The sequence below is a fragment of the Narcine bancroftii genome, chromosome 3 (assembly GCF_036971445.1).
Source record: "Narcine bancroftii isolate sNarBan1 chromosome 3, sNarBan1.hap1, whole genome shotgun sequence".
Taxonomy (NCBI): domain Eukaryota; kingdom Metazoa; phylum Chordata; class Chondrichthyes; order Torpediniformes; family Narcinidae; genus Narcine; species Narcine bancroftii.
The window spans coordinates 105,730,119-105,802,207 of record NC_091471.1 but is presented as its reverse complement, the minus strand read 5'-3'; the positions used below and the strand labels follow the sequence as shown (position 1 = coordinate 105,802,207).

Below are 72,089 nucleotides of genomic sequence, written 5' to 3'. Positions count from 1 at the left end.
TTTTTGTTTGACATCCAAGATGACTGCTACCTTCAGCAAGGTAGCACCAATTCTGTGTCAAATTGGTTCATCTGATTGCTGACATAATTTATGCTTCTGTGCCAGATAACCACCAGTTTCCGCATCTGAAATAGGAAAAGTGAAGGTGATTAGTTTGAAGGTGGTGGTCACTTTGCTCCAATAGGCTGTAGAAGTCTGCCAACAGCTGCTACAATACTCTTGAGATATAAGTGTTCAAATGTATCAGTAGCTCTTTCTTGGTCTGACCATTGGACCATTCTGTGTGACATGAACACTCCCCTTTTGCCCATGCATTCCCTCATGAGGAGGTGTAGGATAAAAAGGAATGTCTACTGTTCCTGAAACTCATGTTTACTTCCTCTGTACCCCACAGTATTGCAACAGCCTCTGAGGATATGGCCATGTCAAGAATTTCAGTGCCTATGTATATTGAAAGCATAGATAATGTTTATAAGTGGTCAACTGTAAAGCTCAGATTCTGATTTGAATTTTTAGAGTATTTTCACCAAAGTTTTCTGAATAAACACCCACCAGAAGTTCTGCTAAACTAATGGTTCTCAATCTTTCTTACCCACTGACATACCTCTTTGAGTATTCCCTATGCAATAGGTGCTGAAGATCCAGCTGCGCTGGATGGGTCACGTCTCCAGAATGGAGGACCATCGCCTTCCCAAGATCGTGTTATATGGCGAGCTCTCCACTGGCCACCATGACAGAGGTGCACCAAAGAAAAGGTACAAGGACTGCCTAAAGAAATCTCTTGTTGCCTGCCACATTGACCACCGCCAGTGGGCTGATAACGCCTCAAACCGTGCATCTTGGCGCCTCACAGTTTGGCGGGCAGCAACCTCCTTTGAAGAAGACCGCAGAGCCCACCTCACTGACAAAAGGCAAAGGAGGAAAAACCCAACACCCAACCCCAACCAACCAATTTTCCCCTGCAACCGCTGCAATCGTGTCTGCCTGTCCCGCATCGGACTTGTCAGCCACAAACGAGCCTGCAGCTGACGTGGACTTTTTACCCCCTCCATAAATCTTCGTCCGCGAAGCCAAGCAAGAAAGAGGTGTTCTGTGATTAGTAAGGAATTGTTTAAGGTTGTATGCAAGTGGTATGTGCTCAGCCCACTCCTGTTCATGCTACTGACCCACAACTGCATTGCCAAATCCAGCTCCAACAGAGTCATCAACTTTGCAGATGACTCAAAAATGGTCGGCCTCTTCAGTAACAAGGATGAACTGCAGAGAAGAGGAGGAAAATCTCATGAAATGGTGTGAGAGTAACAACTTGAGTCTCAACATGAATAATACAAAGGAGATGATCATGGTCTTCTTGGAGGACCAAGAATAACCACCCTCCAGTACACATCAACAACTCTGTAGTAGAGAGTGGAAAGCACCTAATACCTTGGAGTTCACTTAATTAATGACCTATTGTGGACACTTAACATCTCCTCACTTGTCAGGAAGACACAAAAATGACTTCGCTTCCTGAGAAAATTGAAACAGACAAGGCTACTGGTCACCATTATGTCAATCTTCCAAAGAAGCTCTATCGAGAGCATTCTGGTCATTTGCATCACAGTGTGGTATGGATGTTGCAGAGAAATGGATCAGAGGTCAATCCACAGGACCATAAGAGTGGCAGAGTGGATCACTGGTGTCTTCCTCTTCTTCATCAATGTGATCTACTGGGGTCATTGAAGAGGGCATCACCTCACATTGATCTGGATTAAATTCCATCTTCAATAGAAGAGGTTCAGAAAATCATTGATGACCCCATCCTGCACACAGCATATTTCAACTGCTCCCATCAGGGAAGATATACAGGAGCAAGCACCACAAGGCTGAGAAACAGTGTCTTCCCATGGGCAATGAGAATGCTGACCAACCAAAGGAACTGCTCACACAACCAGCCAAGAGTCTCATTTGTACAAAACAATATTTGTTTATTGATTGATTTATTTGTATAGATTAAATACTTGTCCTGCATATGTATTATTTGTTTGCATGTGTGCTATGTCTGGTTGTGTGTCTGCATGTTTTGCACTGAGTACCAGAGAATGCTGTTTCGTCAGGTTGTACTTGTACAATCAGGTGACAATAGCTGGACTTGACTGTATCCCTCATAATTTTGCTAATCTCTATCAAATCTCCCCTCATTCTCTAATGCTCCAGGGAATAAAGTCGTAATCTAGTCAATCTTTACCAATAACATTCTTGTAACATTTCTGTGAACTCTCAATCTTTCCTGTGGTAGGCAACCAAAAGTGCACACAAGACCAAACAAAAGGGAAAAAAAAACTATAGTCCAGTTATCTTAATGTTTAAACTCAGGAAAATGTTTGAAGCTTTCATTGAGGAAAAAATAACAATAGCTCTGATTAGAAATTGTTCCAGAAGGTAGGCACAGCATGAATTCAGTAAGGGCAGGTCATGTGCAACTAACTTACTGGAGAATAGAGGGGAGTAGGTAATGTGTATACTGTATTTAATTTCCAGAAGGTTTACAATAAGTTGCTGCAAAAGATTTCAATATAAAGATGCACAGAGCTGGGATAATGTATTGGCAAAGATGGATGATTCGTTAACTGAGGACTATACTCACTGGAGTTTAGAAGAATGAAAGAGATCTTATAGATACATAAAATTATGAAAGGTTTGGGTAAGATAGAAGCAAGAATTTTATTTCCACTGTGAGACTAGAACAAAGGGACATAGACTCAAGATTAAGCGAAATAGATTTAAGTTAGAGATGAGGAGGAACTGCTTCTTCCAGAGAGTTGTGAATCTGTGGAATTCTCTGGCCAAAGAAGCAGCAGAGGCTACTTCATTAAATACTTATGAGGCAGATGGAGTTTGGATAGTAGGGCAATTAAGGATTATGGAAAAAGGCAGGTAAATGGTGCTGACTCCACAACCAGATCGCCATGATCTTGTTAAACAGTAGACCAGGTTCGATGAGCTAATGGCATACTCCTGTTCCTATTTCTTGTGTTTCTATAAGTGGAAAAATAAATTGTGTAGAGGTTCTAGAGATGTGCAGAGAGATGTAGATAGGATAAGCATGTGGGCAAGGATCTGGCAGTATGATGTTGGTAAATTTGAGGTCATCCACTTTCGAAGGAAAAATAGTGGATTAGTCTATTACTTAGAAGTGAAAAATCCTATTTTACTGAATCCTCAATTCTCTTAATATCTAAAAATCATATTCATTTATGTTGAAGATACTCAGTGATTGATCCTTCAAAACCATCTTGAGTAGAGAATTCCAAAGATTTCTGAAACTCACTTCTTCTCGGCACCAGGCTCAGAAGCCCACGCTTGGGGACCCACGTGACGCCCGGGTGACGTCGGGGCCCCCCAGCGAGGTTCTCAGCCAGGTCCAGGCTGGGAGTATAAGACCAGCCAGGCAGCCTGCAATAAACCAGTTTTTGCTCACTGAACTCAACCCGTCTGGTTGTGCAATCCTTCAGTTAGCAGTGCAGCCGCAGCTACACTTCTTTCAAAGGGTTCCATTTTCTGTTTTCATTCCAAAGATTTTCTTCTGGTCTCAGTCCAAAATGGCTGACTCCATAATTTAAGGATGAGATCCTTGGTTCTAGACTATTTAACTGTTAAAAAAAATCAACCCTGCCAAGCTGCACAAGAAATTTCTTCTACCATCACTCTTCCCCTCCCATCTTCTAAAAAAACACCACATCACCTCTTAATCCCACCCCAGCTTCTTCCACCCCTTGCTATGGTTGACATCTCTCCTCAAAAAATGGTTCTGATCTGAGATGGTGACTGACCATTTCAGCCATGAGTATCATGAGTTTTTCCAAGTAGCTCATTGTTTGCTGAAGAAATTTCAATGAGTTCACCTTTTATTCTTCTAAATATCAGAGAGTATAATCTTGATCTGCTTAATGCCTCCTAATATGAAAACTTACCAATGCAGAAATTAATCTGGTGAACACTCACCTTTGTCACAATAAGGCAGGGAAAAAAATAGGGAGACCAGATCTATACACAATATTCCAAATATGGCTCCAGATTAGAGTAAGAAATATCCACCCTACATTCTCAACATACCATTTGCTTCCTGGTTGTTTTCTATACCTGCCTATAAACTTCCAGTGATTCGTCTCAAGTGTGGCACAATGATACTGCAAGTAATGCAGCTGTCTCACAACTCTAGTGACCCAGGTTTGGTTCTGATTGGCATTGCTGTCTGTCTGCCCCTCCCATTTTCTCCTCCTGACTGCATTGGTTCCCCATCCCCACCACCACCCTCCTCCCCCATATCCCAGAGGCATGTTGGTGCTTGGTTTACTTTTAAATTATCCCAGTGTATATGGCTAGTGGGAGAATTGGAAGGGAGGAACACTAGCATTGATAAACATCTCAAGAGAATAGTTTCCAGTCAATCTTTGGGAAAAGGTATTGCTCTAGGAGCTGGCATGGGCTGAAATTTCTCCTATATGATTATGATATAGGAAAATATACATGCAACAAAGATTTATTTCAATTCTCTAATCAGTTAAAATATACTTGGTTTCTATTTATTTCTAATAATCGGATGAGCTCAATTTTTTTCCATGTTATTATCTATCTACTGTGTCCTTGACTAAACATTTTAACCAACAAAGGAGATAGTTGGGAAGTTGCCAAGTTGAAGACAGCTCACAGAGCAGTGTCATTTCCTGCTTTTTAAGCACTTTGTCTCAAATCCACCCACTCACTAATATTACAATTCAAATCAATATTTGCAATGATGTTTTGGAGCAACTTTCAAAATTTAAGATGAAATTTGCCATTTTGCCCCTCAGCAGATTGTTCAGTTGTATCATAATCTAATTACATTTTTGCTCCTCCAACAGAGAATTAATGCTGAGAATGCACAGCAAAGCAGTCAAAAATCTGTTAAAAAAACAACAAATTAGAATTTCAGGTATAATTTACACCACAACTGCAAATTTAAAAAAGACAAAGTAAGAAGAGAACAATTTTGCACTTGTATATTACCTTTCATAGCCTCAGCACATCCCAACACACCTTTCAGCTAATGAGGTGTTATCTTGACTGGAATGTAGAGTTGGAGAGAAGAAGCCAAGGATGGGAGTACATAGAACAGAGACACTACACCACAGTACAGGCCCTTTGTCCTTCATGTTATGCTGACTTATATATTCCTAGCAAAAAGAAAACTAAATCATCCCTACCTCATAACCCTCTATTTTTCTTTTATCCATGAGCCTGTCTATGAGTCTCTTAAATGCCCCTGATGCCCCTCCACCACCATCCCTGGCAAGAAATTCCAGTCTCTCTGTGTAAAAAGTTTACTCCTGATGTGTCCACTAAACATTCCTCCTTTCACTTTGCTACTCCCACCCTGGGATAAAGCTGTTAGCTGTTTACCCTATCTCTGCCTCTCATAATCTTGTCACCTCTCATCCTTCTTCACTCCAATGAGCAACATCCCAGCTCTTCTACCCTGCCTCATAAGAACTCATTTCTACTCCAGACAACATCCTGGTAAATCTCTTCTGCACACTCTCCATAGTTCCATATTCTTTCGATAATGAGGTGACCAGAATTGAACACAATATTCTAAGTGTGTAGTCACCAGAGATTTGTAGAATTGCAACATGATCTCTTGACTCATGAACTCAATCCCCTGACTAATGAAATCCTGCATTCCATAGGCCTTTTTAACTAGCCTATCAACTTGTCCAGCAACCTTGAGAGATGTTTAGATTTAGACCCAAGGTTTCTCTATTCTTCCACACTGTTAATTATGACCATTAACGCTGTACTCAGCCCTCAGGTTTGAGCTTCTAAAAGGCACCATCTGGTACTTATCAATCTACCACTTTTCTGCCCAACTCTATTTCTTGTCTGTATCCTTTTGTAACCTATGACAACATTATTCCCAACTTCTCCGACCTTTGTGTCATCAACAAAATTACTGACCCATCCTTCCACTTCTTCATCTAGGTCATTTATAAAGATCACAAAGACCAGGGGTCCCAGAACAGATCCTTGTGGTACTCCACTAGTCACCGATCTCCAGGCAGAATACTTTACTTCCACTAAAACTCTCTGCTTTCTATAGACAAGTCAATTCTGAATCCACACAGCCAAGGTTCCATGCATCCCATGCCTCATAACTTGCTGAATGAATCTCTCATGGAGGACCTTGTCAAATGCCTTACTAATATCTATATACATCATATACCACCTACATTCATCAATTTCTTTTGCTACCTCCTCAAAAAACTCATTTAAGATTGTGAGGCACAACCTCCCCCTCACAAAGCCCTGCTGACTATCTTTGAGAAGACTGCCCTTCTCCAAATGGTCATAAACCTTGTCCTTAAGAATCCTCTCCAATAGTTTGCACACCACTGACATAAGACTCACTGGTTTATAATTTCCAAGATTCTCCCTGTTACCTTTTTTAAACAAGAGGACCACATTTACATTCTCTAATCCTCTGGCACCTCCACTGTGGCCATGGCAGATGCAAAGATTATAGCCAATGTCCCAGCTATCTCCTTCCTTCCTTCCCACAGATATACCATGGGGACCCTGGAGACTTATCAATCTACTGGTTTTAAGAAGATCTAGCACTTCATCTTTCAATATCTCAACATGGTCCAGCACACAGTCTTGTTCTAGTCTGACCTCACTTTGACTAAGGTCCTTATCTCTGGTGAATGCTGAAGCAAAGCATTTATTAAGGACCTCTCCAGACTCCTCCATCTGCAGGCATATGTTATCTTCTCTATCCTTAACCAGCCCTACCTTCTTTCTTGTCATCCTTTTGATCTTCACATATGGATAGTATGCCTTGGAATTCTCCTTAACCCTATTTACCTTCTCATGCCCCCTTCGATCTCCTAAGTCCTTTCTTAAGTTCCTTCCTGCCTACCATATAATTCTCTTGAGCCCGTTCTGTTTTTTGCTTTCTAAATCTAATGTATGCTTACTTCTTCTTGACCAGCTGCCTCACCTCTTTTGTCAACCACAGTTCCCTTTTCCTACCATCTTTTCTCTATCCCAGTGGGACAAACCTATCCAGAACCCCACAAAAGAGGTCCATAAACAACTGCCACATTTCTTCTGTGCATTCTCCCGTAAACATCTATTCCCAATGTATTCTTCCTAGTTCCTACTTCATCCCATCGTAATTATCCCTTCCCCCATAAATTTCCCATTTTATCTGCTTTTACCTTTGTCCATAATGATGCTAAAGTGTAGGGAGTTTTGGTCACTTTCACCAAAAATGTTCCCCCACAGAGAGGTCTGTCAACTGACCAGGTTTATTACTAACTTCTAGATTCAGTATGGCCTTTCCTCTTGTCAGATGGTAACATACTGTTTCAGGAATCCTTCTTATGTACATCTGACAAATTCTTCCCCATCTATCCCTCTTGCAGTCAGGAAGAGCCAGTCAATATTTGGGAAGTTGAAGTCTCCCATAACAATAATCCTGTAATTTCAGCACCATTCCAAAATCAGCTTACACATCTGTTCCTCAGTGTCCCAAGGACCATTTGGGAACCTGTAGACTACTCCCAGTACAGTGATAGCTCCCTTCCTATTTCTGACTTCCACCCACTCTGACTCAGTAGACAATCTGTCGGCAGCATCCTCCCTTTCTACAGCTATGATACAATCTCTGATCAGAAATGCTACTCCTCCCCCCACTTTATCTCCAATCCTGTTCCTTTTAAAACACCTAAACTTTAAAAATTGAATGTTTCAGCTTGTTTGTTGCATGATAGCTGGTACAGTGAGAAGATATCTTCCACGAGTATTCTCATTGGTCAAATCTAATATTCATATGGCCGTATAAAGTAGAAGATCAAGAATTTGGTTTGATTTATTGTTGTCCCATCATGCTCACATTGTCCATAAATGCCACAGGACGTGTACTGTGGAGGGTCGTAGCTGTCACGTGACAGCACTACCCACTACCTGGTCAGAAGACACACCACCTGCCAATCAAGGTTTGGCCCCGCCCAACCCATCAGTGCACACCTGACCATGGGCCCTTTTAAGTACCTTTGTACTTGGCCTTGGGCGATTGGCTGTTGTAATCCAGTAGACCTTGCTGGACCCCCCAGCCCTCCAGTACTCTAACAGGCATGACGTGTTCTCGGTCCTTTCTCTGCCACAATTGAGGGACCACCCTGCTTTACCCCAGGCCATGTACCATGGAACGGTGCGGGAGAATTGCTTGAGTGTGCTCTGTTATAGGCTTGACAGCATTTTAGTTAGTGTCCCAACTAGCATAGAGCCATGCCTGCACTGAGTCAAGGGGTGGTGGGTATCATATTGTTTTTCCTTGATTGTATGTACAGAGTTCATTTTGTGAGAGTGTGTGTGTGTGTGTGTGTGTGTGTGTGTGTGTGTGTGTGTGTGTGTGTGTGTGTGTGTGTGTGTGTGTGTGTGTGTGTGTGTGTTTTATCCCCATTGCAATTTTCCCATGCTCATCTTCTATAAATTGTGCACAATTGAACTTCCCATGAGTGTCTTTTGTAAATAAAATTATTTACTGCCAGGCAGTATTCAGGTTCCCTGCTTTTGAGGCCCTTCAAATTTGTTTTCTCACTCATAACATGACATCATCAGTATCATTTGTCATCATCAGTACATGTACCTAACCCCTGAAAAAACATCTTGATTCAGGTCCTCCTTTAAATCATTGGAGATTTGAGATACAATCTGCTTCTATCAACTTGATCAAACTTCACCCACTGAGCATATGCAACACTTCCACCAAGCTGCTTACTAGAAGACATCTATTTAGCATATTAAGCATATTAATTGTTTATTTCTATTAATCCATTGCTGAGCTGTCTGTCACTGGGTACATATAAACAAACACAGCAAATGCTGTAGTAAAACACAAAAATCCGCAGACACTATAATTAAAGTAAAAACACAATGCTGGAGAAACTCAGCAGATCAAACATTACTTTAGATTGCAAAGATAAAGATACATCGCCAACATTTCAGGCTTGAGCCCTGCATCAAGGTAACAAATACTGCTCCTGTAGTTTATTTTGTAATATTTTCTGAATGATTATAATCAACAGCAAGACCAGGAGGAGGGGCAAAGAGAGCACAAATTTCATTGTTGGTAGTGGTCTCTGTCAAGTCCAGTTCCTAGCTCATTTATATTTCATTTGTACATAGACTCCAATAGATACCCAGCCACCATCGGACTCCTCAACAACAGACTCAATCAGACATTCATTTGTGAGATTTCTGAGGAGATTCAGCATGTCATCAAAGACCCTTGTAAACTTCTACAGGTGTACCGTGTAGTGCATTCTGGCTGGTTGCATCAGAGCCTGGTACTGAGGTGCCAACTCTCAGGACAAGAATAAACTACAGAGGGTTGTTAACTCACCCTGTGACATCACAGGCACCAGATTTCACTCCATCGAGGACATCGGGATGAAGCAGTGTCTTAAAAAGCAGCCTCTATCCTCAAAGACCCCCACCACCCAGGCCATGCCCTCTTCACTCTGCTACCATCGGGGAAAAGGTACAGGAGCCTAAAGACGAGCATTAAGAGGCACAGGGACAGCTTCCTCCCCACTGCCATCAGATTCCTGAATAATCAGTGAACCAAAGACACTGCCTTACTTTTCTTGCACTACTATTTTTGTTTTTTTTTTATATAGTAATGTCATAAGATGGTTATAATATGAATCTTTGCTCTATGATTCTGCCACAAAACAACGAATTTCATGACTTATTCATGACAATAAATTCTGATTCTGATTCCAATTCAAGAACTCTAACTTGTGCACTTTATTGATTTTCTTTTGTTTTCTCTCTATTGCACAGTCAGTTTGTTTAAATTCATTATCTGTTTACATTCTTTTATTTCTTTTCATGTTTACACTGTGTACAGTTAATTTTTTGCACTACCAATTAGTGGTAATTCTGCCTGACCCACAGGAAAATGGAATCTCAGTCTGACAATAAATCTGAAATCTGAAACCCCTGATATGTCCACAGTCCTAGTTATGTGATTCATCAGGATCCACATCCAATCATGATTCAGATGAACAGTTCCTTCTTTTCCCAATTTCCCATAAATTGAAACCCACTTCTCCCACACTAAACCTTGAGCCATGTGTTTAACTCTCTAATCTCTGGACCATGTACCAAATTGTACATAACTCAGGTAGTAATCCAGAGATTATTATTTTAATATTTAAAATTTAGAGACAAACAACATGGCAACAGACTATTTTGGCCCACGAGTCTTTGCTGCCCAATTTACACCCTATTAACTTATAACCCCAGTACATTTCAAAGGTGGGAGGAAACCAGAGCCACTGGGGAAAACCCATTCCAACACAGGGAGAATGTGCAAACACCTTACAGACAACGTGGGATTCGAACCCTGGTCCCAATTGCTGGTGCTGTTAAAGGCATTGTGTTAACTGCTACACTAACCAAGCTGCCCATAGGTGTTCTGTGGTTAGTAAGGGGTTACTTAAAGTGATATGTGAGTGTAAAAAAAAAGTTTGAGAGCCACTGATCTATAGTCACAGGTGAGAACACAGAGCACCACTGAGTAGCCAGTGTTCTTTTTCTTTTGTTCAGAAGGGACAAACTAGGAAATTATAGGCTAGTAAGACTTAAATAATGATAGGTAAATTAATAAAGGAATTTCTTTGTGATAGGATCTACTTACACTGGAAAAACAGAGACATTGTAGAGTCAGCACAGCCATGTCTTAAAAACTCAATTGAATATTGAAGGAGGATGGATATGATTGATGAGAGTAGGGCAGTGTTGCACTTCAGTAAAATTTTGACAAGGTCCCTCATGGTAAACTGATCCAGGAGATTAGGACATATGAGCTCCATGGAGGCATTGTAGATTAGAGACAAAATAGGCTTTGCTGTAGAAGACAGAGAGTAATGGTGGTGTGGAGTTATTCTGACTGGAGGTTTATGACCAGTGATATTCCACAAGGATCAGTGCTGGGACTTCTGCAGTTTGTGATAGATATAAATTGTTGGAGGGCTGGCTTGTGAGTTCACAGTTTCTTCAATCTCGACAATTGGCAGAGATTGTAGTGAACAAGGTTATCAAAGGATTCAGCAAGATATAGTCCAATTGGAAATAATGGCAGATGTAATTTAATCTGGATAAGTGTTAAGTGTTGCACCTTTGGACGTCAAATGTAAGAAGAAAGTGTACAGTAAATAGCAGGACCCTCAGGAGGCATTGATGTGCGGAGGGATCTTAGGGTGCTCCCTGAAAGTGGTATACAAGCAGACAGAAGTGGTCCACCATCATTATTATATTCAGTTGGAGAATTGAATATAAAAGTCAAGAAGTTGTGTTTCTTCATTATATAAAACTTTGAGGAGACCACATATAGAGTTGTGTGTGCATCCTGGTTACCATATTACAGGAAGGATGTAAAGGCTTCTTAGAAGGTGCTAAGAAATTTACCAGGATGTTGCCTTGATTTAAGAGTTTTAGCCATGAGGAGAAATTAGAAAAATTCATTTTTCCCTCTGGTGCAATTATAACAAGCATAAATAGGAAAATCAAAGCTGCCTTTCGAGAAAGGAAACATGAAATACTGGAGGAAACATGAAAGTCTGCAGATGTTGTGATTGTAGTAAAAACACAACAAAATGCTGGAGGAACTCAATCAGTCTTTTCAGCAACCTAAGGAGTCAAAGATATAGTGCCAACGTTTAGGACCTAAGACCTTCTTCAAGGAATAAGCAGAATAAGCCAGAAGCAGGAAATCTTAGAAAGTCTCAGAATTTAAACAATGCTGGGGGAGGAATCAAAACCAAAAAAAGGTGTTAATTGGATATGATAAAGAATGAGTTAAGAATTTATCTGTTTGTGCGAAAGGAGACAGAAGAGAAAGACAGAACTGGGGGGAGGCGATGGGGAAAGAAGTGAGGGGGGTGTTAATGAAAGTCAGAGAAGTTGATATTAATGTCATCTGGTTGGAGGGAGTCCAGTCAGAAGATGAGGTGTTGTTCCTTCAATTTGTGGGTGGTGTCAGTCTGACAGTGGATGGACAGACATGCCAGCAAGGGAATGGAATAGAGAATTGAAATGGGTGACTACTGGGAGATTCATGCTATTGCAGCACATAGATGCTTAACAAAGCGATATCCCAGTCTGCATCCAGTCTCTCCGATGTAGAGATAACCACAATGGGAGCACCGGATGCAGTAGATGACCGCTGTAGATTCGTAAGTGAAATGTTGCTTCACTTGGAAGGACTACTTGGGGCCCTGAATGGTGGTGAGGGAGGAGGTGTGGGTGCAAATGGAGCATCTCCTGCAGTCACAGAGATAGGTGCCAAGTGGACGATTAGTGGGAAGGAAGCATTCGACAAGGGAATCACAGACAGAGCAGTCGCTGCGGAAGGCGGAGAGAGGAGGAGAAGGAAATAATTGTCCAGTGGTGGAATCATGTAGTAGGTGGCTGAAATGGTGGAGGAGGATATGTTGGATGTGGAGGCTGCTGGAGTGCTAGGTGAGGACAAGAGGAATCCTGTTTTTGTTGCATGTGAGAGTGGAGGGAGCCAGGGCAGATGTGCGGGTTATGGAGGATATGGAGGTGAGGGCCAAGATGATGGTGGTAGAGGGAAAGTCATGTGTTTGAAGAAGGAGGACATCTCAGATCATCTGGCATGGAAATATTCATCCTGGGTGCCGATGTGATGGAGATGGAGGAATTAGGAGAATGGAATGGAATTCTTACAGGGACAGGGTGGAAGAAGTGTAGTCGAGGTAGCTTTGGGAGTTGGTGGGTTTATAGAAGATGTCTGTGGAGAGTTTGTCTCCTGAGATGGAGGAAGAGAGATCGAGGAAAGGGAGAGTGTTTCTAGACATGGACCAAGTGAATTTGAGGTTGGGGTGGAAGTTGGCAGCAAAGTGGATGAAGTCAATGAGTTTATCATAGGTCCATGAGGTAGAACCAAACTAGTCATTAAAGTAGCAGAGGAAGAGTTGGGGTAACTTGCCTGTGTAGGCTTGTAGTATGGATTCCTCCATGTAGCCAACAAAAAGTCAGGCATGGCTACACCTTTAACCTGGAGAAAGTGGGATGAGTCGAAGGAGAAATTATTGAGGGTGAGGACAAGTTCTGTCAGCCAGGGTGGTGGTGGAGGGGGCTGGTTGGTTCTCCTGTTCAGAAAGAAATGAAGGGATTTGAGGCCTTCAATATGGGGAATGGAGTTGTATAAGGATTGGATGTCCATGGTAAACATGAGGTGATTAAGTTCAGGAAACTGGAAATTGTTGAAGTGGTGGAGGCCATGTGAAGTGTCACAGATGTAGGTGGAGAGGGACTGGACCAGGGGGCAAAACAGTTGCAATAAGCCAGGACCAATTCAGTGGGGCAGGAGCCCACAGACACGATGGGTCTGCCAGAACCATTGAGTTTGTGGACATTGGGTAGGAGGTAGAAATAGGTGGTATGGGGATGGGAAACAATAAGGTTGTAGGCCATGCCAGGGAGGTGTCTGGAGGTGATGAGTTCAGATATGGAGCATGATACAATGGTTTGATGAGTTTTGGTGGGGTCCTGTTGGAGGGGTAAGTAAGAGGAGGTGTCTGAGAGTTGTTGTCTGGTTCAGTCAGATAGAGGTCAATGTGCCAGAACACAAAAGTCTCACCCTTGTCTGTATGTTTGATGTTGAGTTTTGGATTGGTGCAGAGAGAGTGGAGAGCCAGGCATTCAGAGGGGGTGAGAATGGAATGAGTGAGGGGAGTAGTAAAGCTAATACAGTTGATGTCACAGCGGCATTTGGAAATATAATGGTCCAGACCAGAACGAGGTGTCCAGGAGGAGGAGAAAGGTTTAAAACAGGAGAAAGGTTCTGTAGTGGGGCAGAGGAGAATCATGGATGAGGAAGTAGAGCCGATGGAAGAAGATTCAACATCATGGTGTGTGCGAAACTTGTTGGTGTGGATATAGAGGGATGAAAGTGAGGCTTCTACTGAGAAAAGAGCATCAGAGTATCAGTTTTCAAGAGGGGATAGTGCAAACTAAGCAGGGGTTAGGGTGAGGTTTAATGGGGTGAAGGATATTAAGGAGTGAAGGAGGATGGGGTGATCAGGAAGTGGAGGTAGGAAGGGTCCAAGGGAGTGGGGAGAGTTGGGAAAGTCAGAGGATGGAGAGAGAAAGTGGTCCCATGCACTCCTGGAGCCATGGTGGGCATTCGCATTGGAGGCTTTGTCTTGTAGATTGCAGGGGATAAGGTGGAAGCCCACATCCACAACCTGGTTCTATTGGTTGCCGGGTTCAGGGTGAAAGTTCATGTCGGAGGCTCAATCCTGTAGATTGTGGGGGCTGAGATGGAGACCTGTGTGTGAAGCCCAGTCCTATGGCCCAGCAGGTTCAAGGTGAACCTTGGAGTTTTGATCCTGTAAGTAATTGAGGCTAACGTGGAGATCCATGTCAGGAGCTCCATCCTGTAAACTGCCAGGCCAGACCAGAGACCCTCATGGGAGATCACGAAGGTGGCACTCTGCAGTGACATGAGTTTCTATCCTGTATAGATCCAATGGAAGATAAAGTGTAGAAGAGGTCCATGTTAGATCATGGCAAGTCGGGTATGGAGCTGTGTGAAAGATAGAGTGAGGATCTGATGGTACTTGCAACATTGAGTTGAGGGAAGTCTGTAGGATACAGTGGGAGAAGTGAAGACAGCAGGAGTCAATGCAATGCAGGTCCCTGAGATCCCAGTGGGGATCAAGTGTAGATGGGGACTCTCAAAGAACTCCCTTCGAAGAGAGCAGGAGAACTTCATGGATTAAGATGAGAGGGGAAATGACTCATCTGAGTGCTACTGATACTATGTAACCCAGTACTACCTGTCGCATGGTCGGGTGGTCAGCAACTAAACTGGCTCCCCCACCAGGCTTCCTGGTGCAAAGGATAGCTAAACACCCTGCAGGATGAAAAACAAGACCTGTCAAAAGGCAGACAAAACATCTCGTAGGGTCACCGGCCATCTAGCAGACATGCTGTGAAGCACAGAAAGGGCCTCCCTTGCATCGAAGCTTGGTATGGCCATTCACTGCAATAGAAGTTCCCCCAACCATCTTGGACCTCACCACGCCGCTGGATCTGGGAGGGGATGTCGAGAGGGTGGTCTGGATCTGTGCAACCCCTACTCACCTAAATCCATTCATACACATGCTGTTCCTTTCTGAGGAGTGGGGTAACCTCATATCAAACCCCACAAACTGACTGAAAGGAACCATCATCATCCTATGGGATGATAGCCAGAAAAAGAAGACATGCATCATACAGTAAATGTCCTATGCAAGATTTTTACAGTGGGTGGTATGTGCCTTGAATGTACTGGCTGAGGAGCAGAGGAAGAGATATAATGGCAACTTTTGGGAGACAGTTAGATTGATATATGAGCAGTCAGGATAGACAGATGGGATTAGTTTGAATTGGCATCATGGCCAAGATGGATATTGTGGGCCGAAAGGGCCTCTTTCGAACTGTTCTATGTTCTCATGGTATGAAAATATTCAAATAAAGTTAGCAAATTTACTATGTTTTTTTTTGAATAGCAATCTTTCACCAAAAGCACATTAAAAATATGAATGTGACAAAAGCATAATGTGGCATCTGAGGAAATAATAGTTGTTGAGCAACTTGCATTTAAAAATGACCTCAGATTAATCTTAACTAATTCACAAACCAGCAAAGAAAGTTCAATATTACTTGGCAAATACTTTGTATTAACATCATAAAGGTTTTGAAGAAAGAGAATGCATTTTATTTGGATTGTGCATTTCCCTTGTTTGAGTGCAAGATTGGAGAAGAAAATCTCATCTCAAGCAAAACATTTCTGACAGAGACTACATAGATCATGCACAATTCTTCAAATCTAATTGATTTGATCAATATCAAAACTTTAATATATTTTTATATAAAATATATTAAAATGATTAGAACATATTGAGATAGCAATTCTTGGTCTGGACAAGCTCCAAAAATTGTAAAATGGGTCTTCTACACTGCCTGCTAGGAAGACAGAAATATTTTATTACAACTGTGCTGTTTTGGCCTATATTAAATTATTGAACTCTGTGCTGAGTATTACTCTAATTCTAGTACAAGGATGTAGTTACAAATACATTTTTATAGTCAATTTAAATCAAATAAGTTTATAATCAGATATGAATTAATCAATTTTTTTTTGCAGTTCCATTAAATAGAATAACCATTGTAAAATTTGCTGTCTGAGAATTCATCAATGATTTTTACTTTTATAGCAACTTTGTTTTAAGCAAATTTCCAAATCATATTTTTACTGCAAGTCAAATTTTATTTGACTTTGTTTGGAAAAAATTATTTCCATTTGTGTATTCTAGTCACCTGCTGTGTAGGTTGGAAAGTAGAATGTGCTGGGCTTCACAGCTGCTTTTAGCTATTGTCAGGGTTGCATGTGCAATCGGTCCAGGATCATTTGCCTTCCAAAAATCCTTTCACTATGCAACTGCTTTCTTCCACTCTTTAAGAGAATTGGACTAAAGCTGGCACCCACATGTGGACAACACTTGCCTTCCAGCTCCAAGGCACAGCCCTTGCTGCATTAATTTCAGAGCTACTACTGTGCACATAAAATGTTGCCCAGTTTCAAGACTGAATTCTGTACATTCACATTTCTCCTCAATAGATGCCCCCTGCCAGTGCACACATATTGAAATGTGCTGCCTGCTGCCAGACTTGCAATGTATTACTTTTAGTTATCCTCCTTTAGCAGCAAGCATTGGGATATGTAATTGCAGGATAAGATTCTACTGTTCAAAGATTTATTAGAATCTCAGTGTTTGTACACAGGCCTCGAAGATTAATAGTTCGGTGCTTACTTGGGCTCTGCTGCTGTACCCCATCCCTAAATGTATGTTCAACCAGTGCCTGATCAGGTCTTAAACCATCAGCCACCCTCTCAGAATTAGAATCAGAATTTATTGTCATGAACAAGTCATGAAATCCATTGTTTTGTGGCAGCAATATAGTACAGACATTCATATTGTGAAATTATTAAGAAAATCATAAAAGTAATAATAATATTAAGGCAGTGCCTTTAGTTCATTGATTATTCGGGGATTTGATGGCAGTGCCTTTAGTTCATTGATTATTCGGGGATTTGATGGCAGTGCCTTTAGTTCATTGATTATTCGGGGATTTGATGGCAATGGGGAATAAGCTGTCCTTGTGCCGTTGAGTGCTCAGCTTTAAGGTTCTGTACCTTTTCCCCGATGGTAGCAGAGTGAAGAGGGCATGGTCTGGGTGGTGGGCGGACTTTGATTATAGAGGCTGGTTTTTTAAGACACCACCTCATGTAGATGCCCTCGATGGAGTGAAGTCTGGTGCCTGTGATGTCACAGGCCGAGTTAAAAACCCTCTGGAGTTTATTCTTGTCCTGAGAGTTGGCGCCTCCATTATACACCAGCCAGAATGCTCTCCATTATACACCTGTGGAAATTTACGACAGTCTTTGGTGACATACTGTATCTTCTCAGACACCTCACAAAGTATTGCCGCTGGTGAGCCTTCTTTGTGATTGCATCAACGTGGAGGCTCCAGGACAGATCCTCGGAGATGCTGATACCCATGAATTTGAAGTTCCTGACCCTCTCCACTACTGAGCCCTTGATGAGAACTGGGTCATGTTCCCCTGACTTCCTCCTGAAGCCCACAATCATCTCCTTGGTTTTGCTGACATTGAGCGCAAGGTTACAATATTCACCGAGCTGATCTATCTCCCTCCCGTATGCTTCTCATTGCCATTTATGATTCTGCCAACAACTGTGGTGCTATCAGCAAATTTGTAGATGGCATTCAAATTGCATCTGGCTACAAAGTCATTGGTGTATAATGAGTAGAGCAGTGGGCCAAGCACGCATCCTTGGAGTGCATGTGTGTTGATGATCAGTGACAAGACATTGTTTCCAATTCCTACTGATTGTGGCTTTCCAACGTGAAAGTCAAGGATCTAGTTGAAGAGTAGGGTACAGAGGCCTAGAGTTTGTAGCTTCTTGACCAACACCAAGGAACTAATTGGCTACATGGAGCAATCCATACTATAAGCCTACACAGACAAGGCTCCTCACCTCTTCCTCTGTTACATAAATGACTACTTTGGCTGCCTCATGTACCCATGATGAGCTCATTAACTTCATTCACTTTGCTGCCAACTTCCACCCCGACGTCAAATTCATTAGTTCAATCTCTAGCAACACTCTCCCTTTCCTCGAGCTCTCTGTCTTCAACTCAGGACACAAATGCTCATTTACTAATAAGAGATCCACTATTGCATTCTCTCTTGTTGGTCCCTCAATATATTGATTCAGAAAACTTCCTGAATAGATTTGACAAACTCTTTGTGGGAATCCCAATCACCGTGAAAAATTAAAATCATCTACTAACCCAACTTTGTTTCCTGCAGCTGTCTTCTATCTTCTTGCAAATTTGCTTCTCCAATTCTCGCTAACTATTGGGTAGTCTATAACACAACCCAATTAATGTGGTCATACCTTTCTCATTTCTCTCCTCAACCCATATAACCTCAGTAGACGAGTCCTCTAATCTGTTCCGTCTTAGCACAGCTGTGATATTCTCCCCCCTTTCATCCCTTATGCCCTATCACTTCAGAAACAATGGAACCCCAGAATATTGAGGTGCCTGTTCTGTCCCTCCTGCAACCTAGTTTCACTGATGGCTACAATGTGTTAATTCCATGTGCCAATCCACACTCTAGGCTTGTCTGCCTTTTCTACAATACTTCTTGTATTGAAATAGATGCACCTGAGGACATTATTTCTAGCATGCATAACCCTTTGAATTCTGTCTCTATGTACAGTCTTAACATAATTGTTTTCCTCCTCCACTCCACTATCTGCTCTAGCACTCTGGTTCTCATCACCCTGAAAATCTAGTTTAAACACCCCTAGAGCAATACTAGCAAACATTCCCGCAAGGGTCTAAATTCCCCTTCAGTTCAGGTGTGTGCCTTCCTGCTGGTACAGGGTCCACCTTCCCTGGAAGAGAGCCCAATTATACAGAAATCTGAAGCCTTCTTTCCTGAACCATCTCCTTAGCCACGTGTTAAACTGCATTATCCTCCTATTTCCAACCTCACTAGCATGCGGCACAGGTGGGTTTGCAATATGCTGCCTCAAGTCTTGGTGAATCGCCGCAGTGATATAACCTACTGCTACTTTGTGTCATTTCTGGAGTTAGTGCGTGTGTGTGGATGGGTGTGAGTCTTGATTATCTCTATAGCGTTGAACTACTTTTGTTGTTGAAGCAACACCAAACCAGGCAAGTGCTAAGTATTCTATCATACTCTTGCCATAAGCCTTGTAGATGGTGGACAGGCTTTGGGGAGTTAAGTCGTGAGTTGCTTACAGTGGGATTCCTAGCATATGATCTGTCTTGTAGCCACATTGTGATCATGGTTACTCAAGTACGGTATCTCAGTAATGCTAGACCCCAATAAATTGTTAGTGGGGATTCAGTGATTGCAGCAACACTTAATGTTAGGGAGTGATAGCTCAATTTTCATATGTTTGACATCATCATTGCCTTGCAATTGTGTTGCATGTATGTTACTCGTCACCTATCAGCATACATCTGAAATTGGGGCTTTAATCACCCAATAGATTCCATTCTTTTTGGCCAGCCTTCCATTTACTAATAATATCCCATGATTCCTTTAAAAGGTAGGTTGTTTGTGTTATTTTACTTGTATCAATGTACATTTAACTTTTTTATGTTATTTTGCACTTCAATATAAATACCACATATTTTGACGTATGTCAAGTTGTGAAACCCTAAGAAAAATTCTCATAGAGGTCGACTTATACACCGGATATGCTTTTGAGACCTTACATTCATCAAAAAAGATTGATGTCCATTCAGCATATAAGTCGATGCTGGAAGCACCTCCCCACCATTGGCACCTCCGCTCCCCGAGACTGCCCCACTACTGGACACCACCATAACCACTCCTACCTGAGACCCTGAGGTCACCGTCGCCACTGCTGCCTGGTACGCCAAGGTTTCTGCTCCAAACAGAAGCATGATGTTGCTGCTCCAGCTCTGCTGCTGCCTGTAAGATGAGGTGTTTTTTTTTTATTTACTTAATTTACAGCTTTGTTAATTGTGATTGGGATGTTTTTAAAATTTTTTGGGTTGTTCCTGGGAGGCCCGGACAGCCCCAAAAATGGGGGTCAACATATAAGCTGGATATACCATCAAACATTAAAATGAAGCTAAAAATTGGGGTGGGGGGGGGGGCGGTCTATCTACCAGTCGACTTAGATGCCGAAATAGATGGTAATTGCCAGGATTTTATTAAATGTAGAAGCTGAAACATTCATAACAAAGATGATCTTATTCACTTTTACACCGGCATCCATAAAACATTTGCTGCATTATAAGAGACTCTCCATCCAGTTTTCCTTCTTGCTTGATGCTAAAGTAAATATTTTAAGATCAGTAACAAAAGAAGAAAGTTTGCTGCTCTGTCATTGTTGACCATCTCAATTCTGAGCAACTTTATTTTTGTTCTTTTAGGGATTCCCCAGTTGATAGTCTTGGAAGTAAGATATTATTCTGTGAATATAGTGATGTATGCTAAATCTTGCATTTTCAAGGCAGCAAGTATTCAATTGTCATTGAAGTGTCCAGAATGATAAGCACCTTAAAGATTATGATGATTAATGTTGTACAGGAAGGAGTCGGAGAGTGTAGTAGCATTTTGTCAACCTCTCCGTCAGTGTCAGCAAAGGAATTTGTTTTCAATTTCAGGAGTGGGGAGGAGAACACACTCCTGTCCATATCAAAGGAGTGGAAGTGGAGATGGTGTAGACCTTTAAGTTTTTTGATGTAAATATCACTAACAACACGTACTGGTCTAACCACTTTAACACAATAGCCAAGTAAAGAATGCCTTGACGTCCTCAGAAGCCTAAAGAAATTTGACAGATCTCCAGTATCCTTTACCAATTTTTATAGGTGCATCAAAGAAAGTCTGCAGTTCCCATAATGAGATGCAAGGCAGCTTGGTATAGGAACTGCTCCATACAAGATCATAAGAAACTTCAGAGAGTTGATGCAGCTCAGACCATCATGCAAAACAACCTTCCCTCTCTTGACTCCATCTTCACTTCCTGCTGCCTTGGGAAAGCAGCCAAGATAACAATGGATATATCTCACCCTGGTCGCACTCTCTTCTCCCCATCCCTTCAAGCAGAAGATACATGAGTTTGAAAACATGTACCTCCAGATTCAAGGGTAGTTTTTTCTTGAAGGGACTCCTGTTTGGAAATAAATGATGCCATACATTGTTTGACTCTTCTCTTTAACTGATATGCTACACTTACATCTTATGCGACACTACACATTGCACTTCTGTGGTATTGTACCACTGTGCCCAGCACTTTAATTCTTGCATTACTTGTATTGGTTGATTTGCCTGAAAGGCAGCCAAAATGTTGTTTTTTTCACTGTATTCAATTCAATTGTCAGATTACAAGCTGCATCAGCCTCCAAAAAAACATGATAACCATGACAACATTCACACGTAAATGGAGAATTTCATAAAAAGTCAGAATATTGCTTTAATAAACCATTGCCATTTTAAGTCATAACCCAAGATTTAAATAACATAGACGTTGAATGAATTTTTTGCTCACAAATTAACATTAGTCTTGGGCCTGCAGTTATTGACCACCAAATAAGTTATTCAATCAACAGATTTATCCAGTATCACTTTCAAAAAACACAATTATAATGAAAATGTATATGGTCACATTACATTCTCTTCCATTGTAATGATTCAAACTGTAACTTATGCTATACAAAGTCTACATAATGTAATTTTACAATCAATCAAATAAAAATTAAGGGGCCTGACATAGTTGGCTAAGAGAACATAAGCATTGTTAAATACTTTATTCATACATTAATATTTATTTTTTGCAGGGGCTCCATTAGAAGGTAGATAACAGTGAGGCACACATTTATTTAACATATATGAGACTTTGGATTGTACATAGAAGGAATGCAAAATAAAGTATGGAAAATAGTTTTAAGGACTGAAATCAAAAGATTGGATGCAAAAATCGACCATGAAAACATCAATAAGTGATCTATTATGTTACATTTATATTTGTTCTTGTGTATTCATTTAAAATATCTATATATTGTATGTACAATCAAATATCACATTTACACAAGACATCATTTAATAGCACATCCTAATATGGCACAGAACTGTGACACAGCTATGCATTCGTCAAGGACATTCAACATATAAGCAGGAATTAGATGTTTCACACAATTACAGTCTTGGCTTTAGATTTCTTTATTCCCTCTATTCACATGATTCTCATGCTAATGTTTGTAAGCTTGAATTCTGTCAGAAGAATTGACAGACGCATTCAAGTTTTTTGTCCCATTGTTCTTACAGTTATTCTCCCCTATTTTTTTGCAGTCCTAATCATTCGACCAAAAATAAGTCACTGTGCAAAGTGACCCAATGAAATGAAAATATTTTTACCACTCATTTGTTTTTTCTCAAATATGAATGATTAGTGCTCTTTAATCATTGAAGATGTTCCACAAACATTTCACGTTGTTAGTCTGCTCAAAAAGTATTTGTTGGACAGATATTGTATCCTTTCGATCAAATGTACCAAATTCCTTTGTCATTTACCTGTTCGCATATTGGCAATGTATGAGTAGGCAGGTAAGTGAAAATGAAACTTAATTCTAATATTAATTTTAAGTTTAGCCTTTTTTTTTCAGAAGCTGCTCTCTTTGGTTTGGAATGGTGATTATGTAGGACAGAATTAAGACATCCTTATTGAAGATATTCAAATTTTTAAAATATCCAACGTCTTGAACAATGTTAGAAATGCTCTCAGAATTTTTCACATTTAAATGATAGCTGGTGATGAAAAGAAATATCTTTATAAAATATTGCCGATCAAAAATTGTAAAAAATCCAGAAAAAGGAATGCAGCACAAAAAGAGAAAAACAAGATACAATGTGTGAAAGTAGTTCAATTCATTGCAATGAGTTGATGTCACCAGCAGGCTTCAAAGCACAATTATCCAGAGATGAAGCTTCAAGATTTGAACTACCTGTTAAAAATAGATGTTAGGCAAGGAAATGATATTATTGTTAAGACAATGTAATGTTTCTGAAAATACTGCATGATATAGAAGGTGGGAGCAGGATTAATCAAAAGCTTAACACCTGCAGCTCAGGGTGAATAAATCGATATTCAAAGACTGCAGTAGAGTTGAAGTCATCACATCAAAGGAGAGAGAGAAAACATGAACAATCCAAAAACGCTAGGAGGACACACCATCTACATTTTTGCAGCTTAGGTCACACATCTCAGGTATGTTACAGGAACGGATCCCCATATCTGGCTAATTTTCTGGTTTTGGGTTGATGAACATCTGATGGAATCCACAAAGTGCACAATGCCCAGTCAGAAGGTAACTCAGGGTATCAGAGTTTTAAATTATGTTCACCGAAGAAAACATTTTAAAATGAGGCTGGCCGAAGTAGGGCACAGGCTTGAAAGGCTGGCTGCCTTTTACTTCCTGTGGCTGCCTCGTGACATGCTGAGTTTCCCTAGCACTTTTGGGTATTGCTGTAGATTTGTCAAATTAAGAAGAAAACTGGCAATAATGATCCCACTTTGTTTTACGAGAGAGAAAAGCCTAAATTCCATGCCACAAATGACTATCCTTTAGCCATGTTCAGCAGAAAAACTCCTGGAAATGAGGGCAAATGTTTAAAAGGTGTCATAGCAGCTTTTTTTTTCCAGTTTCCATAATTCTTCCACATTATAGTTATAAAGTAACACATGGAAATTCAATCAACTTCAGTTACTTATCAAAAGATTATCCAATGTATGTATTAACATATCATTAGGAGGACAAAGGAAAGAGAGAGCATTGGTAGAGAGAAGAATTGCAAGCACACTATTTTCATACCAAAATAACAATTTGTTGCACAAGATCACTTTGGAAGTTCATTATAGCACACAACAATGGGGTTTGGAATGGATATTGTTAAGAGAGAAAATAAAGGAAATCAGGTTTTTATTATCAATTTAGAAAAACTGTAGGCTCAGTGAGGTAGAAATGAGATTCAAGAGTAAAGGCAGTGATGTAGCCATAATGAACAACTGACACTTACATTGGCAATTACTGCTCTCTCTATTGCAGCCACTGAAGATATCTAGGAGGGCATGCCCAATCGCTTACTGAAAACTATTCCAATAAAGAACCTAAAGCAAGGCCAATTATTTACAGGTGCAATGAGCATCACACCTGTTTTAAATCATTGCTTGCCAGCATCCAAACAAAATGCCAAAAATTAAGCAAGAAGGTCTGCGGACACTGTGATTGTAGTGCAATACACAAAAATGCTGGAGAAACTCAGCAGGTCACATGATATCTATAGGAAGTGAAGGGTAACCAACGTTTCAGGCCTGAGCCCTTCATCAAGATATGAGCAAAAAGCAGGAAGGCACCTGAAGGTGAGGGGAGGAGAGCAGAGAGGAAGGGACCATAGAGGAGAACAGACTAACTGGCAAGAGGCCATAGGTACATATAGGTGGGAGTGTAGAAGAGATAAAAAGCTGAGAATTGATAAAGGAAAGGGATAGCTCTTCAAATGGAGAGGGAAGTGAAGGGGGTGGGGAGTTGGAGGAAAGGAAATAGAGGGTTAGAAAAGAGTGAGATTTGGGGAGAGGTCTTACAGAAAATGGAAAAGTCATTGTTTATGCCATCTGATTGGAGAATCCCCTGACATAATATTAGGTGATGTTCCTCCAATTTTCCCTCTGCAATGTTCCTGTTATTGCAGCGGACAGAGCAAAGGTGCTCAACTACCGAGGGGGCGGTTAGTGGGAAGGGATAAGTGGATGAGAGAGTTCCAGAGAGAATAGTCCTTGTGGAAACTGGTGAAGGGAGGAGAAGGGAAGATGTGAAAAGTTTTACAGGTTTCTGAAGGTTTCAGACATTTTAGTGTCCTAATTGGACTTTACTGAAATAGAAATTGTATTTATTTCATGTATATTTAATGAGTGCAATGGTATTTAATTGATATCACAATGGATTTAAAGAGGTCTTTTTATACTATTCAATGATTCTTTCCTTTAAGAGCTTGAAATAAAACTTTGACAAAAATAGGTCTCTTTCCACAGATGCTGTCTGACAAAATGAGTTTTTAGAGCATTTTCTGCTTTTTTTTAAATTTTAGGTTTTGGCATCTCCTACTTTTGATTGTCATCATTTCTTCATTCTTGTCTTTTTTCTTTATTTCATTAACATCCTCAATCCAGAAAGAGAGTGTGGATTTATCTGTGTAAAAACATACATTCAACAAAGCAATCGACTGAAGGCATGATATTCATTTAGTGCAGCCTGAAATCATGGCGTTGAAACATTAGGGGCTCAAATTATAAAGCTATGCACTCAATGGTTTATCTTATTCTTGCAGTTTAACTACCGGTATTTCCATATTTGTTCATTGTTACTTGCTTGTATCTTTTGCCTGGTGCTAGAAGCAAACATTAGTGCCATCACTGGCCACAATTAATTTTGACTCTCTTACTTCATTGGCACTTTTCCAACTATTAGGAATGCATCCAATCCCTTAAAAAGTTGTGGTGCTTCCAAATAAATCTTAAAACAAAATCTTATTTGAAAATAATTGTTTCACTAAAATACCAAAAAGGTAAATTATTTCTCTTCTTTATATTGTTGAAAGTCTAAAAAAAAGGCCACCAGGCATTAAAAGTGTGTTTCACCAACACAGAAGATTTAATCTGTCAAGCAGAAGCTGCAGATAATATTAACTCACTTTTGTAGATCACTTGAGTCCAGGCATGAAAGTGAGAAACAAGCATTCATTTCTGATGAAGGGGTCTGGTCTCTGCTGGTAATATGTATATTTTTTTCATTTCAACATCAGATGCCGTTAAACTAATTGTATGGGTTCCAGTATTTCCACTTTTTCTTCTTGAATACAGAAGTGTCACTGATTTTTTTTTCATACTTCACCCATTCCGTTATTCCTAATCATCCTCAAGTACTCAGCCCTCTAATTCTTTATACTCAAGCAAATCATAATACCAAGGAAGAGGATTATAACGGTGACAAAACCTTGCCGTCAGCAGTAAAGCAAGTTAGGGTATGTGTGTGTGTGTACATGTAGTCTATGAATGTGTATGTGTGTACAGTCTATGTGTGTGTGTGTGTGTGTGTGTGTGTGTGTGTGTGTGTGTGCATGTAGCCTATGAATGTGTATGTGTGTACAGTCTATGTGTATGTATGTGTATGGGTGTACAGTCTATGTGTATGTAGGTGAGTGGGTGTATATTCAGTCTATGTATGTGTATGTGAGTCCATATGAGTGTGAGTACAGTCTATGTGTGTGTGTGTGTGTGTGTGTATGTGTGTGTGCATGTAGTCTATGAATGTGTATGTGTGTACAGTCTGTGTCTATGTATGTGTGTGTGTACAGTCTATGTGTATGTAGGTGAGTGGGTGTATATTCAGTCTATGTATGTGTATGTGAGTCCATATGAGTGTGTGTACAGTCTATGTGTGTCTGTGTATGTGTGTGTGTGGGGGGGGGGGGATATGTATGAGAGAGAGAGAGTACTGATCATTTAAAACCATGCAGTACTGAGAATTTTGCTGTTCAAAGACTAATAAACCTTAAATGAAACCCCTGCATTATTTTTATGGATTATGAAATTTTCTAACAATTAACAAAATGGTTCTGCAGCTGTAAAATTACAAATTACTCTCTGCTTTTTCCATGGTGTCTTTTGAGAGGTAGACCACCCAGTAGACCATGTTAAATGCACCAAATGTTACTGGAAAAAGTATACGAGCATACTTATCAATTTTGCTGGTTCCAGCTCCTGCCGGTGAAGCTGAAGGAGGAGCTGGGGCAGCCACAGTAATGGTGGGTGAAGTATGCTTTGGAGCTGGTCCAAATAGTCCTGATGCAGGCAGGCTCTGTTCAAGTGTTGCTCCACATTGGCGATGAACAGGAGTTTGTCTCATTGAGGCAATGGTGGGTGTGCAAGGAGGGGGTGGTGGAGTGCTTCGCATTGAGGGTAGGATAGGAGATGGATGGGTGGATCTAAATGTACTGGGACTTGGCACTGATGAAGAAGGTGCTATAGCTGAAGGTGGTACCTGTCCAATTATAGTTGGTTTCAGTTTCACATTCTTGCTATCATTTGCCAGATAATCTCTTTTACTACCCAGAATATCTGATTGTGCCAAGAAGTTCATTCTCTTCCTTAAATTTCCATTTGAATCAGGATGCTGCATGTTAACACACAGAGAGAAAAAAAAAAACAACAGTTCAGTAGCAGAAAGTAAGAAATCACATTTTAATCATTGCAAAAAAATTATAATTTGCAATTGATTTTGTGAACAAAGCAGCAGTAATATTTACTGGCTTATTTCCTCCATTGTTGGTTGGTCATTGGAACATAACAAATGATTTAATCAGAGAAATTTGGAAGGATTTGGATTCTCAGTTGCAATCTCTGGAGAAGCAAAGGCTCCTATGTCTGATGATTTCTTTTCCATGCTTTGAAGAAAATATCTAAAATCCCAAAGATGCAAGAATGTTGGCTTTTTATGGCCTTGCTCCTTGCAGCTTGCTTATTCTCCAGCAATCATTGCAGCAGCTGAGTGAATTTCACAACATTGATCGCCAACACACAGCCAGTTATTTCAGCCAGGAACTGAGCAGAACAGAAGGGTTGATCCACATGAAAGATCGAGAGTAATTCATTCAGGTCCAAGCCAAGAATATTGGGTTAATTCCATTTCAAGGAAGAAAACGACTGCATATAAATATATACAAACTGTGTGTGAATTTGCTACTTAAGTATTTGAAGGTTAAACATCATGACTCTCCACAATGGTTGCTGATCTGAATTATTTCACCTAGCTGAAGGTGCATCAATTAGCTAAAATCTCTGTTCCTGGTTCCTATTTTGAGAAAGTTGTGTTTGATTGCCAAGGATATACTTGGTCATTCTTCCCTGCATATAATTTACAGTCTAACAGAATGTGATGTGTGGGGATGTGTAAATAGAGCCCTGATACTTTTGCAGTTCTGACATCCCAATGTGTATTTCTCCCTTCATGAACCTGCCACCACAGTCTGTACTTCTGTTTTTCTTATTAAGGTACTCGAGAGGAAATAGTGTCACAGAAAGGATAGGAGGAAGATATTTTGTGTTTAAAATGTTCAGAAGTTCAAAGTTATTGCCAGAGTACATACATAACATCACATACAACCCTGAGATCCTTTTTTGTGGGCCAGGCTGAATTTCTACTTATTAGGAATGCAAAAAAAAAACTGTACTCAAGAAAAGATATGTATACAAAGGAGAGAAATATAAAGAAAGAAAGAAATGCAATCAAACTGACTGTGCAAAACAGAAAAATAAATAAATAATGTGCAAGATGAAATTCCTTAAATGAATCTCTAATTGAGTTTGTTGTTTAGAAGTGTGATGGTGGTGGGGGGGGGGGGGGGGGAACACTGTTCCTGAGCTAATGACACCTATACCTCATTCCAGATGGCAGCAGCGAGAACAGAGATGATAGCTGCTGATCTCTGAAGAGCACAAAGATTCCGATTAAAGACAACTGATCTTCATGAGCGTGACTGTTGCATATTTTTGAAGATGCAATATTTCGAATCACTTTTGCAATTGTCTCTTCAGCGACTGATCATTTCAGACACTTATTTGACTTAATCTTCAGTGGAGACCAACAGTTTTTATCAACCAAGATTGAGAGTGACTGTTGACTGTTTAAAATTTAATACAGTGTGTTCATGTGTGGTATTGTCAATCATATCAAACAGTATGGGACAGTTGAAACATTCTATATCATTTACATTCTATTGAAATTAATGGTGCAAAGCTGAATACATTTTACAGCATACACTTTTGCACTTCCACCAAAGATGAATATCTCGATGTTTTGAACCAAGACCCATGCCAGTCCTGATGCAGGGTCTCAATCCAAAACGATGGTATTGACTGGCCTCCACAGATGCAGTCTGAGTTCTTCCAGTTGTCTTTGTTTTATTCAGTGAACTTCAAAAATCTACTAAATTGAGGAAGTTTGCTGGGAAAATTTGGCTCCTTCCAGACTGTACTAATCAGCTGCTCACTGGGAGGAGTCTGGCAAAATTGAACAACATTTCACCACATAAGCTTGACGTGTTTTAGAAATTATTCTTATTACGATTGTTATGGCAAATTTCACCATCTGCTTTATTATTATAGCTAATGATTACCTGAAGTATATTCTCTGAGACAGACACTGTCTTTATGGGAGATGGTGGAGATGTTGCAGGTGGCTTCACAGCTCTTTTTTTGGCTCTTTCAGCTTGTACGTTAGTGAAGTAGTTAACAGCAGCAAATTCGATGAGAGCAGAGAACACAAACGCAAAGCAAACTGCAATGAACCAGTCCATGGCTGTGGCATAGGAAACCTTTGGCAAAGAGTGTCGGGCACTGATGCTTAGTGTTGTCATGGTTAGAACTGTTGTTATACCTTTAATTGAGAAAATAAATTACTTTCTTGGAAGAGAATATCAGTAAGCATAATATACTCAGGCACATAAGTATTATATAGGTACATTTCTACAACTATTTTTTTTAAAATCAAGTACAAAAAATCCCTAGGATTCGTAAAGATTCTATTTCTAAGAACTGTTCATCAACTACCAATTTCTCCTTAAGTCAGAGGATTGATGAACATGAACATTTATTCATTATCTTCCTCTCCTTGTTTCTAGAACCTTAAAGTATCAATGGATGTTATATTGTTTGATAAAGTATTTTACAAGTGTAAATGGATTTGCATTTTAGAAGAAATTTGCCTTGACATTTTCCCAAACAAATCAATGAAGTGGCCTTCCACTGTGAATAGTCAGCCGCGTTCTTGAAGATACTTTATCTGTTTGATTACTGTGGCGAGGTAACATGCAAGTTGTTAGCTTTTTGAAGATGGCTGTCATTTGAATTAATTAAATTCTCCAATTTCATAACTTTTGTGACTTAAAATGTGCTTTGAAAATTGATGGCAGAATGTGCGTAAAGCTGGACTTCCATAAGTCACGTCTCCTGTATCCAGAGGGCCCCTGTATCTTTATTGAGTGCATGAAGGCTCATTTTGGTCATGTCCATCTGAAGAGTATCTTACTCAAATATTTATAAAGGTACAAAATGGACAATAATCTGGATTACATAAAGGTTCAGTGAAAATGTTTTATTTTATATAATCTCACCAGCTAAAATGATGTCATCTTTTGGAGCCACAGTGGCACCACACTTAGTCAATTATCAACAGCAATTCCTCTCATCACACCTCTGGTTATCAGCTCCTATTCTATATTTGGACCAAAGCTATAAGAAATAGAGCCAAGTGATTCTAGCAAAGTTCCAAAGATACATTAACAGCAGTTCAACCATCCCAATTAGTGCTAATCACATTCCCAAGATGGAGCAAAGACCATGGAAACAAAATTGCTAACCTATAAAGCAACTACTCTAAATAAGTAAGTGTTTGTCTCTTAAGAGTATTTCAAAGAAACTTAATCCAAGTCACAAGTGTCATGAACATTTTCTTTACAGCATTTTGGGTGATGTCATTTGCACACGATGTTGTGGTAATGGCCATGCCACAGTGCCTGCAACATGATGAACAATTTCTGTGATAGTGAGAGAAGGTAAGAAGTGGAATGAGCTTAAGTTGATTCATACATGGGGAATTGGTTTACAGTCACAGGAGTTCTAGCCAAATAAGTTATTTGGGTTGTCTTCCTTGGTTAAAAGTCAAAAAAACATAATGTGCTGGAAATATTTCAGACTGAATCAAAGCTCTCAATCTACATTTGATTTCTCCAATGAAGTAAAAAGTACAATACACTGGAGCAGTAGAACTGCAAGTGGATTGAGAAGGATGCTGCTCCTTCCTCCCCTTTTCTCATCTTCATGCTCTGTTATGTCTCTGTGTTAGTTGGGAGGCTTCTTAAATAACTTAAGAGATGAAAGATTCAAATAATAAAAAAGACTCTACTTACTAATGCCTTCCACCATCTCTGGAAACTGTTCTCACACACTCATACATGGTGCACTACAGTTACTAGAGTGAGAAGGGTGTATTCTTACATGATTACAAAATAGTTCACATTATCCTGACTATATAACATCCCTCATCCTCAAGATAAAGAAAAACTTAGTGTTCTTTATTACTTTCTTTCTTTCCAGTGTAAATTGCGGATTTGGCTGCGACCATTGGGCTCCGTGTTGCTGGTTCACGTGTAGGTGATGTAGCTTGTTGTGCATCACCTGACAACTGCTCTGTTGATGTTTCGATATTAGTGGTTGAGGTCTCTTCACTTGATACCTCACTTGATATTGGTGTTGTGGGCTTTGCTGGTATTAAAGCTTTCTACTTCATCACATCTTGTATCAGGCGGATGTGAATTCAGTTCCTCCTCAGCTGATTGTCAGAGTCTGTCTTGACAGTGTATTATCTTGGTGTCTCAGCTTCACTGATGACCTTTGCTGGGGTACATGTTTTCAACATCGGCTCTTGGATATGCACATGCTGCCCTCTGAAGATTTCTGGTCATGTTTGTTATAATGGTGGCATCTTTCTTCTTGCGAGTCAGCCAGTCTTCTTCTGGTTTCCTGTTGGTCTTCTGGAGGGTGTATTTTGCTTGGCAGAGTTGTTTTATATCTCCTGCCATTTAGAAGTTAAAGGTGTTGCTCGTAATGATGGAAGAGCTACGTCTGGGTCTTCTTTTGTTTCACGACACTTAACTAGTGTGTGTTTCACAGTTTGCACTTGACTTTCAATGAACCTATGACCTTTGGGGTAGTATGGGGATGATGTGATAACAAACCCATACTCTGCAGCCAGCTTTCTGAATTCTTGTGACGTGAACTGTGTTCCATTGTCACATATTACTTGTTCGGGTATTCCTTGTTCAACAAAGAGCACTCTCTGAGGTGATAGTTGACGCTCTCAGGTCTTTCACCCTTTTAACAAATGGAAACTTAGAGTAGTAAAAGGCTACTATGAAATACCACCCTTGATTCTCGGTGAACGAGTCTGCTCCCACTGTATGCCATGGCCTGGTAGGTACCTCTGTGGAAATCATTTCCTCTTTTTGTGTGTGTTTCTGTTCATGCTTTTGGATATCTTCTTCAGCTGGATCTCATAATTGACAGAGATCAACTGCAACTCCTGGCAGCTATCCAGACCTAGAATTGCTGGTCCATCTGCCTCTATCACATAGAATGTACAGAGGATGTTCTTTCCCTTTTGGCAGACATTGATATTAGCTCTCCCTTGCTGCTTGATTATGAATCCACCAAAGGCCGTTAATATGACATTTGCTGTTTACAATGCACCGTCGTTTAGATACCCTTTTATTATGTTCTCTGGGAACATCTGGCGGTACTGTCTGAGTGGAAGGACGTTGCTTTGTGATCCAGTACCCAATTTCACCTTTAGGTTAAATATTGGAAGCTTGTTCTGGATTGTCCTCTGTATTTGGATCCTTGTGTGCAACTCATTTCCTTCTTTCATCTTATCTGACATCTCATGAAGGTGTATGGATTCCATGTCCAGTATCTGAGTGTCAGAGTCTTCATTGTTGTTTCCTTTTATGTGGTGGATCTTCTTGTCTTTTTCTTTACTGGTATTACTGTTTTCTTCATACCAGACCTGCACATCTTCACCCAGTGGTTTACTTTACCACAAGCTCTATATTCAGAACTGTATATGGGGCATTTGTTTTGGTCATCGAAGGGGTGTTGTCCACTGCACTTCCTGCAGGTCTTGGGGGCTTGCACTTTTCTTCACAGCGTCAAACTTTATTTCTCTTTGCTGTGGGTGGGTCTGCATAGATAAGGATTTCATTCGCATCCTCGTGGCTTTGAACGCTCTGGCTGTGTATAATCTTCGACTAGCTTCAAGCTATCCTTCCCTATAAGAAACTTTTGCGCTTCGGGATGGGCACTCCCCCATATTAGTTGATCAACTAATCTTTCCTCTATATCTTTAAATTTGCTTTTTGCAGCAACAGTTTTTAGTCTACTGAGGAAGTTATCAACACTTTCATCAGTCTCTTGCATTAAGCCTCGAAATTCATGATGTTTAATTCTATGATTATTCCTGGGTTCAAGGTGAGAAGCAACTTTGCAAATATCTGCTCTGGATTATTTTTCTCCACCTCTGTAATCTTCCAGCTATTAAATAAGTCAAGGCCTCGCTCCTCTGTCCAGAGAAGTACATAACTGACCTACTCCTCTGCTATTGCATTTTTAAAGTAGATTTTGAATGCTAAATTGCACTTCTGCTAAAACTTTTAAAATATTCAAAAATGTCTTCAGCCTCCCCGTCCATCACTGGGTGAACTGCTGTTGCTCCAGATTTTATTTTCCCAGTAATGTTTTTTATCTTCTTCCCCTTTGTATTTCTGTATCTTACAATCAATTCTATGGCTTTATTCTTGTTCTCTTATACCGCTGCCACCATGTTATGTCTGTTTTAGCTGGGAGGCTTCTTAAATAACTTAGAAATACAAGATTCAAATAAAAGAAGAGACTTTACTTATTGATGCCTTCCACCATCTCAGGAAACTGTTCACACACACTTATTTATATCTATATATAGATATATATATATATACACATACACCCCACAGTGGTGCACTACAGTTACTACAGTGAGAAGGGTGTATTCTTACGCGGTTACAAAATAGTTCACATTATCCTGACTATATAACATGCTTAGTAGTTACCTGCTTGAAATCAAGCACCCAAACACCACCCCCCTCCCATAGAATGAGGTTTTGTGGCCTCAACAACGACATCTGCTGAACCATATACTGCAAAAACTCTTGTTGAGGAGTTTTTAGCTGCAAAAGAACATGTTGGTGGACTGCTCTGTCAAACCTCATGTGAACTTACCCGAGGAGTTTCGAGTAAGCAGCTTTGAAATGATGAGGTGTCACAAACCAAGAACTTCACTTCAACTTTGTGTCTATGGATGAACCTAAATCACTTCTACGAAGATTCAAGTTAGGCCAGTTGGGAGACAATATCTCCATTTATTAGAGACAGGTCCTTTATTGCACTGACCACTGGAATTTGACGAATAAGTGAATTCAGTATAGCAGATGTAAAATAAAGGGGATTTGAATTAACAGTTAATTCTTTAAGTAGAGACTTAGTGGATCCTCAAGAAATTTTATTCTTTAATCTGTAGTCCACAGACTACCATAGTAATGTGCAACTTAAAATAAAACAAAGTAGGAAAATTAATGGTAGAATTATGCAGTATTATGTATGGCTGAGCATATATTTCAAAACTATGCTGTGGCATATGGAATACCTTTAATACATTATTGTACGAGAGCCTGCTTTTTGGTTGAGAGTTACAGCCCTCAATAAAGCATCCATAGGAAGTAAAAGGTAGTCAAAATTTTGGGTCTGAAACCTTCTTTAGGAGATCAGACCTCAGACGTGACAAAATGTAGGTAATAATTCTGTAGGAGATTAGGCTGGAGACATTGCTATAAGGTCTCACAAAAGGGAATAGAGAAAATATTGAAGAACATTCTAATTTGACACTGAAAAGACTTTCAAAAGTTACAGGCTAGGCATGTGAGTCAGTTATTTAATCACAGACTTTCATCCCAGTGGCAATGTTGCAGTGAGGTGTCAGCCACAGATTATGTATTCCTAGTTCTAGGCACTTGTCTTTCCCCACAATTCTCAATACCACTTAGCTTTACAATGTCTTTAAACACACATCGTGTCCCTTCATCCAAATCATTAAAATAGGCACTCAGTAATTTGGATACTAATTATTGAGTGACCAGCCATTGTCTTATGATCTCACATACACTAAGTCACCTGGATTTGTACATAAAAGTGAATGTCACCGATGCTCAAAATCCTTGGTGGAAACCCTTCCTGAGCAAGGGGACCTTTTCTGAAGTTCCCACACAATTGGTTGTTATGAGCTGCAGGTATAATTTTTAATTTTTTAAAGCTTCTCAATGTCAAATTTTCATGCATGACAGACCACTTTTTTTTTTCTATGTTTGGGGTAACCCTGTTTTAGATGATTTATCATAAATGAAACAGATTACCTCTCTTAAAAATATCAATGTTTCTCCATCCAAAGCAAGAAATCAAAGTTTGCATTTTAAATTGGATATAGATATAGTTCTGGTTCATGAAAGATTTGGCATCTGCGGAAAGTAAATTATTTTGAGCAGAAACTTGAACCACAAAACAATTTGGAAAATTAGCTACACTTAGAGGATATTGTAAGGATTTGTAAGCATTAACCAAGTGTGGTGAATCTCTGCTAAGCTGTCTGTTTTCCCTTCGGCTAGCCTTGCTGTACTAACATTGGTTGCGCATTATCTCTACTATTAAGGACACTCCCCTTGAGCATAACTGTGTATGCACCCATTGTCTTTCATTATTGTACCATTAGTTTCTGCTATGGCCTGTTTCCACTCCGCAAATGGTTATATGGTTATGGTTAATAAAAGCCATGATTATTGTTTGACCACATCTCCTTTGTCTACTTCATCAACTGGCACTTCACCGTCTGTCTGTGTGTGTGTGTGTGTGTGTGTGTGTGTGTGTGTGTGTGTGTGTGTGTGTGTGTGTGTGTGTGTGTGTGTGTGTGTGTGTGTGTGTGTGTGTGTGTGTGTGTGTTGCAAATATAATTGAGCAACTCAATCAGACACAATGGTTTGAAATAATTGGCATCTAACAACTAAGTGCACATTCAGGTATCCTCTACGTGGTTTCTTTAAGTAGATTGAAAAGTCCTGACAGTCATGCATTTCAATCTAAAATTTATATACCTCAAATCCTTTGGTTGATTGTGGAGCAATCTAGTTCCTTATATTTTGGAGTTGGTTATCCAAAGCTATTTTATGCAAATAAATGTCAGAATTAGGCAATAATTTGCATGCATATCACCCTGTGTATCTCCTATTTTATCATGCATACAGAATACATTCAAAACAATTAGTAGTAAAGAGCTTCTATTTTAATTCCAACACCTGGGCAGCTTTGAATGTTAATAACATTCTAAAGTAAAAATCTACCATCTCAACAAGAGTTGTATTTGAATGAAGATCTCTGGGACTATCAGCTAAACTACAAAGGATATAATACCTGCAATACATCTGCTGGTGGAAGTCAGAGGGTGCAGAGAAGATTTACAAAGATGTTGCCAGGACTCGGTGGCCTGAGCTATTGGGAAAAGTTGATTACCCTGTGGCTTTATTTCTTGGAGTGCAGGAGGATGAGAGGTAGTCTCATAGAGATATACAAAAATTGTGACAGGAGTAGATTGGGTGAATGCACAGTCTTTTGCCCTGAATAGAAAAATCAGTAGTCAGAGGACATAGGTTTAAAGTTAGTAGGGTGAGAGGTTTAATAGGAAACTGAAAGGTGTCTTTTTTACACAAAGGGTCCTGAGTGTATGGAATGGGCTGCCAGAGGAGGTGATTGAGGCATATATTCTTGCAAAGTTTAAGAAAACTTTGGATAGATCTGTGGATAAGATAGGTTGAGGAGTCTATGGGCCAAACCCAGGCAGGTGAGACTTGGGTGGGTGGGACATTTTGGTTGCCATGGGCAAGTTGGGCCACAGGTTCTATTTCCATGCTCTATGACTCTATGACTATGATATGGACCAAATGCAGACAAGTGAGATTAGCCCAGATGCCAACTTGGTTGACATGGACAGGAAGGACTTCTTCTGTGCTGTATATCTCCATGACTCTACACATTCTATAGTAGAATTTAATCTTGGACCTTTGGAGGATGTGGAGTATGTGTCAAAAGAGAAACATTGTGATGTTTCATTTTTAGCATCGTTTTGTCTTATGTGAAAAACTGTCTTTCCTCACAACGACTTCACCTTGTTTGTTTTAAAAAAAATAGCAGTCGAAAAATGAATGTCGGGTCTGAGTCAATTAACTTGCCAGTAACTTGCAATAGAAGATTCTTAGAATTATTATATGGTTTATATGGTTGGCTTTCAGACCCTTTTGAGCAGTGATTCTCAATCCTTTTCTTTCCACTCACATACCACTTTAAGTATGCCCTATGTCAAAGGTGCTCTGTGATTAGTAAAGGATTGCTTAAGATGGTACGTGGGTGCAAAGAAAAAGTTGGAAAACCACTGTTTTAATCGTATCTAATTGACTTGTTATGTGCACGGTTTCGTAACTCCAAAGGAAATGGGCCAATGGCAATCTTTATCAAGCAAACTATTTCAGTAACAATTGGGTCTAGAGCAGTGGTTCTCAACCTTCCTTTCCCACTCACATGTCACCTTAAGCAATACCTTACTAATCACAGAGCACTTATAGCATAGGGATTACTTAAAGTGGTATGTGAGTGGAAAGAAAAAGGTTGAGATCCACTGCTTTAGAGTTTAAGGGTCAGATACTGTACACAGGTATGTCAGCGTATGGGACAGAATTTGAACCTTAAAAATGTCACCTCAAAACTAGGGGTTGTCTTATGTGCCAAGTATAAAATCAGAACCTTCATACCCTGTGTGTCTCCAATGGCAATGGTGAACAACATAAAACACTTGCATAACTCCTTCCACCAAATATTGGTGTAATCAAATGAACTAGAATAGACGAGATCAAAGACAGTTGTAGAGTCCAAACACAGTCCTACCAAAAGTCTTGTGAAGCAAGGCGGTGTTTATAAATTAAAGAAAATACCTGCAGTGTACTTTATGTCAACATTTCTAATATATTACAAAATAATATTATTCATAAGTAAATCAGTAAATCAATTTCAAGTAAATGGTAAAATTATCCTCGACACTATGTTTTTTCCTGTAAAAGAACAGATCCCTAAGTGATGTCACTAATGTTTATGTTACATCAGCTGGGAATGTTTGATCCATATTATGGTTAGTAATTGACAGTATTTTACCATTACTTGAAATGAATGGGCTAAATTTTAAATATCCAAGACTGTGTTATTTAGTAGTAGTAATGTTAATAGCATCACTCCACCAGTCAGTGGGATGGTTGGTAAAGGACTATTGGGGCAGTGAGCTCTCAGTGGTAAGTCCCAGATGTGGAGTAGTCTTATACAGTGAGTATTATTCAAAACTTACATTTTAAGTGTAAATTCTGGGGCTAATCTTATACACTTAGTTCCCTTTTCCATCAACATATACAGTAAATCCCATTTGCCCAAGTGTATCATAGTTTTCAGCCTGACTTGCTCAGAATAAGTAGTCTAGCTGAACCAATCAACAGATAGGGAATAAAGCATAATAAACAATTTCTCTGTCCAGTTTTTATTGAAGTTTACCATAGGAAACTATTTGTCAGCTGCTCTAAAAGCAGGTTGAACAGATAGTCAAAGTTGTTTCATTTGTGGGCACGTTGCTCGGTATTTCTACGTCCATGAGGCTCAAGCTGAACAGACTGTATGGATTCAAAGCCCTTCCTTCAGACATTCTGCCATTGTAAAAAGGGAAATAGGAATAATCCAGGAAATTACTGGCTAGTAAATCTCTCATCAGAGATAAGGAAACTATTGGAGAGGATATTTAGTGGTACGATTTATGTACTTTTGGAATGGTATGGTCAGATTTAGGAACAGTGAGAATAGCTTTGTCGCAGGGTCGCTAAAGTCTTACAAATTTAATCAAGTTTTTTGAGGATGAAGCACTGGTGCTTGATCAGTGTTGTGCAGAGGATATTGTCTCCATGGACTTTATGAAGGCGCTTGACAAGTTTTCTAATGCTCAGCTGATTCAGAATGTACAGGCGCATGGGGCCCATAGTTAATTGATAGTTTGGATTTGGAATTAGCTGGGCCATATAAAACAAAGGATAGTGGTGGAAGGGTATTTTTCTGGCTAGAGATCTCTGACCAGTAGTTTTCTACAGGGATCAGTTTAGGGACTCCTGTTGTTTATGATATTCCTATGTAAATTATTGGATTAAAACAGTAGGTGGTGTGTTTGTAAGTTTACAGATGATACAAAGATTGATGGAGTTGTGGACAATATAGATGGCTATCAAAGAATACAAGATATGGATGACATAGATTTGACCAGAGAAATGCTGATGGAGTTTAATCTCGACAAGTGTGAGGTGTTACACCTTGAAAGGCCAAATGTAAGTTGAACATATACAGTTAATGGCAGGGCTCTTAATGGCATTGATGTGCAGAAGTATCTGAGGGTTCAAGTCCAAAGCTCCTTGAAAGCCACAAAAGCATATAAGTGGTAAAAAGACTCTATTGTGCAGGACATTGAGTATAAAAATATGGAAATCTTGTTGAGGCTATAAAAACTTTAGTTCAGCCACACTTAGAATATTGTATCAATTCTCGTCACCTCATTACAGGAAAGATGTGGAGGCTTCAGGAATGGTACAATAGAGATTTACCAGAGTGTTGTCTGGATTAGCTATAAAGGGAGATTGGACAAATTTGGGTTGTTTTCTCTGGACCATCAGAGGCTGAGGGGAGGTCTGACAGAAACAAATTTATGAGAGGCGTTGATAGGGTGGATATTCAGAATTTTTCTTCCAGGATAAAATTATCATATATTGCAGGACATGCATTTATGATGAAAGGGAAAAGTTTAAAGATGTCTGAGGCAAATTATTTACACAGAGTGCTAGGTACTTGGAATAGGCTGTCAGGAGTCGTAGTAGAAACAAGTACAATGGTAGCATATAAGAGGCTATAAGCATGTGAATATGAATTGGATATAGGCATATCTGTCAAGTGCAAGCAGCAGAGTTTTAGTTTGGTGTAGATATCATGATCAGCAGAGACTTATGGGCTGAAGATACCTGTTCCTGTCCTTTACTCTTCTATGTTCAGAGACAACAAAACCATGTGACTGAACAATGTTTGTTGCTCAAGAGATTTTTTTTTGGTTTGTAAAATTGAACAGAATCGTTTTTGTTCATGTAAATTAACTGGACTGATAATCCTCTAATTTGTAACTCAGTTCTCTGAAAGGGAGGAATATTCAGGGAAGGGAACTAAATACTCTCCAATTCATGCTTTCATGGTCAATAGTAAGTGTTTTCAGGTCAAATGCAGCTGAGTTAACTTGTAGAGAGAAGTTCTCTATTTGCTTCTTTCCCACCATTGTGTTATATTGTAAAGCTTTCTCCAAAGTAAAGAAGCTCCAACTTATTTTGCATTATGCCTACAGCCAACAGATGTTATCCTGCATTAGCTTGGAGTGGAACTGAGCCCAGGCATGGAGATGAAGAGCCACACTCCTACTTATTGCACCATCCAGTGGAGTTCTACAAATTCTAAAATTCTTCTTTGCTTGAAACAGCTCAGAAGATAAAACACTTCAATTTGTTAGAAAAAAAACAAGCAGTTTGCTACCTATCCAAAACAATTGCAATCTAAAGATCAAATAAAAACAATACAGTGAAAATAAAAGTAAAATTTCAGAGAAGCATTGTGCCTTTTCTTTATTTATAGATGGCACATTTATTGTGGGAAGACAATCTAGGTTTCAAAAAAATGTATCATGAAGATTAAATAGGCCACAGTGAGAAACCAGCATGAAATTTGCCGACAAACCAATATGAGCTACAATGTCGGGCTGATTTCTGCTGCTGTGGCCAAAGATTCTGTTCAAACCATTGGCATTCAGCCATTCAAACTAGATTAAGTCACAGATATATATGAAGAAGAACAGCATGGGAAAAGGCCCATCACTTCACCTAATTTGCACCATCCATCAAATGTTCACTGAACACAGCCAATGTAGGAGTGGGGGAAGAGGAGTTGAGATGGCTTGCAAGATGGCTATTGCAGTCAAAGTGAAGGTGCACTTCAAAACAGTCACCTAGTTTACACTTGGTCTTGCTGACGTGTAGGAAGTCACATTGAAAGCAGTGGATGCAGTAGACAAGGTTGAAGGAGATGCATCCACATCTTTGCCCAGATGAGGCCATACACAGACCCAAGAAGCACCACCTCATCGTCACTTCACCTAACAATAGTTCCTCATTTCAGGTAATCTGCAGATGAACCCTCCACCTTCTCCCACCCCCATAAGCCCCCACCCCATGCTCCTTTCTCTCTTCTGATCCATCTAAATTCTCTAACTACTCCATACCCAGCCAACACATTGCCTTGTTTTGTTCCCCTTTTCCACCGGGCTCTATCCCAAACACTTTAGCTACTAATGGGTCTCCTATCTCTTCTTCCCTTTACACTTCATCTCTCCCTCACCTGGTTCCACTTATCATTTTCTGACTTACCTGTTTCCAGCAACCTATTGTGTCTTCACTTGTCACCTTCCTCTATCTCTGCCTCCACTCTTCCCTCACTCTATCTGACTGCATCTTGTCATTTTTTCTTTATTTTTCTGCCTCTACCTATTACCTACTGTTACTAAATAATGAACCCTTATTAGTACTAACAAAATAACAGCAATGGAAAATTCACCAGACTATGGTAAATTGAAAATAATAGATTTTATTAAACTATTAATAACATATTTCTTACTTATCTCAAAACTTAACTCTAAATTTAACCCCACAATATGCAAATGTAAATGTCTGTGTATTAAAGTCCAAAACCATCACAGTTTAAACATGATACTGTAAAAATCAATTTTAACATCCAGTTTCAAAATTTCTGTTGACTTCAGGACCCTTTTAAATTGCAGCTCAGAAGTCATTATGGAACACTTTTTATATTTTCAGATCTCTTTAAACTCACCATTTTCTTAATGAGCCATCTTTCATAGAGTTATTTTTCAAACAGGAGTGACCATTTTTTGGGCACAAACGAGAAGTGGTCTTACTTATTTAAAAGGCACTTAAGTTGTATCTCCAATACAAGTCCTGTCTTTCCAGGAGGTCATTTTGTAAAGGTAAAGGTTCCATTATTGTCACGTAATACTACATTTAGAAAATAACATACATTAAATTCTTTCACCTGGTCTACCGTAAGGAAGGCAGAGAGTCACCACTTTGTCCAGCGCCCCTCACAGAGATGAGGCCGCAGTGATATTCTGTCTTCTGACTTCAGTTTTCTTCCATGATGAGGCTGCACTCTTTATTTTCAAAAGAGCATTCGAGATGTTGCCTCCCTTTTGAACTCCATTTTTCTGTTTCCCCACTTTTATTAGGGATAACACATGACAGTACCTATTCTGGTTACTGCAATTCAATCCTGTCGTTCAAGAGGGTCCAAGACCTGTGTATGTCCCCAGGATCTTGACTTCTGAACTGATCCAAAAATGTCTGAGTTTGACGATATTTTCTCCAGATTATGTGACATTTACATCATCAATGAGGTCAATCCCAATTCTTGGAAACCACATGACAATATATTGGAATCCTTAATGGTTTTAGTTTTATTTCTGCAAAACCTCTTGCCTTTTCCAAAACCATTCCATATCCATAACAACCTCTGATCTTATATCTGTTCAGGCAGCTTAATTGCTTTTAAAAACCACTCCTAGTACTTGAGATTCAATTAAGAACACTTCTGTTCCATTATCGCACTGTTTCTCAGATGCGTTGACTCCAAGAATGAACGCTCTTCTCTCTGATTACAATGGTTCTCTGTAAATGTGCTGTAATATGTGTGTAACCTTTAACCAACCCAAAACTAACTTAAGACATATTTATAAGAAATGTAGCTTAACATTTACCTAAATATTAATATTATCACAGATCCATTGCATTACCAGTTGCCACTCTTCCACCTCCATCATCACCCTCCTCACTTGGTTCTACCTATCACCTGCCAGCCCCTGCTCATCCCTCTCCCTCCTCACTTTATAGTGGATATCTCCCCTCTACACTCTCAGTCCTGGTGCAGGATCTCTGCCCAAACCCATTGACAATCCCTCTGCCTCAATAGATGCTGCCCAATGTTTCACCAGCAGCTTGCTTTTTTTTCTCTAGAATTTTCTCAAGTATCCTTCCTAATAGTTCCCAGGATTAGTTGGAGTAAAGGCAGGAATGTGTCAGGTCCCTGTATTCACAGGGGAGCTGACAGTCCTCACCTTAACCAATCAGATTTGAAGATGGGGGAAATGAATGCAGACACCACTGAAAAGCAGGAAAAGTTAAAGGAAGTGAATCAATGTACAATCAAGTCCAGAGAGAGAAATGAAGAACAGAGAACATTGCATCATAGAACAAGCCCTTCAGTCTTTGATGTTGTGCCAACCAATATAAATCTACTCCACAACATTCTAACTCTTCCCTCCCTCACACCCATAACTCTCTATGTTTCTTACATAGAGTTTTTTTTTAATAAAATGTCTCTAATATACCAGCATCCACCACTAACCCTGACAATGCATTCCAGGCATCCACCATTCTTTGTGTAAAATACTTACCATTGACTCCTACCAAGAAGGGAACTATACACAGAATCCACCACAATTAAGAGGATATTCTGCCACAGGAAAGCTCACCTGTTAATGCGGACTGACGCAGAATGTTGAGTAACAGAACGTTGGAAAGCAAGTCTAGTCTGAACACTATGAACACATGAGTTGACTATTCACTGCTTTTCTCCACATCTGTAATGAGTAGGCTCTAGTGAGCACTCAACTGTGCTTAAAGATCTGCCCAGCTATGTGTATTTATTTTCTATTGGATGTGTAGATATAACCACTACACTCCTACCAGCCTACTGCAGGGGGCAACCATTGTACCTGCAGGTAGGCAACCTAGGAGTCTGGCCCCACCTGCCTGCTGTCAGTCACCGGCTCATTAGAGACTTGAGTCAGCTCCTTTGAGGACAGTCAGACACGTGGAGACAGCAGTCGATTGAGACCTGTTGTGTACAAGTTTAAGATAATTAAAGCCTGCTGTACAATCTGTGAACTTGGTGTCAGAATCATTCGCACAGCAGCGCTCACACTGAGCCCCTTGCTTTTTCACAACTAGTGCAGCAATGTTAGGGTTAGGGTTAGGGTTAGGGTTAGGGTTAAGGTTAGGGTTAGGGTTAGGGACAGGAGTAGGTTTTAGTACGAGTCATCCATCTGGGCAACCTCTGTACATCAATTCTGGTTATCAAATCAGGATGTGCAGCATTTAGATTTTAATCAAGGAATTCACACCACATGTGTGCTAATGGCATGACAAGTGTTTATTGCCTTTTTACACCAAGTGACTTGATCAATCAATCAATTAAAAATCAATCCCTGTGCTGCACGCATGGAGTCACACAACTACCAAACCACATAAGCAGATAATCTAAAAGCTAACCTGCTGACATAAAAACAAGAAATGATGGAAACATTCCACAGGTTTGACCGCATCTGTCGGAATGGAAACAGAGTCAATGTTTGAAGTTGATAAATTTCCATCAGAACTGAGAGAGAACTGAGAAAATAGAGATGAGGCAAAGGCTATGATTAATGAACCTTCAAATTCTTCTGTGTCATAAGGATACCTTTGGTCTCCACTCTATCTCAAAAGTAATTTTGGTTCCACTGGCCCCTTCCCTTCTCTGAAATGTAACATGCCTGATATCCAACTTTTCCAATTCTGGTGAAATGTCATTTAAGGTATATAAAGGACATGTTTATATAAAGGACAGCAGATATTTGCCCATAAAGATCATCAAAAGGACCGGACAGATTTTCAGTCAATCCAGTAATTCTCGACATAATTAAATTTCTCAGCTGCCATGGTGGGATTGTGTTTATTTCCTTTGATTGTTGGTCCAGCCTTTTTGCATTTCTAGCCCAGTAGCACATATCCCTCCTGAGTGAGTCAGCTTCATTGTCAATATTTCTTGCTGTTCCTATTGATCTGTTCAATGCAGCATCTTTTTAATTAATGATAACATTCCAGACTTTTTTAGCATTTCATTTGTTTTTTTTCACAGGACCTTGTCACACAACACAAAATCTGTTTGCTTGCTTGTCTTTATTTAAAGCTAAAACATGCTCTTTTTCTCTTGTCAGCTTTTCATGTGTCTAATAACTATATTTCAACATGAGCCAAATGTCCAAATTATGAGAATTTCAATGTTATTTCATGGGGAAACAAATATAATTATCATGTATCTATCTTTGTATTCATTTTCTTTTTAACTTAATTATGTATACTATTGTACCTGTCCAGCTGTAGCAAGTAAATTTCAGTGCATTATACAATGTGTTTGACAACAAACATCTTATCATAATATTGATCAGGAAATTAGTTGTGAATGCTCACCAAATGGAGTTTTGGAGGGAGGAACTTGGAGTATTCAGAAGCAATAATGGAAATAATAAAAAAGAACAAATCATCTGGAAACAGAAACTGATGTCAAAACCAGCTGATCAGATGTTTCTTTCTCCCATTGTTGACTACACAGATATGTGAGGTGGAAAATTTTCAAGATGACCTATGAAACCTATCAAGCACTTATTTAGTGGTTCCTAAAAGTGATTAGGGTAATGAAAGAACTAATAAATTGATTCTTTAGATTCTTAAAATATTTTCATTTTGGGGGCATGACTGCATGTCAACAAAAATGAAAAAAAAAATTCTGTTTCCAGATCTATTGTGTTTCAGCCTCAATGTCACAATGCAACTGCTAGGATTTGACATGGGGAAATAGGAACTTAATTTTAGAATGACATTAAGACAAGTGCATTTAACATTTTACTATGATGGTTCATGGCAATATTTAATGAAGGCTGTCATGTAAAAGCATGGGAAAATGTTTTGAATCTTTGAGAGCTATTTTAAGATTGTTTATAATTGTTTAATAAAAATCCAGTGGCTTCAGGTTGACCATAAGATGTAAGAACAGGATTAAACTATTCAGCCCATTGAGTCTGCTCTGCCTTTCGAATCATGGCTGGATTTTTTCCTCTCAACCCCATTCTCCAGCCTTCGCCTCATAATATTTGGCACCCTTATTAAAACCATAGAACATTGCAGCACAGAAAACAGGTTATTCTTCCTTTCTAGTCTATGCCAAACTATTATTCTGCCTAGTCCCACTGCCTGCACCCAGTTCATAGCCCTCCATACTTCTCCCATCCATGTACCTGTACAAATTGTTCTTAAATGTGAAAATTGAGACTGCATTCACCATTTCTGCTAGCAGCTCATTCCACACTCCCACCACTCTCTGAATAAAGAGGTTCCCCTTTATGTTCACTTTAAACATTTCCCCTTTCACCCTTAACCCATGTCCTCCGGTTTGTATCTCACCTACCCTCAGTGGAAAAAGCCTACTTGCATTTATTCTGTCTATACCTTTCATAATTCTGTATACCTCTATCAAATTTCCCCTCATTCATCTACGCTCCAGGGAATAAAGTTCTAACATTTTTAACCTTACCCTGTAACCCAGTTCCTGAAGTCCCATCAATATCCAAGTAAATCTTCTCTGCACTCTTTCAGTCTTATTGATATCTTTCTTGTAGTTAGGTGACCAAAACTGCACACAATTCTCCAAATTTGGCCACACGAATGTCTTATATAACTTTATCATAACATCCTAACTCCTGTCCTCAATACTTCAATTTAATCAAACAATCAAAATAATCCAAAAACTATCAACCTCTGGTTTAAATATACACACTGACTTGGCCTCCGTAGCCATCTATTTTTTTCTTCATATTTTTTCGACAAAGTCAACAATTTTGCTTGGATTTCCATCTTTGCCATCAAAATCCTGTCCTTTTTTCCTATACATTTACAATTTCTGAAACAACAGCAAACAGAAAATTCAGTATCAGTTTGAAAAATTACAACAAGCAGCAAGCCAGAAAAATCATCCAAACAGGCTGTCAAAGTGAAGCTGCCTGAATATTTATAACCAATCCACTGCCATGAAACATTCATTTTGATCTGCTACTCCTAGATGTAAATTCTAATCTGAAAATGAAGAGCTTTTTTTAATTGAGTCTGCAGTTCCCCAGAGGCAAAATGTTTCAAATAGTATGAATTCTAAATTACCTAAAAAAAATGAATCTTTTCTGCCTGATGTGCATTCTAAAAAATAAATCAAAATTGATTTTACTTCAACTATCTGGAACTTACTTTTATAAATGGTATTTACAGTTAAGTATAAAACAATAACATTTTTGAAATAATCAAATACAAGCTGGCCATTTTTGTTCAAGAAATTTGGTGCACAAATCCTACTGCAGTTCTCAATGAATAAAACTTGGAAATTCACCTGATCTCCATTTGCAGCCATCAAGCTGAGTAATGTAACCATATGGATGATTTTCACCTAAATCTTAAGGTCAAATCTTTAAATGCATTCCTGTCATATAAAATGAAAGGTGATAAAATCAAAATCCCATTTTAGAGGAAATTAAGTTGTGAACCAACACTATAATCAGCTTTCTGACAGTGTCTTTTAGATCGATTTTAGAAACATATGATTATTGTTACCTCAAAGTTTAACTTTGTTTTCAAATATGACTTGATGCAAGAACAATTCCTGTCTAACAAGCTGCGGTGATTTGTCACAATGAAATTATCAAGAGACTTTTCAGAGTTGATACTAAATTATTTTCATAATCGTGGCTTGGCTTCGCAAATGATTCAGAAAGGGGGCTGTTCACATCTGCTGCAGGCTCACAGGTGGCGGAATAGACCAATGCAGGAGAGACATGCCCGGCCACAGTGGCTGCAAGGGAAATTGGGTTTGGTGCTGCTGTGTCACAGACAGTTCTTCCTCCATCACCTTTTGTCCTTAAGGCCAGCCCTGTGTGCTTTCTCAAAGGAAGAGACAGACTAGAAAATGGAGTGTCGCCAGGCCGCGCGATTGGAGGCTAGAGCAGACCACTGGTGATGGTCTACTCCCTTAATTTATTCAGAGAGTCCTTATACCTCTTTTTCAAAACCTCTCTGTCATGGTGGCCAGTGGAGAGTTTGCCATGCAACATATTCATAGGCAGGCAATGATTCTCCATCCTGGAAAAGTGCCCTGCCCAGCGTAGCCTCATCTTCAACAGCACGGTCTCAGTAGTGGTAACCTCTGTCTGTTTGAGGACTTCAATATTGGTGATGAAGTCACTCCAGTGGACTTTGAGGATGGTGCTGAGGCAGTGCTGGGGAAAAACGCTCAAGGAGTTGTAGGTGGTGATGATAGGTGACCCACGACTTGGAGCTGTACAGAAGGGTGGTCAGTACAACAGTTCTGTACACACTGATCTTTGTGCCTTTCTTCAGATGTTTGTTGTCCCATTCTCTTTTGTACAGCCTGCAGAATGTGCTGTTTGCCTTTGCCAGTCTGTTGCCCCTGAGGTATGGACTGATCAAGAACTTCCGTCTTCTTCAAGCTGACTTCCAGTCCAAAGAGCTTGGCTGTCTTCGCAAAGCAGGATGTTACATGCTGGAAGGTTGTCTCTGTAGAGACAACAACAGTTGTCTCCTTTGTCTTAGTGTGGGACTGTAGTCACCTCAGGTTGAACAGGCTGCCGTCGGTGAGATATTGGAAGTAGAGGTATCAGATAATAGAGCTTAGAAATTCTACAATGCTGCATCAAAATTGTGAGAGGCATGTGAGATTTTTGCCGAAGTGTCTAATGAGACATAAACCTGAAACAGGTTCTGTATATATGCAATTGAGTGGACCACAGCACGTTTCATCCCAGGCTGAGGAAATATCCCCCTTACTGGGTAAGTCCAGCACATCAGTATATGTTACAGAATAATTTATAATTTAGACATACAGTACGGTAACAGGTCACTTCGGACCATGAACTTGTGCTGCCCAATTACACCCAAATAATTTACAACCCTGATACATTTCAAATGGTGGGAGGAAACCGGAGCACCCAGAGAAAATCCACACAGACATGGGAATAATGTACAAATTCCTTACAGTCTGAATTTCTGGCACTGTAAAAGTGTTGCACAAACCACTAAACCACACACGTCAAACTCTGGCCTGCGGGCCAAATTTGGCCAGCGATATAATTAAATTTGGCCCTCAAGATCATTTCAAAAATGTATTAGAGGTGGCCCGCCCTGCAGCGAGAGCCGATGCTGTTTTTTGGTCATGTCACCCCCACCATCCTCCCCCTTCATTGCACTTCCTTCCCCATTGTAACACGAGAAATTGTAACACGAGAAGTCTGTCGATGTCCTCAGCCGGCAAGCCGGTTGGAAGGCTCCCCGCACAACCAGTCACTTCTCCCACCTGTCGAGCGGTGCGGCGGATGGGCGAGCGCCTGTGATTTCCTGTCGGCGCGACGGGCATGGCAGGCTACGCACGGCCCCCGGGCAGCGCGAGACCCGCGCGACTGGCACCGGACGGCCCTTCCACAGCGCGAGCGCACTTCTCCCGGTCGCCACGGCCTTCAGCGCTTGCACCCGCGCGGACCCCAGGGACGGCTGGTTCGGCCCTGCACGTGAAGAGAGATGGTGGCTGTCCGCAAAGGCTGATCGGCAGCGCGCTGGGCCTGAGTGGGTGGGTAAGCAGGGGTGGGCAGAGGGTGTAGGTGAGGAGTAATGGGCAGGGGAAGTTATGGTGGTGCGAGGGGCAGTTAGAGGGAGGGATGAGTAGAAGGAGGGGTGGATAGGGAAGAGGTAAAAGGGGAGGGGCAGGGTGAGTAGGGGAGGGGTGATTAGAGGGGGAGAGACGGGTAGAGGGAGGAACAGGTTGAGGGGAGAGGCACTAGAGGGGCGTGTATAGGATGGGGTGGGTAGAGGCAGAGCGAGTGGAGTGAGGGGTGAGTAGAGGTTGGGTAAAGGACTGGTCAGGTAGAGGGATGGTGGGTTGAGGGTGAATAGAGGCCTAGAGCCTGAGGAGTGAGCAGGAAATGCTGAGTCCTGATGCAGGCCAAAATGGACACAGCCTGTGAATGCTGACTACATCTCCACAGGGACCAAATAGGTTTCCCTCAGGTCAAGCAAAGGGTGAACTTGAGCTACCTACTCCTGACCTGTAACATTATCCTCCTAAAGTTATATCCTAAAGTTTAACATTACATATGTTGAAAGAAGAGAAAACATGCAGATGTTGTTGAAAATTTTCAATAAATATTTAGTTCGGCCCTCGACTTAGTCCAAGTTTTTAATTTTGGCCCTCCGTGAATTTGAGTTTGACACCCCTGCACTAAACTAACTGTAATGGGTCACAATGAAGGAAAATTTCTTCACTCAGTACAATGTTTCTCAACCTTTTTCTTTTCACTCACATGCCATCAATGTAATCCCTATGCCATCGGTGCTCTGTGATTAGTAAGGGATTGCTTAAGGTGGTATGTGAGTGGGGAGGGCAAGTTGAGTATCATTGCTCTAGACCCAATTATTACTGAAATATTTTGCTTGAGAAAAATTGTCATTGACCCATTTCCTTTGGAGTTATGAAACCGTGCACATAACGAGTCAATTAGATATGATTAAAACAGTGGTTTTCAAACTTTTTCTTTCCACCCACATACCACCTTACGTAATCCCTTACTAATCACAGAGCATCTATGGCATAGGGAATACTTAAAGTGGTAGGTGAATGGAAAGAAAAAGGTAGAGAACTACTGGCTCAGTGCTTTGTGAATCATTCAAGTTCTCTACCCCAGAGTTCCGTGATTGCTGAGTCACTGAACATTGTTGTGTGAAACAGATGGCTTGTGGTGAACCGGGTGGGAAGGTGTTGAAACTAACATTTGAGCACTCATGATCTTAAAGATTGGTGATCAGGCTCAAGACAGTGTGTGGCCTACTCTCCTGCTTTATTTCTTACATGCTTATGCTTAGATATACTTTGGCCCTGAAAGTGGGCTTCAATTGGACGGCCTACATCCACGTGCAGTTTGTCAGTACAGTACTTGGTGGGTCATAATCGGTTGCTACCAATAAGAAGGTGCATCAAACAAAAAAAATGCAAGCTGAAGATTGGAACCAGGAGGAACAAGTGTATTTCCAGCAATTTCTCAGTACAACTGTAGTTGCTGTGAGCCATTGCATACTTCACCCCCACTTCCTATGCTACACTACCCTCCCAATACTTGCCACCACATTCCCACCTCCTTCCCAATGCCCTCCCTCCACTTTCACTCTTATGATCACCATCTCATTCCCTATTCCATGCATTTCCTCCACTCTTCTTCCCATCAACCTCTGGTTTACTCAATAGGTCTTCTCTGTAAATCAGCACTTTGTTCTTCACTGGAAACCCACCCACCTGTATGTCTTTTTTTCTAAAAGAGTATAGGGGCTACTGGAGATGGTGAAAAATCATTTCAAAGCAAATCTGGAAAATATTAATTTGAAGGCATAGGCTTGTGATAGGTGCTCAGTGGAGGGAGGGGAGACATGGGGAACACTGCGTATTGATTCCAGATTATGAATTGTACTGCTATTTTAGTTAATACTAAAACTAAGACACTTGCCATGTTCCTACACAGAATCTAGCTGCTATAATGTATGAAAGAGATTGAGGTTGTATAACCAAACCATTGATCTGTTTCAAGGAACAAATTCTTTCCATAAATACTCAGACCAAGGTTAGCTCTTTGGAACTAGCTGAGCTAGAACATGCAGGGATCATGGCAGATGGTGAAAACTGCATACTCTGTTCAGTTTTACATGCAGGTATGCTCTTTGTATTATTTTTGTTGTTCTCAGAGGATCAGGAATCTGTCCAAAACCAAGCTACATACAATCCAAACACTTATCATCATAAAGGAAAGCATGAACAGTTGACCAGTTGTAATGGGAAAGTGTATGCACTAGTTCAGTGACATTGTTCTGCCATTGCCTATTAATTTAAACTGATTTGATACATTTGTACTGGATATATTTAGCTGTGTTTTGGGGTGAAATAATTGCCTGGGCTCATTCTTAGGCCCTGTGTTAGAACAGTTTGTGTAGTCCACTCCTTTGTGTGTGGGCATAATTAGTTGAATAAATGGTTCCATGTGCCCACGACTTAGTTCATGATGATATGGACAGGAAACAGATTAGGGCGATGGAGCATGCTGAATGACAAGATTTTTCAGGGAACCAATGGTTAACAAGTGTTTGCACTTCAGCACATCTCAGACTTTTACACCAAATATGAATGATATGCTGAGGTCAGAAAGTAAGACATCAAATGGAATCCAGTGGTAGATCAGCATGTGCTGAATAATTGGTGTCAATCCATTACACATCCAACGCTTTGCTTTACACAGGAAGGGACCATTTGTATAGGTCAAATGCCATCTGAATGAGATCACTGACCATGCTGGGAAAAATGGAACTGCAGGCTTATGCTTTACTTATATTGCCTTATTTTTATTGATTTTACTAATATGTGTCTTTAATTAAATTTCAGCAATATTGAAACTGATAAAAATCTTTGACAGCTGGCAAACCATCTGGCTGTTCAGGTTGCAAGATTTCAGCATACACTGCCTGATGCCTTCTCGCTGTTCAGAGCCTGCTACACCTCTTCTGCCCTCCCCAAGTAGATAGGGACCAGTCCTGAATCATTCCTCTCTAGATCCTTCATCTGAATGTACCTACCAGCACAAGGCAGCCAGAGTGTAATGTGCAAAAAGAGCATCCATTTACTCCTCAAAACTGGGAAAGACAGAAGGCCAGTACCTCATTTTATCAAAGCTTAACAGTGAATCGCCACAGGAAATCAAACAAAGAAATTTGTGGCAAGAACTTTCTTTCCTTTGCAGGAAAGATTTTGTTTAAAATTTGAAAGAAAAATAGATACATTGATTTTGAGGGAAAAAAATTACCTTTTATGTTTCATCAAAGAATATTTCAGACAGTCATTTCTAAAATAATCAGAATTAATGTCCAAAAATCAAATCCATGGACTTAGCTGTTTGAAAAGTCAATATTTAACTTGAATTCATCAATTCTGCCCCACAGTATTAGCAAAGAAACAGTCAGTAAAGTATCATCTTAACAAAGCTCAAAGTGGTCTTTGAAAAATTAGACAGCTCCAATATAGATTAAAAGTGGTGGAAAGATATTTAATAGCTTAACTAGAAAAAAATACGGAAGTAAAATAAATAGGAACAGTATTAACTCATGGGTAAGACCCACACATGGGAGGATAAATGCTAATTCAGATTGGTTAGGTCAATTAACTGTATCTTGCCACACATTTACTGTAGCTATTTGAACCAAAGTACAACAGAAGAGAAATACTGGGAGAGCTGTTCACAGCTCTGATCACCATGTTGCAATAAGAATAGAAAAAAGATTTCAGATGAGAGGTCATAGCAATAATCAAATACTGGATAGACTTGACTGCTTTGCCCCAAGAAGGAAAATGTCCCCAAGAAAAGAATGGAGATTTGAGAAAGGTATTTTGGTCCATAAGAAATATTAAAATGGTACAAAAAGAAATAATTTTCTTTATGAGGAAGACCAAAACAAGACACATTAGTATAAGGACTGACAATACAACAATGAATTCAGAGTGAAGTTAGAATGTGGAACTTATTAACTAATTGAGTTATAGAGCACGGATAAAGGTCCTTCTGCCCATTGAGCCAGTGCTTTCAAGAACAGCACAAACCATCATTGACCAATTCTGTTTTATTTTTCCTCTATTCTCATTAACTTCCTCCCACCGCCCCACCCCCCCACTACATTTTACAACTCGTGTGCACACTAGGGACAATTTACAGTGGCTAATTAACCATTCTGGAAAGTGGCAGGAAACTAGGGCAGCTGGGGAAACATGGAGAATATGCAAAGAACGTGGACAGAACCCCAGGTCAGGACTCGGGTCTCTGGAGCTGTGAAGCAGCATTTTTCCAGCTGCACAACTGACTGAGTAATTAAGACAAAGAGAAGAATCCACAAATGATATATTCAAACGAGAAGGTTTGTACGCATCAAAATCAATGGATTGTATGCCAAATATATATAGTGCGAAGGATCATTCATCCTCTTTAATAGTTTAAAATTGATCTAAGCCTAAAAAAAATGACATTAAGTTGTGGCTGGTTGGAATTCACATTTTAATCAGCTAATTTATTTCCCTGCAGTTGATGCCTGACAGTGCTGTCTCAGCAAGATGAGAATGCTTTCCAGCAGTGGAATAACAGAACAATTTTGCCCAACAAATTGATGAGTTCAGTCAGTAATAGAGTAGCCCACCATATTTTGGCTCAGTTTCAGAGACCACTCCTCTCTTCTGTCATTTAAGAACTAACTGGTCAACTTTCTGGAAAATGTAATATTGATTCACTGTAATGCAGGCACACAACAAATTTAAATTATTCTATAATATTTAAGGTTATGATTTTTTTTTAATTGCAAAAGCAAAATAAATGCAATGCATGCAGAGAATCAAATACACCTGTGTATTTCAGTGTTCGGGAGATCGCAAGACAAATTCCAATTCAATTTTGAGTTGGCAGATTTCAACTGGGATACCATTGCATGTTTTCAAATTAACATGATAATCTTTTTCCCAAAGTAAAAAAAAGATTCAGCTACATTTCACTCCACTAATTGCTTTTTAATAATTACTGAGATATGTTGTTATGCAGATGGCTTTAAGGGTCAAGGGGAAGGGAAAATGGTGAGGGCAGATGTGTCACAGCATTACATCCAAAATGATTTTTTTCCAAAATTGAATAGCCCACCCTGATAAGTGAAGAACTTTAGCCACTTGAGATTACCTGAGTACAGTTGGAAGAACCGTGTCAAGTACATTTTGTCATATTAAAGTGTTGCTGACTGAATGTATTGGTAATCGAGCCATTTCTCCCAATACTGATTCTAAAGCACCATTGCAATCCAGTTTATCTTGTAAAATATTTATATTTTTTGTCCCACTTATGAACTTTATAGCCCAAAGTGTGGGAAGAAGTCTAAAGCAAGAGCAAATAGGATCCATATGACAAAGTGGGGAGAAGACATAACAGGAAACATTTTTGGAAAATATTGAAATTTTAAAGTTTCAACGTTGAAGGTAAAAGAGATTTGAGATAAAGGTAAATGAGAATGCGTTGTTTTATGTGTTATGTACTTACCAAAAACTGTTCTTGCTGGAACGGATTCCTTATTAATCCAAAAAGATACTTGAGAGAGAATGACCGTCATAATGCAGGGTATGTAGGTCTGGATCATAAAATAACCCATTTTTCTTCTCAAATGAAAGTAGACTGTCATTACCACATATTCTCCTATAACAAAGCAATATAAATAATTCTTTCATTGACTGATATGCATCAATGAATCATGAAAACCTTGCAATCCCTTTACAACATTGAATGCAAAGATATTGCCGTTAGTACTCAGAGATTAGAAAGTCTATGTGCCCTAACCTGTAATGGATTTAATAGTGCCACTAGAAACTGTTTGTCCAACAAGGTCATACTGAACCAAGCTAGAAGACTCTTCAGGCACTTCCACTGATTTGTCAGGTCCTTTTGTCCATGTGTATATCATTTCACTTTTAGGGTATGCATCTAAAATAAATAAAAGTAAAACAAACATTAAACTATAGCAGCAATGTATCCTGGTAAATAGTTATTTTCAAAATGGCCATATTTCATTTCAAAGTAATTTATCATTTTAGTTGTTGCTTAATTTGCTATAAAATTAAATCATTACTAATCTGACTATCTTATCACAGTACCATAAAGCATGCTATTTATTAACATTTTATAAACAGCTGTAAAATATTTGACCTATTTATAATAGGTATGATTCCATGCAAATCTATTTTAATATTGAAATTAATAATATTAAGCGATACTCTTCATTGCAAATGTGTTGTCAACATTGATCCACTAACATTAATTGACTTTATGCAAAACAATCTGAGTTGAGTACACTTTAAAGGAAACATTAAACATATATCATCTTTCCATGGTAGGTACTGTACAAGTAAAACTGTTAACACTATCAGTGAAAAAATAAATCCCTGCTCTAATTATGCTACGAACAAGACCAGGTTACTCACAGCTTCCAAATTTAAGTGGACAAGCATGGCCATCCATTGGGAAATCAACCAGTTTCATAGGACACTCTGCATTTATGGTAAGTCTGAAGTGAAATATAAAACTCATTTATGTAATTTTATATATGACTCATTTAATATTACTCTTTAAACTAAAATGAGAATCTCCTATTAAATTGGCAATGGCTCTAAAGATTCCTGGCTTTGCAAATAGAAGACATACCTCATAGTATACAAAATTGTGCCATTCTGCATAATTCGGAAGAGTTTGTTTGGAGCTGTCATGTTGTGGGAAATTGATTTCTTCCCGTTCCTAAAGAACGTATCAGGTGTCCAGACTTTAGTGACCATCAGGTTATTGAGACGAAGTATTTTAGTTGGACCGTCATACTTCAGCCTGTTGTCGACCCAAGTTTGGCGGAAAAACACATCCATTGTATACTCCTTGGAAGGAAATTGGGAAGAAACACAAATCGTCGATTGAACTGAAACACCTTGTTAAGTTTCAGCTTAAAGGGGGATTAAGCATTTTACAGCAGGACGCAGAAAGAACTTCTAAAATTCAAATGTATAGCAAACTCATTTTTTCATTTTGAGGTGAATGTATTTCCTTGTTGCACATACGGTTATTCCAACTTAGTTGCATGCATGTCGCTGAATGCAATGGAGTTCTCCCGTCACCTGATTTACAGTAGATCATTTTAATAAATAATCGACTCAAATCCAATCGATCACGACAAAGATTGGCGGATCGTCCACATTAAATTTTTAAGTATGCACCCAGAAATCTTACCATCTCAACATCAGACACTGGCCCAAAGCTCGTAACATAGATATCCGTTTTGACTTCTGTAACAGCTCCTGTTGAACAGGAAAACATCGCTTAACAAGAAACAGAAGTAGACGGTATCTTTTATTATCTACACCACCCTAAATCACAGTGCACGGGAAAGAGCAGGGAAAAGGGCATCTGTTTTATGCTTTCCATTGACATCCTACATTCTACCGGTTATCTCCATCCAGTTCACCAGCTTTTGGATTTCAGAGACCCTCGTGTGACGAGCACCCCTCGATCTGCACAACAAATGTGCGCGACTTCAACTTGTGGCACGCTTTCACGGATGGAACAAAAACAGTGTCCCAGGTCTTTAGAACGCCCGAGGTGGGCATGTCCAAGATTTCAAACGTATCCCTGCTCCCTGATGTATATATTAAAAAAAAAACCCACCAATCTGCTTTGCAAAGAACAAATACAGCAATATTGACATCTGCTCGGATTTCGATTCTCATCAACAAGTCTTTCACAGAGGATCTGTAATTCTCCCCATTTCATCTGCCTTTCTGTTGTGTCCTTCCGGGACGGCTTTGCACAATCCCACTTTCCCCTCGAGTGCGATTGGCAGCCTTCTGGATAATAATCGACTGGACAAGAAGCCACTATATTGGAATAATTTATTCCAAACATGCAAGGACAGGCTGTGGTAAATTAAACGAATGAAGTCAATAATAAATGTGACCATACCACCGAATCCAGGTCGCAGTCTGTTGTCATAACCGTCCAAGAGCCTGTCGAGGATCCGCGTAAAATTTTCTGGAAACAATTTCTCATCCTTTTTGGTCTCCCCAGAGATTTGTCCTATACTGCATAGAGAACAGATAACACCGACATGACATGATCTGGGAAGGGGTTGCCATACACCTGATGTTGATCTTTCGGACCGTGGCGCCGTACAAAGACAGCAAAAAGCAAGTACACTCGATCAACAATCCGAAATAAGGTGAAAGAATCAGTTCCCTTCCATTACTTACCACGTTGTCAAGCAGATAAAGTATAACAGAGTAGAAATGTAACTGGAGAACATCCTGATCACAGTCTGCTTGGCAGAAACCATCTTTGCATGCCATACTTTATGTCTCTTCTCGTTCCCGACCCCAATTGCCTTGTCCTGGCGAGAGATCGCAGCCGTGAAAACACACACAGACACACACTCACTCGTGATTGTGGAACGTTTCCCGTCCCTCCTGCCAACCAGCACTGAAAGCCACTTGCTCTCCAATCAGCCACTTCCCCAGATCTTTACCTTTTGGCAGCTATTCTGCGATGGGCATGCTAGAACCCAGCCAGAAATCGAATGCATCTTTTAAATATGACATTGCTCTCATGATCTCATCATAGGCGATTCCGGTCATCCTCTTCTCTCACCTGCTGCATGTCAGGGGATGGAGGTGGGTATGGATGGAGGGAAGTTGGGGGGAGGGGAGGGGGCGACACAATGCCGCTTCGATCTATGGATTTGTCATTATAGAGATGTGGTTTGAGATACACGCGGACAAAAATGGTGCCGTGGCCGTGTTCTTGCACCGGCGTGGTGCAATGCTTTTGCCGGCAGACAGGATAGATTTGCCCCGTTTCCCCACTGCTCGTGCTGAACTGATGCGTTCGCCCCTGCGCTCTGCCCCTCCAGTCTACTGCCGAAAAGGGATGTTGCCAGTGCGCAGGGACGAGCGGATCCATTCATTGCAGCCAACACCACAGAGGAAAGGAAACTGGACTATCCATCCTCCGTCAGGTCCTCTCCCCGGGGGGTTGGGGCTTAGCTTCACCAATAAAGTAGTGAGGAACCCACTTCGTGTTGATTTTGAAACTTGGACAACCCGAAGCCAGAATTTCTTAATGAAATCTCCAATGACTTCACTCTGGGTCCGCGGTGTAGAAACCAACAGGAAGCAGTAGAAAGAATACCCTACCGGCGATAAACAATTGTCACCCGTTTAATTAATTCAGACGTTGCTTACAATATGCATCTGCAGTAGTTCCTGCATTTTATGTAATGGCGAGTAAACATGATTTGTTGTATAGTTCCACAACGAGACGTGATGAAACATCAAGCCTCACAATTGGAATCAGCTCTAAAATCTATTCTCAGCTTCACACGCTGCCTCGATGTATAACTTCAAAGAGGGAATTGAGGTCCCTGAACTCTTTCGCTGTGTTCTGACACCTCGCCATCATTTCTTCCCAACGAGAAGTACATCCCGCAATGGGGATTGATCAAGGGACGGCGAATTTGGAGCTGAGCGGTGGCTCAGAGTTTACAAGTAACGCCTAGATAGTTTTGCACGTTGCCGTCGAGGAGCGGGGTGACTTCAGGGAAGTAAAAGGTTCATTAGGTTGAACCAAAGCACTGATTTGAATGTCATTGCACCTTCTGGTCCAGGCACATCACCTTCATGCAAATCTGAGCCACGCTGTCGATCCTGCCGAAGAGAATACGATGCGAGACCTTGTGATCAATTAGCATAATAGCAAGCCTGTAATCATTTGAGAGGGAGAGAAAAAATACCTTCAAGGATCTGATCGCTTGACTATTTTGCAAGGGAAGTTGTTTCCACAGCCAACAGTCCTGTTGTGGAAGCTGCGCGCATGCGCTGCGCCTTGGAATTATCCTCCTGCCTTGGACTAAGTTGCATTCCTTGAATCTTCGCTCAAAGCCCTTTCTATATTCAAAGTTAGGAATGTGGAGAGTTCAAAACAGAGGATGCTTCGGGATGTTGTCGTTCCCCGTGCTGGTGGCCATGGTTTGCTATGCCCAGAGGTGAGCTCCGATCTCTTACCATTCTTTTCTCTCTCTCTCTGATTCGCATTGGGTACGATCCTGAATGAAATCCCCATTTTTCCCCCAGAGTTAATGAGTCCAGCAACATGTCCTATGTGAAAGAAACCGTGGATAACTTGCTGAAAGGATATGACATTCGATTAAGACCAGATTTCGGAGGTAAAACGTCTCCTCTTGGTGTAGTTCCATGTATCTGTGTGCAGCTCCTATTTTCCATGAGACAATAGCTAACTAACCAAGGCTAACTGCATATACATAATAAAGAATAACTCCATCAGTGCAACATTGCTGCCTGCTGCGATATGCAACAATGTTGGGTTTTTTTTAAAGTGAGTTGGAATATTGCAAGCAAATAATGTGTTGTTTACCTCAAGGTCTTCCTGTGGACGTTGGTATGAGCATAGACATAGCCAGCATTGACATGGTCTCTGAAGTCAATATGGTGAGTGCACTCTTTAAATACCGGTTTGTGCAAGTAAACACTACATTTTAGGTTAATTTAAAGCTGCGTGTGTATCCTAGATGCGTAATCCTAATATTGTTTGCAGAACAACTTGATATTGGCAGTGCAAGTGATATGTGTAGCGCTTTCCCGCTGATTCCTTTTTTGGGGGGGTGGGGGTGGTTTAGTGGAGGTGAGTCACATGAGTTTCTTACTACAGGAACAATAGCCGTATCGATAACTGTTGCTCTTGTGTAGGTGTAACTTCCCCGCCTAAAGCTGCTTAAATTTCCAATAATGTATAACACTGCCATCTGCTGATTGTAATAATTTACTGCGTATCAATGCCGTTGACAGATTTTCCTCATAATACGCTAATCGTGCATTCGATTTCAATATGAGGGACAGTTGCTGGTCTAATTCTAATTGCCAATTGTCTGCAAGCGTCAACAGTACTGTTTGAAGTCGGTCAATCCAAGGAAGAGCTGCACATCGTGTATCCCAGTCACGAAGTGGATCTGATGCACACTGTCTGTACAATGAAACCCTACATTGACAATACCGTGGCCCAGAAACTGAACCCTTGTGTGTAGGTTTAAGTGTGCAGATCGTCTCTGAAAATACTTTAACCTGAGGGACATCACAATAGAATTATTTGGGGGATGACATCACACCCATGGTAAAGTTAGCCCAGATACCTCTGTGCATCATCCACCCTGGCACGGCTGACATCTGCCCTGTATCAGTGGTACACCAAATGAAGTCAAAGTTGTGTGGTGCATCTGCTGTCAGCAAAAATTGGAGCTCTTGGGTGCAACCAGTGTGACCTTTCCTGTTCACTCACAAAAAAAAACTAGGGGCAGGGATCAGTAAGTAAATGGCAATTAAGGAGTCCACGCTGCCGGTGGTGCCTTGCACACAGCATTCACTGGACTCAGGTTTCAAGGGTCAGTTCACTGATGGCAGCCTAATTGTTCACAATAATTCTGGCCTTCTGATTAGCCCTCACCTCTGGAAGCATGAGATCTCGCTAGACTCTCAAATAGAGAGGTTGGGAATGGCAGGGATGTGCAGGCATGCAGGAGAGCACTGTGACAACCATACCTTATGTTTTCCCTCAACTCCACGGCAGCCTTTTCTACGGTGGAATGGTGAATGCCTTGCAAAGAATTCCATAGATTTTGACACGTCTCCCAGTGGTCAATATAGAATGTGGTCCCTAAATGGAACGATATCTCACTTCAGTGCATAATCTGTGGGCAAAATACCTTGGTATTTTTCTCAAATTGTTTCTCAAATTTGCCTGGAATATCCAAATTTGCACCAATGCTCACCTCCTTACTTATTTATTGAACTCATCGAGGGCAAAGTCTAATATCTAGCCAATTCCACTTGTAACAATTGGCTACTTCTTGAGAAACCAGAGAAAAGTATCCATGGTCTGGAGCTCTGATTGAACACAAAGTGAAAGAAAGTGAACTGATTGTTCAAATCTGACTTGGATTTTAAAAGAAATGGAAGAAGTTATGGATAGTTATTGTTATTTTGTGTATTTGTGTGTGTGTGGGGGGGGGGCTGAATGTGGTGGTGTGAGGTGTGAAGGGACAATGTGATCATAGGCAGTGGAAGAGCAGGACATCTCAGATCTGTGGGAAGAATTTGGGTAGGAAACAAAAGCTCGATTCTTCATCACATACACATTGTGGCTGAAAGTAGTTTATAACTTAGAATAAGGAAGGAGGAGAAGTTCTGGCAAACAAAGGTATACAATTGCTACATTTATAAGTAATTTGTGCAGATACTTGGGTAGGAACGGCATAGATGCACACAGCTCTAATGAGGGGAAAATGGATTTGAGTAAATAGACATCATGGTCATGGGCTCATTTTGGTGCTATTTGATTAGATGATCAGTAAATGAAGGCAAGAAAGACTACACTTGAGACAAAAGCTGGAGATAGATGAAGAAAGGGAAATTTTCTAACAGGCACCTTGATTTTCTTTGCATTTTATTTCGGACTGTGAATGTTAAGTATGAGACATACAAGGTTTTTTTTGTAAACATGATAAGATGCTGAGAAAAAAAAATAAAAACAGAAAATGCTGGATGGCAAGTTAACATTTCCCCTTGAAGACCTTGCTGCTACCTGCTGAATGTGTCCAGTATTTCTTGTTTTCATTTCAGACTTACAGCAAAAGCAATTTTATGGTTTCCCATTACTATTTAGTGGCACAGGTCCACAGATTTATTGCAAATAAATGTATTTCAATGTCTTTTCTAAATCAAGAGGAGTGTTGTTTTATTCATGCAAAACAACAGAAATATTTGTTAGGTGAGTTTATTTTGTTGTATACAGGTTTCCCCCACTATCTGAAACCTTATGAGACCTTTCATAAGCCGAAATGGCGTAAAGAAGCAATTACCATTAATTTAAATGGGAAATTTCTTAGAGCGTTCCCAGACTCAAAAAATAACCATTACTGGATGTTGACTAAAAGAGACCACTTTGCTACTAGCAGAGCCATTAGTAACTTCATCAGCTTTCAAGATTCTTTCTCTCTGTATATAAATAGTGCGAATGTTGGATGCAAGCAATTTCCACGCACGCACAATGTCTTTATTTCATTCATCATGATCAAAATGCTTAATTACATCCACTTTTACACTGTGTAGCATCCTTACGTCCTCTCTTAGGCTTTTCTGATACCATTGGAGACATCTTACCAACAGATGCACAAAATAAATTGAGATAAAGGTGCTCACAGACTCAGTTGAAAGCTATGGAGGCTTGTTGCTGAGATGCTGAGTGTAGTTCCCGGGGAAGGAGCTTGGCAGCATTGCTCTTGCTGCTCAGAGTGTGCGCTGCCTCTATAATAGCTCACTGCAAAACAAATGCTGAACACTATTTTTGCTTTTTTGTTTTTTTGTAAAAGCGAAAATCCTCTTCAGATTTCTTTTGGTTAATGAAAACAGGTACTAATGTAGGTCTTTCGGAAAAACAAAGTGGCATAAAGTGAATTTTTTTTTAAATCAGGGATATACACACACACACACACATGAATATTTGCCAATTTTTAACCATACTTTACATTTTTAATCTATAATGACTTATGTTTCATTATCATATAGACTCGTGTAATAGTCCAGTTCCAATTTTTCAGATCATTTTGGTGTGGGGGGGGGGTGTCGATTTATACACGGATATTACTTTTGACTGTGCCAAATACCTGTGTCATTCAAGCCGTCAGGAGCTCGGATGGCTGGGACCAGGTGGTAAGTCCGTGTTCGGGGCATCGGGAGCTCAGATGGATGTGCAGCCGAGGAGAGGATCCATGGTCAGGCATTGGGAGCTCTGGTGTGTGGGAGGCCAAGGCCAAAATAGAAGGGTTGACTTTTACATGAGGCAAATGAAAAATATGCAATTTTGGAGCCAAAAAAAGGGTGGGGGACAATTTTTACACAGGATCGATTTCAGATTTATTGTCCAAGTACATACATGATATCACATACAACCCTGATATTCCTTTTTCCTTTGGGTGCAGCAGAATTACCACTAATGGTATTGCAAAAAACACTACACAGTATAAAATTGTTTCATCTGTCTCCTTTCCTCCAGCTCTCCACCCCCTTCTCTCTCTATTCAGAGAGTTATCCCCCCCTCCCTCTGTTTTATAATGACCTATTCACCTATTGCCTGCTGGCTGGCGCTCCTCCTTCTGACTCTCCCCCAACTATTTTATTCAGGATCCTGCCTACATTTTACTCAGACCTTGATAAAGATCTCAGGCATGAAATATTGGTCATGTGTCTCTATCTTTGCTATATAAAGTATGCTGTGTGACCTGCTGAGTTTCTCCAACTTTGTGTTTCTACTTTTATTTCGAAATTTTAAAACATTAATTGAATGGCATTAAGACTCGAGATTCATAAGAACAAATCTAAATAATAATTTTGTGCCACTTATATGCCTAAGGTGTTATTTTAAGTCTGTGATAGCCTTTAGTTCTCATATTTTAGGAACCTATATTTTATCCTACAAAATCATGCTTGGCCAGCTTTGCTCAATGTTGCTCTTAAGCTGTTGTGTTACTTAGAAATAGAATCAAACATGATGATAGGGTAAGGAAAAATATAATTGTAAAGTTTCCCCACCTGAAATCTTGGTTGCCATAATATTGGATGAAACTTGCAGTATTTTTACATAAAATTTGCAATTAAACTTATTCTTCATAATTCAAGCAGTTTAGGAAATAATTGGTTTGTGAGAAAGAGTCTTGAATTCAGCTCATACTCAAAAATTAATCTCAGAAAACAAAAAAAAATGCATTTTAGAACATGTTTCGAGCAAGAACAATTTTAGAGAAGCCAGAAAAAAAAAGAGCAACTCTAACAAAGAACTTTAGCCCCTTTTGCATTGGCAGCCTTGTCCCAGGAATTAACAGGGAAGTAACTGGGATAGGGTCCAGTGGAAAAAGAAAACAACCGGCATACTGGCATCAAATCATACAGGGGATTGGTGGCCTCGACCCCTACTCCTGTTCCTGGTGTCAGCTGACATTTAAACCAGTGGATAAAGGACTGCAGAAAGTCACCTGTTTCCATTTGAAGGTGGAATACTCCCATCCCTGGGGATGAGTTGTGTTCAGTGGAAAAAGTGGTCAGTGTCCCGGTTAAAGGTGGTCCTATCCCCAGACACTGCACGGCAATTAACTGGGATGCCAGTGGAAAAAGTGCTTTTGAGAATACATTTCCCTTATGTCCTTTTCTTATGGTCTGTGCATAAGACTGGTGGTGAAATTGGCAATTAATTTGATAAGGAGAGTAAATTCCCTTGTCCTGTTGATGACCTTGCATACTTTAAAAATTGCAACTGAAACTTTCCATATTTCATGTTTCACTCTGTGTAGTTCTATCTTTAGTGTTGAACTTATTGGTTTAAAGATTTCCATTCTTTGTGAATAAATGTCGAGTTAAATCTAAACTTTGCATGTTAGAAAAAGCAACATTGAAAAAAATTGCAATTTTGATCACAAGTTAAGTCCTTTCACTTGAAAGAATTCATGGAATTTGCCATATGCACCAATATTTGTCTTAAATATGAAGTATATTTGCTGCCAATTCTGATATTCCTGGGTTTACAAACATTTGATGTACAATTATTTTTGCTGTAACTCATTGACACATTCAGGGTATGTGTCTTTGATTTACGTAATGTTGCAGCTTGAAACATTATTTAAGGAATGCACATTTTTGTAAATTGTGGAAAGGTAGAATGCAAATACTATTTTGCAGCCACCAAACAAACACTTGTTAAAGCTGCTGAGCTTCTAATATTGTGCAGCCACTTTAGTCCCTTTCACTCTTACACCTTGTCCTAGGAATTATTGGCCAATTGACTGGTTAAGGGTCAAGGTTAAAGCAAAATCATCTGAACACCTGCGTGAAATTATGTCATTTCACACCAGGGATAGACCTGCTCGACCCCTACAATCCCCGGTGTCTCCTGACGCTAACTTGCCAAATAGCCTAGTGTGAAAGTGAGAATTGCATTCTAGGTCAGAAAAAATGCACATTTTTGCGTGAGTGCACGAACATGAAGGAAAGAAAAGATTAAAACGAAGGTATAAATTTTGCCATGGGAAAGTCACAGCAGGAGAGAGAGAAAGGAAAGTGCTGGCAATAAATAACAATAGCTGTACAGAATTCTGGAAGGGCAGGTTCGCCATCGCTTTTTCCCACGAGATGCAAGTGTAAAATGGACTTCTGATTGAAACATTTCTGTCCTTTCCAAATGGGTGGTTCAGACCTTAAAGTCTATCATGGCATTGCATTCAGAACAGAATTCATTCAAAATCTACTTCTGATCAATGGTGTAATTATTCCTGGAGTTTATTCAAAAACATTGAAACAAAAGGATCCATTTGTCATCTTATATCCTTCATACCATTTCAGGTTGTTGACTTTACAGTGATTACAATAGTGTTTGTAAACAGACCCCAATTTTCACATCTTATTTCATCATCATTTCTTTTCCCAAATACCAGTTTGCAAACAAGGCATAAATTGTGATGGACAAAATGCGTCACCTCCACTACCTTTCACATGTATCTTAACGACACCGCTTTCCACTCCGACGAGTATTTCATTCCTTTCTCTCAAATAAAATGCACGACCACTTTGTCAATACTTGCACGTAAATAATTGTTTTGAAGGGATATAATGAGAAAGATTGTATGGATAGGAGTTATTGATTTCTTTAGCTTTGGCTAAAGGATATAAAGGATAATTTAAAATGACATTGATATCAGAAAAAGGCACTTAAATCCCATTAGTCTAAGATTGTTTTACTTGACATCTCCCCATCTCTACATCATTGCCACTCTTTATTTTTCCCCATGTATTTATCTAATTGCTTCTTAAATGCATCAATATACTAGCATATCAAAGAACTAAAGAGAGAATATTTAATCCATTTACCTTTACTTCCTCATTAGATTACGGAATTATTCCCAGAACCGCTCTACAGATGTGTCAGTAATAAAACCTGCTCCTAATGACGCTGCTGAACTTTGAGGTTTCCTTCAACCTTCAATGAAGATATAGTATATATTTTGTTTTGTATATTTCATCCACTTTGCAATAAGCCTTGCTAAAATTGTGTGTTCTTCTTTCTTCCGATACCCTTTGGAAATTCTACCATGTGTTCCAATCGAAAACATCCCTCTGAATTATAACACAATCTAAGGACATGGTCATGATATCTCAGATTCACAAAACAATTGCTACATTGCCTTTAGTTTCCCTGAAATCTACAACTATTCCAAGATTTTTAAAGAACCACACTTGAAATTTTCTTTTCTTTTTTCCTGTTACCCATTCTGACCACCTTGTCCCAAAGCAAACATAGATATAGTATTACATTGGAGTTGCAATGAACCTAAGTCAAAGGAGTTGAGTAATTAGGAAAAAAATGTTGGTTCAGCAGGTCACATACTTGATCTCAATAATAGTCTCAGTAAACTCCTCATACCTTGAAGAAAGGCTCAGGCCCAGTTATATATCTTTGCCTCTTCTAGACACTGTGAAGCTGCTGAGTTTCTCCAGCACATCTGTGCCTTTACTACAATTACAATGTCTACAGACTTTTGTGTTTCGGCCAAACACTTTCTTCCTACTTGTTTTTTTGTTACAGAATTTCTTGCTCATCTACACCCTTAAGCTCTCATGTTAACAGCAAAACTATATTATCAGTGCAATGCAAATTATCTACTACGATGAATGTTCAAATATTTAAAATAATTGAATAGCATAAAAGCTGACAAGTGGTGTAAAATTCACTCATGCAATTGGCCAGAAATCAACAGAAAATCACGTCATTTCAGAGTTGAAATTATTGAAATGGTTTCAAAGTTCTCATGATTTTAAAGATAGTCTTAATTGTTGGATGCTTAAATATTTAAAATAATCAAATAATCTTCCCTTTTCTTGTCTTTACCCATTGAAAATTTTTAAATATGCAAATGTATAGTTACATTTCAAATATACTGATTGCTTTTTCACCACTGCACTTTTCATTGGAAACAGCAAATAGCGTATTTCAAAACAGATAAGGTTTTCTAATTAATAGTAATTCATCCAATTTCATAGAAGCGTGTAATCAGAAACAACCCTAGGTAATGCAACAGCTGTTGTCATTCTATATTGTATTTGTTAAAATAATTAAGTTGAATAACATCTTTAAGAGATGTAATTAGTTGGGATTCTTCACTGCATGTTTCAGAAGATTTGTTTAATTAGTTGCTATAAAAATGCTCTCAGTAGCACACAGTAAATATTTTGTCATCATTTTCTGAATTCATGGATGTTGTTGAAGGAATGCTGGGGATATCCAAATTTCCTCAGTCTCCTGAGGAAGTAAAGGCATTGCTGCACCTTTTGGCCATCATGGCGACGTAGTTGGTCCAGGACAGGTGTTGGAGCTCTTTACTCCAAGGAGCTTAGAACAGTTCATTATCTCTGCCATTTTTCAGCATACCTAATGTGGTCTGATCAACCCAAAACAGTCAAATAGAAGATTTTAAATCTGACCTAAAAATAATGGCATGGCTTGTCATCCAATTTGGAAGGATAATTAAAACTATTCTGAGAACCCATTGAAGTTATTTCTTTTGATTAAATGCATTCACATGTCCCTTTTCTGATAGCTTACAACCTTTTTTTCGTCAAATTTTGTGTGCAGTTACAGTCCAGTCAAACTTTGAGCAGGATGTAGTGTTAACTATTGTCTTAAATGTTACCTTTAACCTTTAAGCTTTTAGCAATAAAGAAGCTTTTTTTCCTTTTCTTCAGCTAGTCAGAGCTAACATTAGAAGTGTAGCATTTATTGGTTATTTCCATAGTTATTCAGTACTAGAGATTTTGCCTGCTAAACTGCAGGCCTAGGTGAAATGTAGAATTTGGATATAGAATTAAGATTAGTGTGTTTAGTTGATGGCTTGTTTCCAAATTATTACATACCTCCATGTGCTTGACTTCCTTCTATCTATGTGAGACAGTGGATATGCAGCCTTCAACTTTGAAAGAATTGAAAAGACAGCTCTGAAAAGACACACCCTTTCATTTTTAAAATACAATGTAATATTAAGTACCTAGGCTTTCATGTTAAGAAGTGGAGCCAAATGTTTGATGCTGACAAATGATGTTGAGGAAGCATCAGTGAATAGGATGTCTAATCAAATGCTGTGGTGATCACATCCAAAGGGCAGGATTCTGGATTTAGGGACCCCAGGCAGAGGAGTTTTCAGTGTCTTCTGAACATGACTTGTGTGTGGATATTGTAATGGATAAATATTGGGAGGAATTTGGTAAGATTAGAGTGGGTTACATACATACACACATTTTGAAGCAGATCTTATTTGAAATACTAAGAATTCATATTTAGTAACATTGCAGAAACTTTAGAGAATGATATGCACATTTCATAAGTAGGTACTAATTGAAATGATGTCATGAAATGAATAGACCATTGTTTGGAATTGGAGACAGGCAGTTGGCAGTTAGAGAGAGAGAGAGAAGACAAGCTCAACAAGCTCTCTCAGCCAGTGAGTGTGACACTGAAAGCAGCTGAACAGTGCAAGCCAGGAGAAGCTGGTTGGAAACAGAAAGCTCAAGAGTGGCGGATGGCTGAAAGTGCTATCTGTCTGATATTTCTCTTGGAACAAGAGGAACAGAAATGAACTCTGTGGTAGCCTGAAAGAAAGAGATTACCATCTGGAGAACCCTTATGGGACAAGTTTCGTCAGCGAGACATTGAGGTGTACCTCAGTTGTGGACATCCTGGAGCAACAAATATCTCTCTGCAAACCTCCAAAGAACCTTTCTGAGCGGTAAATATTTACCTTTCAAGCACTAAAGCCTGGTGAACTTTATACATGTTAAATTCTTATAAGAATTGCCTACTTGGAAGAATGAGAAGCGAGATTGAACTGTGAACTAAAGAACTTAAATTTACACACACATTACATACACATGCACTTAGAATTCGAAGGGGATTAAGGTTAGTTAATTTAATAGAGATAAGTTAAAGTTTGATTCTGTTTTCATGTTTAAAGATAATTAATAACAAATTTTGTTTAAGTAACTACTTGTCTTGGTGAATGTCTATTGCTGCTGGGTTTTGGGGTCCTTTGGGCTCGTAACAATATTGACTGAGGGTAATATGAATTTTCTCAAGGTGAAATAGTCTCCAGACAATCGGTCTTGAGATACATGCATGATGAATAGTTTCCAATGCAAATGAAAATCACGAGAAATTAAAAGTAGTCAGCTATTCTGCTTGCATGATGACACAAAGTAAGATCAGCCTACTATTGTATGTGAAGAATAACTTTTCAATCAAATTATTAAAAATGTTAGTATTTCTATATTTTGTAGTAAACCTTTTTATATTATGACATACAGAGGAGATTTTTAAAATTATTGGCAGGGCAGGAAAGTTTTAGCTTTGAGAAAAGATAGAAGAGGTTTCTTAATGGAACAGAGGAGGCTGAAATGAGATTTCATTGAGATGTATAAAGTATGACAAACTTAGAAAGAAGAGATAGAATGGACCCATTTCTCAAAGGCGGAGTTAGAAAACAAGGGCTGTAGGTTTGATATAGTTCAGAGTTCAAAGTTCATATTTATTGTCAAGAGTACAAAAATGACATCACATACAACCCTTAGAGAGATGTATGAGCATGGTACGTCTCAGGGGGTAACTCTGAAAGGGTGTAACAGGCAGAGAACCCTCAATAGATTTGAAGAATAGGGAAGTGGTCCTGAGACACATGATTATCCCTATGAGCTATGTGGTTTCCTCTTGTTTCTTTTTACTATAATTTTTGCTCTAGGCTGATAACAAAAATATTCTCGTTTGCAAAACTCAGGAGATAAATTGGTTGATCAGCATCCAGAAAATGGCAAGTCTGAAACTAACAAGCTTCCCAGTCATTTTAAGCACCGAACCCCTTTCTACATTGTTCCAATGCTAGCCTCACTTGCTTTCTCTTTATTATATTTTGCTTCAATAGACATTAAGTATCAATTCAACTGAAGTGTTCTAATGTGAAGGGTTCTAATGCCATCATCAACTGCTGGGAGCCCTGCCAAAATGGCCAGCAAGATTATTGCCTTTGGGCAGGAACTCACGAAGATAAGTTGGATTTTTGTTTCATCTGCTATGTTAATGAAGATGTCGATATGGCTTCAAAGCAGCTCCATTACTGTGTTTTATATAGGACTGTGAAGCAGACATGGTGGCATTCAAAAAAAAACAAAGGAGCTGGAAGTGAATTGTCTGCACAGCCATTACACTTGCAGTTTTGCCATGCAGGCAGAGCTGCCTGATGACTAATAGGCAACTGACAATGAAAGGTTCTGGTTCAACAAGAGAGAGGGTATTGAGCAGAGTTATTGATGAGTAGCTGTTCCCTTGGGGCAATGGCGTGTAACATGCAGCCTGTGGGCCTCACCTGCTCCCCCCAGATTTTAATTTCTAGCTGCCCAAGAGCTTCTGAAAGGAGTAAACACGTTGTCTTACAAGGTCAGTTTGCCTTCATTCCATGTGGACATCAACCTTTTAACACTGAAAATTAATTACCTAAGATTTAATGTCCTCGTTATGGAATTTGACAGCTCTCTATAACATAGATGTAGAACACATCCTACCATTAATTAAAGCCATCAGTCACCAGCTTGCATCCAACACATCAAGAGCATTAATTGGAAGCACTCAGACCACTGAAATCATTGAACTGTGTATTTCTCAAAGATCCTGAGTGATGCTCACAGCTTGTTCCTCATCCCTAAATGGTTGACTAAAATGGCCATGAATAGATTAGTTGCTATTAACCTCATTTGTCACTGAAGCGACACTGGCACATTGGAGAGGAAGCCAGCCCATAGCTTGTTGCAGCCACTTTTGGAATGACTCAGGTGAAGGGCAGCATAATGGCGAAGATGCTTGAGCTGGTGCTTCACAGGTCCTGTGATTAGACATTCTCCCAATGACTTTGTGGGTTACCTACTTTTAATTTCAAGTTCGTGTTCATTATCATTTGATTGTACAAGTACAAACCGACAAAGCAATGTTTTCTACAGCAAAACCACATACAGACATAATACACATACAGTAACAATATGTAAAAAAAAATACAATAAATAAATAAATATTGTTTAATAGATAGTAGAGTAGCGGAGGGTTTGTATGAGCAAAGTTCATTCAGTTGTTCAGCAGTCACTCTCTGTGGAAGAAGCTGTTTCTCATCCTGGTGGTTCTGGCTCTGACACTGCTGTAGCTCTTTCCCAATGGGAGTAGCTGAAAGATGCCATGTGCAGTGTGGTAGGAGTCCTGAATGATTTTGTGCACAATCTTCTTCAAACAATGATCCTGGGGGACCCCATTGATCATCT

The 72,089-nt window shown here is 39.7% G+C and overlaps 2 protein-coding genes across 2 annotated transcripts; one reads left to right on the top strand and one right to left on the bottom strand.

Moving 5' to 3' along the window:
• Positions 1-26,827: 26,827 nt before the first annotated feature.
• gabra4 (gamma-aminobutyric acid type A receptor subunit alpha4) lies at positions 26,828-58,048 on the bottom strand. Its single transcript, XM_069922801.1, has 9 exons — positions 57,888-58,048; positions 57,601-57,719; positions 56,872-56,939; positions 56,302-56,522; positions 56,082-56,164; positions 55,441-55,584; positions 55,147-55,299; positions 29,432-29,691; positions 26,828-27,429 (listed from the first exon to the last, which is right to left on the bottom strand). The coding sequence occupies exons 1-9, from the start codon at positions 57,968-57,970 to the stop codon at positions 26,887-26,889; spliced, it is 1,674 nt and encodes a 557-aa protein (XP_069778902.1). The 5' UTR covers positions 57,971-58,048; the 3' UTR covers positions 26,828-26,886.
• A 1,278-nt stretch (positions 58,049-59,326) lies between these two features.
• Positions 59,327-67,626, top strand: LOC138757451 (gamma-aminobutyric acid receptor subunit beta-1-like). The gene is made up of 4 exons (XM_069924744.1): positions 59,327-59,674; positions 59,763-59,854; positions 60,070-60,137; positions 66,632-67,626. The coding sequence occupies exons 1-4, from the start codon at positions 59,595-59,597 to the stop codon at positions 66,689-66,691; spliced, it is 300 nt and encodes a 99-aa protein (XP_069780845.1). The 5' UTR covers positions 59,327-59,594; the 3' UTR covers positions 66,692-67,626.
• Positions 67,627-72,089: the final 4,463 nt, after the last annotated feature.

Bases quoted from the DNA above. Each gene is read 5' to 3' on its own strand.
- gabra4 (XM_069922801.1), bottom strand. From the start codon at position 57,970: ATGGTTTCTGCCAAGCAGACTGTGATCAGGATGTTCTCCAGTTACATT. The intron at 56,165-56,301 runs GTATGTCTTCTA...ATTTCACTTCAG, and splicing joins ACAATTTTGTATACTATGAG to ACTTACCATAAATGCAGAGT. The intron at 27,430-29,431 runs GTAATCATTAGC...GTTAACATGCAG, and splicing joins TCTCAGAGAATATACTTCAG to CATCCTGATTCAAATGGAAA.
- LOC138757451 (XM_069924744.1), top strand. From the start codon at position 59,595: ATGTGGAGAGTTCAAAACAGAGGATGCTTCGGGATGTTGTCGTTCCCC. The intron at 59,675-59,762 runs GTGAGCTCCGAT...TTTTTCCCCCAG, and splicing joins ATGGTTTGCTATGCCCAGAG to AGTTAATGAGTCCAGCAACA. The intron at 60,138-66,631 runs GTGAGTGCACTC...CTTCCTCATTAG, and splicing joins TGGTCTCTGAAGTCAATATG to ATTACGGAATTATTCCCAGA.